This window comes from Dysidea avara, chromosome 1 (genome assembly GCF_963678975.1).
Source record: "Dysidea avara chromosome 1, odDysAvar1.4, whole genome shotgun sequence".
In the NCBI taxonomy this organism is placed as follows: Eukaryota; Metazoa; Porifera; class Demospongiae; order Dictyoceratida; family Dysideidae; genus Dysidea; species Dysidea avara.
In genome coordinates this window covers 5,240,409-5,312,497 of record NC_089272.1, presented here as the reverse complement: position 1 = coordinate 5,312,497, position 72,089 = coordinate 5,240,409, and the positions used below count along the sequence as shown (strand labels likewise).

The following is a 72,089-nucleotide window of genomic DNA, read 5'->3' as shown; positions in this document are numbered from 1 at the left end:
ATAATAAATAATGTTTGAGAAAACTACGAGGCCTAAAGACATGAACTAAGCGGGGATAGATTCGCCTGTGAATGAAGGCACAACCATATAATAAGTACGCCTGTTCATGCTGATGACTTTACCGTACATGTAATTCTATATAACATCCGGTACCACACCCTTGTTTAATTACAGATTGCTCAAAGGAGAAGATTAGTAAACGTCCGCGGAGAGGCCAGACACCACTTTACTGGTAAACAACAACATTACAAGTATGTTTAAATGTTTGTAACTCTGTATTTTGTGTGCAGGATATGTGCTCCAGGCGTCATGCAGTGAACTGACAACCAGCTGATGACCAGTTGGGATACCAGCTGATGCGCTCATAAACAACCAGCTGGAACAACAAGGTAATGAGTAGTGTAATACTTGTACCAGTAGTTGTATTATACATCTTCATCCTTCATCTGGCTTGTTAGCGGCTGGAATTATTTTCCACTGGACTTATCTACTACTCTACTGTGAGTCTGTATAATAGCTAAACTAGAAGCCAATGCAGTGCTGTATATACAACAATGTGTAACTATCTCCTGTATGTTGTGCATGGCTGTATGCATAATATTATAGACTGTGATCACTGTGCCAATGCCACACCGCTGATATACTGGCACATCACCTGTGGCCTCTAGTTACAACAGAGTCTGTTGTGCCATATTGGCTTGATTGGGATCAATTGTTAATTGTACCTTCAACATGTCCCTTGTTCTGCATAGCCTCACTTCACTGCTGAGTCATCTTGAGAGACACGTCACACCTACAATATATAGCTACTTTCAATATATTTTTGTGTAGGTTGTGTTTTAGTATTGTGGTTTTCTGATGCCAGTTAAACTCCCTTGCCTGTGTACATATGCCTATGTATCATTTCCACCGGTACACACACACTGCTCTGAGTGCTGCCTATGGCACTGTTTATACTTGCCCAATGGGTAGGTTGCAACGTTGGTGTATGTACTTGGTTGTATGTGACGCGGTCCTAGAAATAATAATAATAATAATAATATAAGCTGTTTTGGATGGGATTTCAAACCTTTATGTTAGAATAAGCATACTCTTACTGTTGAAAACAGTAGGTAGGTTTCCATGGTTTTGATAGAAACCCCAGATTGTAGTGACAGAATATTAAAATACAACTGTAATTTTAATGACATGCAACTGCAGTCCACTAACATCGATTTTAACTAGTAAACCCTTAGTAACACTTTACCTTTCATCTCGCATGGCTGCCCGGCATTAAAACGCTCAAGATACTCTAATAGAGCAGTCACAAATCAGTTCTATTATAAATACAGCAAGGCTGGTTTTGGGGGGGGAGTAGGCCATGGCCCACCCAACATTCTCCCAACCACAGTTAGGACTAGTATGTTGTAGACTAACAATACAAGAAGCCATACAATTATGCGTGCAAGTCTGCTGCTTTTTTTACACTCGACCTTACCAAAACATCTTGTAAATTATACTAAGCACTAGTCTGTACTGCATTAAAAAGGTTGGAGGACTTAGATACTGTGCTACAAGTCTACCAGTCTCTCAAACATGCGGAAAAGTCAGGAGCATGCATCAAAATATTTGTGGGTGCCTTATTGTTTGTGGGCGCAATTTAGGCCACACCACTGATACAGTAACAGTACTGTGGTCATTATTCATCTAGCATCTGGCCAATAAGCTTAGATTGAATGCTTATACATGCAGCTGTTAATGAACGAATTCAATTTAGTTATTGATTGTAATATTGGATAACTATATGCCCAACTGAAATTAGGCTAAATATGCTTCTAGATGGCATTTCCTAGGTGATAATTTTAAAATGTTTCCTGAGGGAGCATGCCCCCAGATCCCCTAGCAGGAGCATGCTATGCATGCTGAGTGTACTTCACATACTACCTACCACCAACTATAGATGGCCCACCCAACCCAATTTGACAAGAGTGGGGGCGGTCCTGTATAGCAATCAAAGTTACACAACTTCTGCATAGCATTGCACTGTGTAGTTAAATTGCTAGCTAGAGTGACTGATTGACTGCTGTATTAGAGTGTCTCAATCTACTTCAAGCATTGACTAATTCAAGCAGAGAAGCCACGCCCCTGCCCATATCAGTACGAGCTCTTGTGAAATTAAATAAGAATGATAGATAAATGGCGAGTGTGTCCAGAAACAACAGAGGGGCATGTAATTACGTCCTATTGTAAATAAACGCCTTTAAAATTTATATTACTAACAAATAAGCATACCCGAATAGGCTGTGATCTTAGTGGCTGTTATCTCATTTCCCGAAAGTTTTTTGTGTTGAAGAGATTGACACGATTGGTGAGTTTAACCATACATGTATTAGTGTTGTAAAACGTAATTATAAAAGGCGTAATTAGCACATACCATGCATGCCAGATAACATGTATTTTGTACAGTGGAATCTCTATCGTGACAGTATAGCTACAATTAGGGTTCCACCAATACAGGAAAATACCTACCGATCCGATACTGATACCTAGCAGTGTTATTCACTGATACAGATACCGATACTGATTAGTGACCGTTAAGGAAATACATGAAAACATTTTATTAATGATACAAACAAAGTAGCTAATAACTATGCAGTTACACATATACACTTCATACAGTACATTATAGTATCATGTTAAACATACTTTCTTAATAATCATAGTCCAAAGCCTGTAAAGTTTTATCTAGAAAAATTAAATTACTCAACTTTGGTTGGTGTAAGATGGTTACGGAGTTCAGTACATATGTTACCTGCTGTGCTAAAAAGTCTTTCAGAAGCAACACTAGCAGGTGGAGCACACAAGTAGCGTAGAGCCAGTTTAGTTAAGTGAGGTAAGTTGCCTTGATTTCTCTTCCAATATAATAGGGGGTTAGACTTTCTTGACTTGGTTAGCTGTTTCAGGTAAGCATCTACCACTGATTGTGTAGATTCTGGGGAACTTTCAGTCTCTGAATTATCATCCATCAGTTCATCACAAAACTTCCACAACAGAAATGATTTCTTCTTATTGGTAGTACTACTGTGAGTACTGTCCACTCTTCGGCATTTGGGGGAAGCTCTTATTCTTCTTCAAGTGCTTCATGTGCAACCATAAGCATTTGTTTTGCAAGAGCTGCTGAAGATGATAACGGAAATACTTCCTGTTTAAATCTAGGATCAAGCAGAGTAGCACTAGCATAATATTCATTTGACTCCATGTGCTTGTAGTGTTCCTTCAACGATCTCAGCACTTCCCTCTTCATTTTCATCACGCCATGGTCACTATCAGAGACTTCAAGTGACCTCATTATTCTGTTGACCACTAGAATAATGACACCTGCTGTTGCATAGTTGTCACTTGCTTCCCGAGTGGCTTCTTCATAAATTTGGAGGATTTTGACTGTTTTCTCAGCTAGAGTCCAATTTGAGTGTTTAGTTCAATAGGAACTTCAAGCCCTACTCCTGCTGCTGTGATCACTACTTTTAGTTCTATTAGCCTTTCCAGCATGTAAAATGTTGTGTTCCACCTTGTGGTTTCATCTTGTATTAGCCTTTTTGGAGACAAACCTAACCGCTCTTGAAATCTCAAAAGAGGCACTGAAGGGCTACATTGGAATGTTTATTGTGCCCAACCAGTTTGCGAGCCTTTGCTGTTAGCTCCACTACAACTGGTTGAACCTGACAGCCATCTTTAACTACTAACTGCAAGGTATGTGCCAGACATGGAATACTAGATAAGTCGGCATCTCTTAATCCAGCCACAAAATTGCTTCCATTATCCCTCACGATAACATGAATTTTACTACTCAAATCCCATGATTCTAAACATTTGTTCATTATATTAGCGATATGCTCTCCAGTGTAGTGATCATTAAAAGGTGCCGCATGTAAGCATACTTGCATCTGAGTAAAATCTTTTGTAATATAGTGGCACATTAGGCTAATGTAAGAATATTGGGCCACAGAACTCCAAATATCAGCTGTGACACTAATGTTGGATGTGGACACAAGGGTATCTTTTATTTTCGAGCTAACTTGGTGGTAAATTTGAGGAATAAGTGTCTCAGACACGTATTTGTCTGAAGGGAGCCGGTATCAAGGCTCCAAAACTTTCATCAATCTTGTAAAACCAGTGTAATGTACAATGCGAAAAAAGGCACACTGTCTAGAGCAATTATCTCACCTAGTTGTTTAGTTATTGCTTTAGTTCGAGGATGATCTAAAGAAAACGGCTGCATTTTAAACTTTAAACAATGACTCAAATAATGTTGGTTGCGCATTACTAACACTGCTGGTTTTACCACTCTCTTTCTCTTTCGCCAACTCCTTTTCTTTTGCTATCAGTGTAGTGTATTCATCTTGATGTTTGGTCTCAAGATGGTGGCGCATGTTGCTTGTATTGTAACTCATTGCTTCTTTGCCACCTCTAGGAATGCTGGCTTCACAAACCAAACAGGAAACTCTACTATCATCGGTGACATTCACCGCAAAGTAATCCCACACACCACTATGCTTTACACGGGCAGCCATGTTATAACTATCACGTACCACATGTTAGCAGTTTTTTATTGTGGTCTCATCGAGTATTTTACCATGTAGCTATAATAAGAAACAAGGAAAGCAGTTTTACTCATAAGTTATACTTATGATATGTAGTTATATCGGTATCGAGGTGGCTTAATCACCGACACCAATTGTTACTAAAAATAACAAATATCAGTTCTGATACAATACCAATCCAAATATCAGTGTAACACTAGTTAAAATTATTAGACATTGGACCAGGGTGAAAATTATACTGTTACCTATATATTTGGAGGTTGTCCGGAGATGGCTTTGTAGCATATGTATATCTCAGTATCTTGATAATTAATTCTTCACTTATACTACAGTGAAAACTGGTCATTATTGCAGGGACAAAATTTTCTGGCCTAGCTTATTAAAGAGGTGGCTGAATTTTGCAGCCGTAAGCAATTAGTAAGAAAAATCTGCAAATGCAGCTGTTCTGGAGATGGATTTAGTGTGTGACAGCGTGTGAGACTCAGTGCTGGCAGCAAGGAGGCAACCAATCTGTTAGAGTGCCAAAGGCACTGCTCCAGATGTAGGTTATAGGATCACAGATGAGATTTTCCAAGTTGGGTGTTAGCCCAAAGTGTTAAAATTTTCACTTTTGTCCTTATAAGCTTGGGATGAAGAAGGTGATGAAGTCATTATCCATAGGATATATTCTTAGAATATCCGTTTCAGTTTTACTATATAGTAGCCAAGCATAAGACAAAACACAGCATTCCAGTGGTTTAGTGGTTAGGCCCCGGCCGATTATGCCGGCATAATTTAAAGCATAATAGGCAGGCAAAAGCATCGAGCATAATGCTGGCATAATAGGCAAAATACACAAGCATATTGTTGTTTAATTTTACCAAACCTAGGCCATTCCATCATTCTTTGAGTTCCAGCTCGAGTTCCTGCAAACAACGATCTCTCGAACACTCTTCTAGAAGATCCAGCCATTAAGTAGCGCCTTAATACTAATAACTATAATTATTACAGAGTGGCGCTATAAATAAAGTGCCATGGCAGCTGGTGAAGGTGTACTAGCACAACTCAGTGAAGCGTCGTCTGCATCGAGTGATGAACAGGACAGTGATGTCGATGATCATGATACAGTTAGTTTAATATCTTCTACCTCGGGGACGTCTAAGACAACATCGCTAAGTGAATGTCATGGGGAAAGTAGGAGTACCTCTGCTACTGATAACGCTTTAAAGAGAGCTCCATCATCTCTTCTCTCAGTATTACAGCAAGCTAAAACATCAGATTTAAGTCGAAAAAGAGCAATTCGCAATAATCCACCTAAGGGAAAGAAAAGAAAAGTATCTACTGGCACTGGTTCATCTGCATCAACTTCAATGAAATCAGTGACCCCAAGAGATAGGTGCAATCGATTCCCGAAAGAGTACTTGACTGTGTCTGATGGAAAGCTCTTTTGTGGATGTTGTAGAGAGGAGGTGTCAATGAAGCTTAGCAGTATAAAGCATCACATTGATTCCAATAAGCACAAAGTGAACAAGGAGAAAGAAGCCAAGAGAGTATGCGGTGACAAAACTTTAGCCCAGCAGTTGCAAGCATATGAAAGTGAAACTCATCCTAGAGGTGAAACTCTATCTGAATCGCACAAACTGTACAGAATAAAAGTAGTGACAGCTTTTTTGAAATCAGGAATACCACTTCAAAAGGTTGGCGGACTGAAAGAAGTTTTGGAGATTGGTGGATACAGGCTGACAGATGAAAGAGGTATGCGTGACCTAATACCATTTGTTCGTACTAATGAAGGGAATAAGATCAAGGAAGAGCTTTCAGGGAAATTTGTTTCCATAATTTTTGATGGCACTACCAGGCTTGGGGAGGCTTTTGCTATTGTACTACGGTTTATTTTAGCAGACAAAATTGTGCAAAGGTTGGTAAAGCTACAAATACTTGCAAAGCCAATGAATGGTGAGGAACTAGCTCGTGAGGTTATTAGTATTTTACAAGTTACGTATGGAGTAAAGTCAGATCAGCTCTTGGCATGCATGCATGACCGCGCATCTGTTAATGGTGCAGCCATGAGAACAATAAACGTAGTCTTTCCCTCACTTGTTGATATAGGATGCTACTCTCATACCATTGATTTGGCAGGAGATAAGTTTGATGTTCCAGTACTTGATGAATTTTTTCGACTGTGGGTCAGTTTGTTTGCTCACAGTTCACGGGCAAAAGTTGACTGGCGGACAACAACTGGGATTTCAATTAAGTCTCATAGTTGCACAAGGTGGTGGAGCAAATGGGAAGTGCTGCACCAAGTTTTCAAATATTTCGGTGATATTGTCTCATTTTTACGAAATACAGAAGCATCACCTGCAACTACAGTCAAATTACTGCAGTTGTTTTCTGACAGGCAAAAGCATGAGTATCTGCAGCTTGAACTAGCAGTAGTTATTGATGCAGGTGAACCATTTGTCAAGGCTACGTATAGCCTAGAGGGAGACGGGGCTTTGGCATTCAAATGCTATGAAATATATACCAAACTGCTTAGTGCTATAGAATTACAGCACTATCCCAATCTCTCTGCTGTGGCAAAAAGGTTGACAGGCAGTGTGCATTCCTTGCTTGACAGGTTTATGAAGTATGGGAAAGATAGGGTTACACCTGTTGTGAAGCATTTTAAATCTAAATTTTCAAATGAACTGTCTAAGAGTCTATCAATTTTTAAAGCTGCACGAGTCTTTGCTCCATCAAAAGTGAAAGAAGTGGCACCAGATGTTAGCATTGTTAATTCATTATCAGAAATAACCTTTTTGAACAACAAAACAACATTAGACAATCTCAAGTCTGAACTCCCGCAGTACATTGCGGTATCTGCAGATACATCGCCAGAAGTAGATGTCATGTCCTGGTGGGCTGAACATTCACAGGAGTTACCGCACTGGTCATCCGCTGCAATGATGGTTGCTCTTATACAGCCTTCATCAGGTGCTGTTGAAAGAGTATTCTCAATTTTAACAAACACTTTCAATGCACAGCAAGAGAGTTCCCTTCAAGATTATATTGAAGCATCCCTCATGCTGCAATATAACTATTAGTGACACTATCAGTGCATGTAAAAAACAATCAGTAATTATACTAAAACAATATACATGAATGTTATGTACTGTACTTGTAATGTAGCATAATAAGAAATGATGAGCATAATTTTGAGCATAATGGGCTATACTTTTGAGCAGTGCTCAAAAGCATAATGGGCAAATTTTTGAGCATAATAGGCCGGGGCCTATTAGTGGTGACCACTGCCTGAGTAAACTGTGGTGAGATTTCAGACTACTAGAAGACCTGGAATGCCTTCAACACATGAAATGCCAAATATCTAATACCTGGCTTTCATCCACAGTGGACCTGTCTTGGTGGCCACTTGTACAGAAAAGTTGTACAGAAGGCTGCCTCTCTAACAAGGCCAACTTTTAAATTCTCCTGTGAGACATCTATATGGTTAAATCAGTGCCTTGCTAAAGCAACTACCTGCTTATTAAGCAGAGGAATTTTGGCCCAAAAGTAACCATCTTACTGCACCTACTTATCTGATTTACTCAGGTATATATGGTAGCCATATCAGTATACTGTCTAGCAGTGACACATTATGAGTATTTATGTCACAATGCATTACGTTATCATCTATCTAAATACAATACCTGAATGTGTCATTTGTATACAGAGCAATCTGCCATAAGGTTGGCCATAAAGTAACCTGAGTGAGGTTTCAGTGTATATTGTTAACCATTAATTTTGACCGGTTTCACTTTAGGATATTTAGCTCAAAGATTTTCGCTTAGGCTCCTAGGCTATGGGTAAACACCTCGAACAGGCTCTGCCTTCTGTGTACACCCTCCAGTGCCTAACTGGTAAAGTAGATAATAACAACAATAACATTAATATTGTTCACCATTATTAAGGTTACGGAATAGTTTAAAATACGTGGGCGGGACAAATTACTAAACCTGCTTTAAACCAAGCAGGGATAAATAATTTCAACAACTGTGTTGTGTTAGCAATACAACTAATTGTGCTTGTTTGTTTTTACTACAGAACAACAACTGTTCTTAGGTGTGTGGTCTACAATAGAGCGATGTTTTATAAAAAACGTGCTGCCAAAAACCTGACTAACAGATTACTGAATCCTTATAATTTCAACACAAGTGACTAAACAACTAAAATATCTAGGTCCTGTGGAAGCGATTTTTTAAGGTACTGGTTGTATAGACATTTTATTGAACTTTTAGTAGTTTTTTCGAGTGAAACAAGCTCTTTAAAGGCTTGTATCTGAGTCACTGGGAAGAAACACGCCAAAAACACTTCCACAGGACCTAATAAATTTAATATACAGTATCACTATGCCCCAGAAATGCCAATAGAGCCTACAGGTTTTGCTGTATTTGGCGGCGGAAAAACATGGTAGTGACAACTGGAGCTGAGCGATGTATGGGCTGGCTTACGTGTTACTACAACAAATTGTAGTGTTCCACCTGCCTCAAACTACACAGTAGCTACATAAAAACAGAAGGGCTTCACCTTCATTGTAAACTTTTCACGCTGCTAGACTGGTTTTATGGGCTTCTCAAAAAGCATCGATTGGCAGTCAAAATTTTGAATGATTGCCCATGACTATACCGTAACCTTAACGGTACATACTCATATGCATTTTTACTTTTCGTAATCTTCCTCTTCAGGTCTACTGATGGGCATTACACAGTATTGTTGACTTAATGTGGTGATTTGGAATGCTAAAAAAAGTATGTAGCATTTCTTGTATGCACATGTTGTAATGTGTCCACACATCTTAATTGAAGGGGCCAGTGACAAAAGGGGACAAGTGCCATTTAAAAGATTAGTTGACCATGTAATTGGAATTTTGGGACATAATTGAATTTTTATAATTTTGCTAAAAGTTATATTGAGACTGTCATGAACTTTTAAACTCTGTTGTTTACTTAGTGACAATATTATTCACATTAAACCAAGCCATTCTAATTTTTAGAAAATGGACAATCTAAAATGGCACATGTCCCCCTTTTCCACTGACCCCTTCAATTATAATCTCCTACATAAATACTCAGTTCTATTGTGCCACTGGGTCGTAAGTGGGTTGAGTCTGGATCATCCAGGACATTTGGGTCACATTTTGTCGTGGCCAAGTGGATCTCATCCTCTGACAGATGGTACAGGATCAGATCATGTGAATAAATTACAGTGGAGCTTGTCTATTGCCACCTTTGCTCAATAAGCAGGCAGCAATGTATACATTTTCACTTTGGAATTGGCTTTTTGAGAGAGGTTGTCTTTCTATACTGGTGGCCATTAAGACAGGTTTCCTTGGTTGTACTGATGGAGTATACATACTAGAGATGCAACAATATCCTGTACTTAGTGTCGTTTGATAGTGATGCAATGGAAACTATGTATCATTGCACTAAAATTATATGTGACCGAATTTTGGAAAACCGTCGATATACGCACAACAGTACTTTTGTAATAAAACGCATTAAAATACTATGGGTAAAAAAAGCAAGCTCTAGAAAAAAAAATATGCAAGTTTTTATCGCCTTGCTGGTGGGCGAATTAAGCTGTCAATGGATAAATCCTGGGCATCATCGTGATCGCCTGTCCATCGGGAGTACAAAAATGTTTGTTTCGTCTCCATACACGAAAAGATTCCAAAGTTACAGACGTTTGTTTACGTTGCGGTGACGAAAGAATTTACCAACAATCGTTTTTTAGTGAATTCGCCTTCCTTCTCGAACAAAGAAGCATGTCTAGGGAAAAACTGTACCTTGGTGGATGCACAAATGCATGGCGAACACAATGAGCCAAGATGCTATTCCATACGTCATTGTATCGATAAGTTATGATGGTTTATGTAAGCGCCTGTAGATTCTTTTCTTGATAGCTTCTGTACATATCAAATTATTTGCTCGTCCGGCTGTCTAGTGCTGTATTTCCAACGCTGCTTAACTTAGGAAGCTGAAACTTGGCTAGTCCATTCCTCTGTCCCTGTAGAAAACAAAGAACAAATAAAATGTATTTTGAAAATTGTGCGGATATCGACGGTTTTCTAAAATTAGGTCACATATACTGTTGCAACTCTAGTACATATTTATAACAAGAATGTTGTGTTCAGTGGCGTAGCCAGACTTTTCGCCATGCCTGGGCAATGGGTGGGCAAGCCATTTCTCATGCAACACACGTACACATGCCCATCTTCATATGAACATCAATATAACATTTAAAAAAATGCATTATGCATCATCCTACACTACTGTATGCAAGATGACTAATAGAAGCGAACGCCTAGCTAGCTATTGGCCTTCTAACATATTACATACATCTAGCTACATGTGTCTTAATACCAGACTACAAATATTCTTGAATTAAAGCACGAGGCGCTCTATCACGTGATAACTATGCTCTACCACTACAGTTGTTAGCCTAGAAAAGTGGAAACAAAAAGAAAACAATTACTGACTGAACAAGTACTCCATACCGTTTGAACTGAGCAGTATCCACACGGATAGATGGGTGCTAATTTCACAAATACCTCTAGACTGCTTTGCCTCCCGAGTTTTGACCACACCAATAGCTACCGAGATCACTTAATCCAAATGTAAACCGTCCAGCCCACTATAGTGAAACCAATTCTTTGTCCTTCACTCCTTGCCACAATGCTGTGCGGTTTTTTGTAATCACGTGATCTTGCTTCTATTTATTGCCTCCTCTATTTGTGCACAATCAAGTTACTCATAGGGAAAATCCCTTGGATAACTCCATCTCTGTCTAGCCAAAAAGAAGGAAACCATTGGTGAAAATGGCACAGTGAGTGTTGTATAAGTTGTGCTATACTTATTCTTGTACAGTGACTAGTTAAGTAACTTTAGCAAAATCTCGAGCTATCCAGCCCACGTCTTTATAATTACTCTAGGAGCTGATGATGGGGCAAAGACGTCTGATGCCCAGGAAATGCCCTGGCTTGCCTGGGTTTGGCTACGCCACTGGTTGTGTTAACTGTTTAGACATACTGGAGCTACACCCACTCATCTGGATTCTACAAATGTGGAGTCATACCAACTCATTGTCAGTGTACTTACTCCCATTGCTTATCTCTGTTTGGATGAATATGTTGTCATGTGAGACCTGCTACCATGGTAGGTCACCGGAGAAGTGGAGACACTATTTTTATAGCAGTTACATCACAGTTATTAGACATTAGCAAGGTGAAATACTCATATTTGATTGGCTGTTTACAGGGATCTAATTTCTATAGATCCCTGCCCCTCAGGCAATGTTGCTAAAACTTGTACATTAGCTATACTGCTATACAAACATAATTCTTTTTGTACTATATTTGAATAAAGAGTTACAGCATACTGTAACAGTAAGTAACATTAATACATTATAGATATGTCAGCCTGCCAGCTAGCCTATAAGATATGTATACCTGTACTAGAAGTATACTCTATTATTGAGTGTCACGTTTGAGAGTAGTTATTAATAGTTATAGATCCACAATAGGAGAAGTTAAAAACAGGAGCTGTACAGTGTCCATTGTACTCCAATGACACAGAATTATGAGTAATAGTATTACTGTCAACCTCGGCTATGTAATCTTTTCTTGCCATTGCTTAAAATGTCAGACACTTATTCAAGCTGCTCTGTTGAACTCATTTTATAACTTCTGACAGCTTCTAAACTCTTGTGACCTGTTCTTTCCGTAATCTGTTGTTCATCCATGCAACCAGATTGGTGCAATCGAGTAGCATACATTGCTCTTAAGGAATGATCAGTGCAAAATCCTGAGATGCCAGCTGTTTACACACATTATATTGTGTCCAACTGGTTAGTCTGTAAACCAGCATTCCCTTTCTGGTTTAGGCAATGGTCTCAAGTAATATGTATGATCTGGACGATTAGTTGGACATCGACTATTATACTGCTTATAAAGCCGTACAAAATAGGGCTGGGACGAATATTGGAATTTACCTTCGAATATTCGTTAATAAAATGTTTGAACATTCGAAGCTTCGGTGTTAGCTTTCAAGTTACAGGTTTTCTTGTATTTATGCACATCCTTCTTAAGTTTTATCTTTCTAAACCTATGTAATAAGTTTGTAAGCATTTGAAAAATGCATAGCAGCAGTACTGAATTACGCGATTGGTTAATTGCAAATGGGCGTGTCCGCTACACTGCAACCATGCATAGGTAAACACCAAGTGATGGCTAAAATCACATTTTCCATACATTGTCTATCACTTTATAAGGTGTTTTAAGGCTGCAACTATGGTAGCAAGCTGAACTGCGATGGTTTAAAAGTGGGCGTGGCACACAAAGATTGATCACGAAGAGACGAACATTGATCACACAACAGGAATAAGCAGCTGCAATAAAAATAACGACATTTATTTGTAATTCTTTCGTAGACTATGAGTGCATTATGAAGCTTCGAAGGATACTTTTATAATTCGAACTTTACTTAACCTTCGAACCCACAAAGCATTCAAAGCTTTGTCCCAGCCCTAGTACAAAACATCTTTCTGGCTGGTCAACATTGGCATGATGATAAACAGCCTTGGGTTGCATTTTCCTGCCTTTCAAGCCCCCTGGGCAATTCTAGGATATATCCTCTCTATATTCTAACTAGGTTCTTTCACCAGGTTTTTCTATCAAACAAATTTGAGCTGGGTTGTGACGTAGGTTTCTGTGTTCTTTACCTCCACGGAGAGAAAAGTAAAGCCCATTCATGTCAACCATTGTGTTTAGCAAAGATTGTGGCATACTGTCACCTAAGATTTGTTTCTGCCAGAGTATCTCTTCCTCTTCAAATGAGAGCGGGTTAGCTTTTCTTTGATTTGTTTCAACTCCTGAAGCCTGCAACCATTTCATCTCAGAATCCAGAACCATCCAAAATCGTAAAAACCCTTGTTCCTTAAAAAGTCAACATTTTGCCTGCCAATAGCTCTGAGGAACCTCAAAATTCCAGCACATATGTGATGAAGACTGTTGGGAACAAATTCATTTCCATCTTTTTCTCTTTTTTCCAGTACAAATGCACATAGTCAATGCTGCAGTTCTTCAACCTTCATGTCTATGAGTTAAGGAATAGCATCTCCAGTTGTCTCAGTTTGGTGTTTCACCCACTGTTCCCATAAAGTAGCACAGTATTTTGTGTCCACTTGGGTTCTTTCTGGCACTAATGTCTGAACTGCATCATTGATTTCTTTGCATGAAACAGGCTTCACAAATATTCTGCAGTTGGTAGTGGCTGATTTTGTGTTCTCTTGTCTCGTCTTGTAATTAGCAGTTACTGTAACAGTACTAGTGGCCCGTAGCTCTGCGCTGGGACTAGAGTGTGCGCAGCACCTAACCTCAGTTTGGTAGAGCCAGTATGAATAGTGTTACTTCCGTTTTCGAGATTTCTCCACTCTTCTTGTACAGCTTCACAAAAAAAATCTTATTCCTCTTCCGTAAGTTCAGATAGCATGAGTGTAGAATTAATTATAGTCGCCCCCGGACTAATAATATCCTTCTACTGCATGGATGTTCCTTCGTCTGAAATAAATTGGAGCAGTTCGTCACTAAGGAAGCAATGCAGTTGTTTTCTTTCTTGTTCGGAGGGAAGACTTGTCATTACAATGTACAGATACCCAACGTATAATGGTTGTCAAGGTGAGTGAGCTAAATTAGCTAGACAAGGTGAGTGTCAAGGTGAGTGTCAAGGTGAGTGTCTAAATTAGCTAGACATTGAACCAATGGGCTCTACAGAATTTAGAAACCCTCTGGCCCTTAGTAGCACCCTCGTGCCACAGACCAGGGTCTTTCGGGTTTGCAAATCCCGTAGACTCATATAGTTCGATGTCTAACTATTATTTATATTGTACAATTCTTACTTTTATTATTGTGAAAATTGTTGGGTATTCATGTTTCCTCTGTATACTGTAACTACATGTGTACCCATATAATTGTGTGCAGTGGTGCTATAAAATGCATGGTCACAATTCTAAATAAATGGTGGGTCTCCTTTTTAGGCTAGCTAGCTACATGCACTAATTGAGTACACATACAGCTTGTTTCAACATCTGGTAATCGCAGTTGTGCTCTGTGTCATTCTTTAAATTCGTGCCCTAAGAGAGCAAATCATGTGAGGGTGACCAAATTCAAATTTCAAACTAGCCATTCTAGAACAATTGTATAGTTTTTTGCACACTTCTTTATGGCCACATGCACTGATTAACTACACTTACTATTCACAGCCCAATAACTGGTCACAACAGTTGTGTTCCGCTTCATATTTTAAAATTCTCAAGCCGTTGCCTTAGAGAGCAAATTATGTGGGGGCGACTAAATTCAAATTGCAAACCAGCCATTTTCGAAAACATATGTAACAATCTCAATGAAACTTTTAGAACAGGTTAAAGACACATTGCCCTACATGCCAAGCAAGTATTGCAAAAAACAACAATATGGGTTTTGTATACGCCCCTAGGCCAACAGAGGATGACTGAAACTTCGCTTGGTACTGAAATTACAACTGTAAGGTAGTGATGTATGGCAAAATCGATGATGTGAATGTTGAGACGATTGAGAGAATATGGAAGCGATAGCAGGGCAATCAATGTTCGAAATGCACAAAGGAATGCAAGGAATATGCTTGCGGTTGCGTCTAACCGCATGCAAAAAATAATGAAACCACCCCTTTGATGTCGGCTACTTCGATCCCAAAACAGTCTATGTGGGTTTGCTTCACTGCTTGTGTGGTAGTTACTAGTGACATGATGAGTTTAACTCTAGAATTTCAGAGGGATAGCGTAAAAGATGGGTGCGTTACAGGCAGGCCGAATTTGACAACGTTCATTCCTGTAAAATCCTCACGTGTGGTCGTTGCGTCATTTGTTATCTGCGGTGTGTGTTTCTCTGCTTTACTGGCTGTGCGACTCACCACCGTGAGTCTTGATTCATAGTGCAAGAATGGTTAATATATGAATCTGGAGTTGCAATCAAGAAGAAGGTAACTGTTTAATACATTTTACCATGACCTATAAATGGCGGTGAGAAAACTAACGTCTACTCGTGATTAGCAGAAGGTTAATTTTCAGCAGTTTGTGATCTGTCAGATCCAGAATTAACTTTGTATTGAGTGGGACAGGAGGATGAGGAAAACAACTGAGGAAGCTAGCTATGGTGTACATGAGTAATGGACAGTTTGTACAGCTTTCTAATTGTTGTTCGTGAGTGAGGCCATCAGTACGATAAAGTTGAAGGTGTCAATATCAAGTAGTCACTGAAGAACAATGATGAACAGTTTAGTAAACAATTTAAGACTGGATTGTATGATTATTGTAGTGGAATTACAAACATTTGTGTGTTGCCATTAAATTGTTGCTATTTACTATGGTAACATTGTTGATAACTTTGTTAGTGGGGGTAATTGTGGTCTTCCAGTATCTATGTGGGTTGTGCTTATGGTTTATGTGTGCTTTATTACCATTCAAAGGAAAATAAAGCACACTTTCCCCTTTGAACATAGATGGCATCATACATTAAATACTAGTTAAAGCACCTTCACCTCATGCTGTATTAGTCTCTCGCCCATGCCCTCATGATATTTTTTCCCAAATTGCACTCGCTGCAGTGTTTAACTGGTTTAAAGTGCTTTCTAGTAGTCTTGTTCAGAGTGTACTCGGACTGTGTCGGTTTTCCACCATCAGACAATTGGTAAGTGTCTATATAGTACAAGTTTGGTCATAAAACAAACAGATAGTATCGTTTTGGCTACACTGTACTTCTGGTGATTTAAAATGTTACACAGTGATCGTGTATTTTCCATACACAGTAATGTATAGTGTTGCACCGATAATCGGTTGAATAATTGGTAATAGCCGATACAAGGTGATTTCACAAGTATCGGTATCGGCCATGAAGAGGAAATTATTTGTCAATAACCTAAACCCACATTCAATCATTAATGACAGTAATAAACACGTGACAATATTACAAGAAAGCAGTGAATGCAAAGGTAAGTGGTAAACATATATTTGCTGTACCTGTTTATAACATTTAGGCTTGTTTATCTGTGAATAGTGTGGCTGCAAGGTTGTCGGCTGCAAGGTTGTCGGCTGCAAGGTTGTCGGATTCCCACGCAATTACCTAATCACTATTTGCAAAGGGTCTGGAATCCCACAAAACTCCATTTGAGAAGATGACTTTGGTGTTTTATCAAGGCCAGAGAAGACGGTCCAGTTGGTCGGGCCTGAGCCGGACCAATAATCTGGAGTTGAACCAACTAGCTGACCAGCTCGAACTACATTACTCTCATGCAATCTTTGGACGGTCACACCTACATGTAGCTACGTACATTTTACAGATGTCATTGAAAATGCATGACACGAGTAGTTACCTAGTTTCTCAGCCTAACTAAAGCACATAACTACACGTATAGTACCTCCAATTACCTTACAGTACAGCATAGCATTCGTATCGTTTTGTACAGAAATGATTGTGGGTTCTACGTACAGTATCACGTGTGCTGACAGTTGGCATTTATCACGTGTAAGGCTGGTGCCTTCTTTGATTCTAAACCAGCACACTTATATCACAATTCAATCTTCATAAAATAATCATTAGCATTCCTTGGCTTGTCTCTCTTGGCTTCTTTTACTGGGCGAAGGGCTGGCAGTGACAAACCAGACTCATTCCGCGGCAAGAAACTGTACACCCATACATTACATGGTGGCCATCTGGATGAGATGTTGAGTAGAAATCACTCCTCTTCAACTACCCACTCATCCTGTCGAGATACTGAGCAAACTCTCAGTCTCACCCACATCGCGCCATTTTCGAATACTGATTGGTCTCCTGACTGTTCCACCAGTATATTTACGTGATGATCCGTTCACTTCATACAAACCAGTATAGTAGTATACTGTATTTTTGTAGCTGTGTAGCTTTTTATTGTAGCTGTGTGAATTCACTGTATAGTAATTATATCCTAGCTAAAGGGGGCCGTGCTGCATGGGTTCCCAGTGAAATGTGGGGGGAAAGTTGTAATTTGCTAGCTAGTTTTACTTTAAAATTTAGCATCAATTTTAAATTTTAAGGCATTTTCAAGCCTTTAAATTACACAAATTCTGCAGCTCCAGGGGGTTGCACCCCCAGAACCCCCTTGAACTTCTAATTGCTAGCTATAACTAATGAACCATACAGCAAGTTTCATGCTGTGTCCCCTGTATGTCAGGTCTACAATTATACATAGTTTAGAAAGTCTGAAGAACAACAGATAGGCTTGAGCATATTTATATAGCTAGCTAGCAGTGAAATATCACTACAATTGCCTATCTGAGTGTCTAATTTTCAAAAATTCCTGTGGGGGCATGCCCCCAGACCCCCCCTAGAATGCTCGTGTTTCGCATTTCGCAGAGTGTGCTTTGCACACTGTGTAACAGCTCCTCTCTCATTGGCATGTATATAGTAGCAATTTCAACATTATAGTCAATGGCCTGACCAACTCAATTTTCCCCCCTCCGGCCCTGTTTATAACTACTTGGCTTTCATTTCCATGAAAGGGGTTATGGCACACTGGTAGCAACCATTGTAGAATTGGCCACCCACGCAAGTAATTAAAATTATTACAAATAATGTTATACACACACATAAACTTTAGATGAATTTTGCTCCACCTCCCCTGACCTATAGAATTGAAAAATATCGTTAAATATCGGCATATCGGCTACAGGAATGGGTGAAAAATCGGTATCGGTAAATATGAAAATATGCATATCGGTACAACACTAGTAATGTACTGTCCTTTCAGTGTTGTATGGAAATAAATAACACTGTTATTTGTTTGATCTTCGCCCATGTAAGTGCTTTAACTAAAGGTTGGAACACCAAACCTCAGGGGGACATGTACTACACAACTTCTTTATCACACTAGTACACAACACATACTATAGAACTTCATGTGGTACACTATGATCAGTAACTTATACACTATACATGTATTAGAGATGCAACAATATATCAATATATCGCATATCGTATCATTTTAAGACAATATCGCTGTATTGATACAAATGTAAACCATATCAATATATCACGTATTGTGATATATCGACATATCGTGGCTTGTTAACATATGGCTGACAATCAAATTATTGTACATTGTGGTTAAATTGAGTAGTATGTAATGCTTCTCGAAGAAAATGTAGCTCACTTACGTATTTCTCTTAAAAAACAAACAACAACATTTAAAACAACATACTGTATACCATTGCTTAGACTCCACTTTGTATCATGCAATATATCGCTGTATCATGATACACAAGAGGCAGTATATCGATACATCTACACACTGTATCGTTGCATATCTAACATGTATATAACATGACTAAATGAAGTGTTATACTGAAATGTTACCAACACACATCAACTCACCAACTCTGCCTTCCTTAATCCTTTTTGAGCCATTGGTACACAGTATGATAGTTGTACCTACAATTACATACAATACATTAACTGAAGTACATACATACATGACTAGCAGTTACATATAATAATGTAATTCATACTGAATAATGAGAAATACACTATACATCATACAGGTAGCTAATGTATGCTATTAACAGCCTGCTAGTATTATGGAGTTGTATAAACAAATTTCAGCTATATACGTATGTACAAAAGATCGAGGAACATATTCTTTGCGGATTTTGCAGTTTCTTTACTATCCACAGAAGTTTCATCCACAATTATCAAGATTAGCTCTATGCCGTATAATACAGTACTGCTCAAATGTAACATCGTCTCGTGAGAGTGCAAGCAATTAAAAAACTTGCTAATTAAAGGGCATGGCACCTAATTTGTTTGCGAGTATTCATCCCAAACGAAACAGGATGAACACTTGCCAGTGATACGGCTGTCATGCCCTTTAATTAGCAAGTTCTTTAATCACTTGCACTGTTGTGAGATGATGTTACATCTGAGCAGTACTGTAGGTAACCTGATCAAGTGAAAAACGAGTGACACACAAAAAGAAAAGTGCAAAAATCTTAACCCAGAAAAAAACAGTGTACTTTGAAAATTTGTACACACAGTATACAGTATATTGTAATGTTCATGACTAAATCAGACATGGAACAATAGGAAGCAATCATGTGTAGCCCGGCTCTTTTATTCTCATGTCACTTATCGATTAGAAATTATATGAAAATGAGTGCTCCAGGTGCTTATAATTTCTCTAGCTCACCAGAAAACATAACTCGGCACATCCATATATTATTTTGAAAAACTGTACTGTAGTAGCAGAAGCCCATCAGTGTCTTGCAGTGCTTATGGGCTACTATGAAGTGCTTGTAGCTACGTAACAATGTGTAGCTAAAAATCTTAATAATTATGTAGATAAAATTTATTTGGCAGTTAAAAATCTCTTACTAGACATTGCTACTGTAGCTGGCTAGATATTGAAATTCTGTCACCAGCTAATTATTATGGCATGTGATGCCTGAAAATGTTAAAGTTATACGTGTACTGTAGGTGTGATGTTTATGATAATTAGATGGGTAGCTGTATCACTGACAATGTGTGGTGGTACAGATCCTAAAGAATATTGATCTCTTTTGTATAAGTCCAGTATAAGTCCTTATAAACACAAACTGTGTTTCCCAGTCCGTGGGATATGAGCTTACCAATGTTAGTCATACCTTAGAGTCTGGTCACTTTCTAGGCAACAAAAGGACAAGGGCGGGTGGATGATCAGGACTTCAGTACTATAGGCTCTTGCATATACATTATAGCTACACCAGTAATGTATAATACTGTGATGACACACTGTATAGTATTATTATTTGTTCAGTTTAGTCAATTCATGTTGAGTTTAGTATAGCTATTAACCAAGCTTAACCAACATTCTTACAACATAAGTAATTATGCTTCTGCAAAAATGCACTAGGAGAATTGTTAATGGCTAGCTATATACACTGCTCTAAAACAAGTGTAACAGTAGTTGTTAACTGTACACTAATTATAGGCACTTATTGTATGTTGTTGTAATTGTGCACTTGTACGCATGCGTGTTAAATATTATTAGAGTCGGTCTGGTGCATTAATTGGAGTCATAGTGGACCACGTGGTGCTTGCTACGGGACGGGTAATCAAGTGCAATGCCGGGTCCAGGGAAACAGTGGAGGTCCTACCGAGAAAAGAAACAGATTGATCACTGATTTTGACGACTTTTTGGTACCCGCGGAACTCAGGAAGATAGCCAGCAAGGTGTCAAGATTTTATTTCCGACTCTCAGTAACAAGAAAGTTCAGGTCGCGTGAGTTTTTTTCCTCCATTTCAAAATTGTGTTTTATTCATTGGTGAATGGAAGTGAGCATGGTAGAAGGCGGCAACGTGGTTGATAACATGTCTGCCCCAGGTAGAACTCACGTGCGACTCCGCTCAATTCGACGCGCAAAACAGCTGGCCAGCTGCGTCAATTAAGCCTAGCATTGGACATAACAATATCGGGTTCAATCAACGACCAGAGGTTGGTGGTCGAGGGAAAACTAAGTGACGAAGGTCACAACCCTTGTAATATTCAGGTGGTATTCGCAGAGTACTCGAGTGAAGCCGCATTTGTGTTGTGCGACGAAGAGGGAGAGTTTTTGACTGTCCCAGTGGCAGCATCCACGACTGAAGTCACACCTGAAGTGATTGTACGTGAGAGTGAACACTCCAGTGAGGAGTCAAGTGATGAGCCTGATGAGATAGAAACACTGCGCCAGACAGTGGAGGACATTACTACCAAGTGGGATGCACTGCAGGTGCAACTACAAGAAGTTACACAAGCATTTGAACAGAAGAAGGCACGCATCAAGGAACTGTGGAAGATAAGTTGTGGGCAAGTTGAGGAATTTGTTGCAATGGTGGCAGCTAAAGACAAACAGATTGCAGTGCTGAAAGCCCAGTTAGCTGCACAAAAGCAGCAGAGAACTCCCAGTTCTTCAGATGATGACTCTGTGTCATCGGTGACTGTGTCAGTTTTGGAGAAGCAACGACATAAGGATAGTACACGTGGTCGTGCACCACCTATAGATTTGTTTAATGGTGAAGATCCGTCAGTGTGGTTGGATGATTGGCTGCCAGGACTTAATTTGGCTTCACAATGGAATGGGTGGACACCTGAGGAGAAGCTAATACAATTGGCTGGGCACTTGAGAGGGCGCGCTGAGGCTGAATGGAACCTATTAGGAGATGACGAGACCAGTGATTTTGAAACAGCGGTTCATAACTTGAGAGAGCGTTTAGACCCCTGCAGCAAGGTGCTTGCGGGTCAGGATTTTCGATGCACAGTGCAGACTGATAATGAAACAGTGGCTGGCTATATATGCCGATTGGAGAAAGCTTTTCGAATTGGCTTTGGCAATGACAAGCTTGGTAGGAAGACTAGAGAAACCATGCTGTATGGTCAACTGCAAGAGGGGTTGCATTTGGGAATCTTAAGGAGTACCAGTGTCTCTGGAGCTATGTCGTATAAGGAGTTGTGTATGGCTGCCAAGAATGAAGAACAGCGTCAAGCTGAACTGAAGAAGCGGCACAACTACAGCAGGTCCCAAAGTGGCTTTACTAACAAGGGAAGGTATGATGACAAGTCCACTAAAGATAAGTCTTTTAAGCCCAGTCAGAACAGTAGAATGCAGATCAGAGGTAGTAGTCAGACGAATAGTGGTAGTAATGGTAACCCTAGATATCAGCAGCGATGCTATTTGTGTAACCAACTAGGCCACATAGAGAAGTACTGTAAGCAGAGTAAGAATTAGGAAACAGAAAGCAGTGGGAGGAGTAGCCAAGTAACTACGAGGCCAAATGAGAATGGCTGAACTGTTCGCAGCCCGGAGGATCCACATACATTCTGTATTCAGATTCTGATAGCAGTGTGTCGATACTGTTCGGGTCAAAGACAAGGGCAGTAAGCCTCAGTATGTTAATATCCAGGTACAGGGTGTGCCCACCTCAGATATAATAGACACTGGTGCGGATATCACCATTATGGGTGGTGAGCTATTTAAAAAGGTGGCAGCAGCAGCAGCAAGATTAAAGAAACGTGACTTCCTCTCTAGCTGAGTATGGCATCCTGCGTGGGTGTTGTCTGATGGGACGTGCGTCCCCAGTCTCAATTTCCATCTGTATTAAGTCTGTCTCACCCCGTTCTCCATCTGATAAGACAAACACATCATGGTGATCACAAAGAAGTTGGTGCATTAGGTCCTTTTGCCTTGACGGTAAATCAATATGGCCAAAGCTCTCATCCAACAGTCTTTTCCGTTCCTGCAATTCAGCATCATCATAATTACTGTCGCTACTAACCTGTCCGACTACTGCACCAACATCTGAGTCACCTTGATCTGAGGGCACAACTTCAAGTATGTCAGTCACAGAGTTCGAAATAACAGTCGGCCATCAGCCAATCTCTGGACAATTAAAAAGGCTATCCCACTTACATTACAAGCAGCTGCAACACAATTCTTAGCTGCTGTCAGTTGTAGTACACAATTCTGAGCAGCTGGACTTCATGCTACTACATTGTAACACATGTCGATCCCACAATCATGTGTATCAATAATTCTATATATCAATAATTCTATATAAAGCACGTTGTGCATTGAGTTGATCTTGTAAGCACATGTTTATTATGAAGCGTTACGGGACACTTCTGCAGAAGAGAGCAGCTCAAAGAGAAGAGAGGTGACATTTTTCACATACAAGAAATGGTTGACAGAGTTAGATCGTAGTCATCAAACTATTTCATGACTTGATTGTGATACTAGGTTGATTGAAGGAAAGAGAGTTGTAACTAAGTTAAAATGTAGGATCTGTGCTAAGCACAAAGCTAGGATAAGTGGAAGGAAACATTTTAGCCCAAAGTGGATTGAAGGTGCTGAATCAATAAGGACCAGTAGTATCAGAGACCATGCTAATGCTGATCAACACATACATGCTATGGAGATAGAGCAAAGGGAACAAGCACAAGCAAAGGGCCAGTCGCTTGTCGCACTACCAGGCTCTATCACTGAAGCATTTTCCAAGATTGGAGGACAAGAACGTAGCAGACTTAAGGTTAAGTTTGATATAGCATACTTTGTGGCCGTTGAAAAGATGGCTTTCACTAAGTATCCTAAACTATGCCAATTAGAAGCTCTACATGGTGTAGATCTGGGAACTAACTACTGCAATGATGTTACATGTAAAACGTTTTGTCACTTTATTTCCCAATCCAAGTATCAGTCATTAACTAATGAGCTTACTAAAGCCAACTTCTTTTTGTTATTACTGGATGGGTCGACAGATTGCAGTAATGTTGAAAATATAATGTTCCTCGCAGTGTATTGTGATACCAATGCCAGTGATGAAAAAGTACATAGCAAAATGACTTACCTTATGGTGGATCGTCCATCATCAGCTACTGGCGAAGGGCTGTTTGCTTCACCAGAAAAAGTACTGTGTGATTTAGGATTTCCATTTTTAGATACTGATGCCTGCAGGAAATTTTAATAGGTGTGGAAACTGATGGGACATCGGCCAACATTGCCGGAAGAGGTTTGAAGGGATTGGTTGAGACTAAGCTGGACTGGATATGTTGGGTGTGGTGTCTAGCGCATCGGCTTGAGTTAGCAATCAAAGATGCTCTTACTGGCACAGTATTTGACCATATAGATGATATGGTAATCCATCTATTCTACTTGTACAACAAATCACCTAAAAAGTATGGGGAGATACAAGATATTATTATATTACTGATTTGAAACAGTGCCTAAGTTTTGATGATAATGGCATTAAACCTATAAGAGCACGTGGAACTAGATGGGTCAGTCATAAAATCAATGCTATGAAACGTGTGTTATCAAAATTTGGAGTTTATACCAACCACATTGCATCGCTTATTGAGGATTCATCTACAAAGGCTGCAGATAAGGCTAAACTGAAAGGGTATTTGACAAAATGGACAGATGCCAAGTATCTTTTAGGTTGTGCACTATTTGTTGATTTGCTTATGCCGTGTGCAATTTTTTCTAAGTGCATGCAGGAAGATGAATTAAATTTACTTGCTGCACTTACCTTCTTACTTCGGACTATCAAGGTAACTGATAGGTTGAGCTCTAAAAGCCTTGAACAGTGGCCAGTTTATAACAGTACACTTCAAAAGCTCACTGATGAAGGTGGAGAAACAAATGTCTATCAACTTCAAAAGTTGAAAAACCTAACTGAAGTAAAAAGCACGTTTGAAAGAAATTATAAGCTTTACTGTACAAAGATAACTAACTGTATAAAACAGCGTTTGAAATGGTCTGATTTGCAACTTTTCAGGGACATCATCGAGATTCTTGCAACACAAGGATGGCAAAAAATTGTTGATGAAAATCAGGATGAAAGTGGTACCTTCACAACAGAGCCATGGTCATCAGTAACAAGACTATCTACAAGATTCAAACCACCATTAGAAGGTGCAGGCACTGATGTGGATGTAATACTATCAGAATTTAAAGAGATGGTAGAATATGCCATTCAATTTTTTTCCTTATCCACTATGGATTATCAAACAGTTTGGTGGCGTCTCTTCCACTGTCCTTGTTCAAGTGCATGGAGGAACTGCTTAAGTTTAGTAGAGTTACTGTTTTCACTGCCAGCCTCCAATGGAAAGCTTGAAAGAATATTTTCACAGCTCAAAATAATCAAAACTAAAAAGCAGTCACTTTTGAACAATCAACAATTAGATGACCTGCTAAGGTTGAATACAGATGTCATTCCACTAGTGAGTTTTGATGCTAATCCCAGTATTGATTTATGGTGACAAGAGAAAAAGCGGAGAATAAATCAGCACCCAAGAAAGGCTTATAGAAAAAGGAAGAAAACCACTGACATTTCAAAACCTTGCAGTTCAACAGCTGTCAAGGGTGTAATAAATGTTGACACTGATAGTGAAAATGATATTGAACAACTGTCGGAATCTGAATGTGAGGCTGACAATGAAGACAGCACATGCATGTCAGAAACTCAAAGTGTACTGGATTGTTGGGATAGTTGGTTGCTTGTGTAATAATTGTCTTTTACTATGTCATAAATTACAGTTTTGTAAACTCATTACTTGGTATTAAATTGTTAATGTAAAGGGTTACTTTATTACTCTTATAAATGGCCAAATACTTATGAAAATGGCCAACTACTTTGAAAAGTATTTTGGCCACATGTCATAGCACTTACTTTTCCTTATTTTGAACTCTGCAATCACCTGACCCAGTACTGACCCTCCTGTAAGTCTCTGTAAACCCAGTATCATTCTGGATTGTTGCAATCACTCTACCATTCATATCTGGCTGAACAACTGAATTGTGTGCAGTCAATCCTGAGGTATTACAGCTTCCCTCTAACAGTAGTGGACCACTCTTAGACTGTTCCTTGCTATCACTAACTGTCACAACCACTCTCACAGCTCGTCCAGCTGGAAGCGTTGTAGTTCTGAGTACTCGTACCTGTCTTGCCACTACAACTGAAGTATCAGGAGCACATGGTAACTTCCTGCCAAACATTCTGGTGGTGTTCCACAATGCCTAACTGACTACACACTCCCTCTGATAGTAGTAGCTGTTAATGGGCATCCATCTTGATATAAATAGGACTGCACAGTACTTTGCCATCAAAAATGATCTCTAGATCCATTCTACCATGCAACAGAAACTCTTTCCTATCATAAGTCCGAGGTACATGGTGAGGCTTCTTGTGGCAAGGCAGTTGAAGAAGATGCAGAAAACGTCAGTGATTCAGCCTTCCAAGTCACCATGGTCAAGCCCAGTTGTCCTAGTTAGGAAAAATTGAATAGTGTCACAAAGGCTGACACTTTTCCACTGCTCAGGATTGATGACCTCCTGGATCAACTTGGTAAATCGGAGTATTTCTCAACCCTAGACCTTGCTGCTGGCTTTTGGCAGATCAAGGTACACTCAACTTCACAAGAGAAGACTGCCTTTGCTACACCTCTGGGACTCTTTGAGTTTCGAGTCATGCCTTTCAGCTTGATGAATGCTCCCAGTGTTATTCAGCGGTTGATGCAACAGGTCGTGACGGCTGTTAACCCAGTGGATGGTTCCACATTTGTGACTGCATACATTGATAATCTGCTGGTGTTTTCCTCTTCCCTCACAGAACATTTACACCACTTACGTCTTATCCTAGAAAAATTTAGAGAAGTTGGATTGAAACTTAATCCTGCTAAGTGCTGTTTTTACATAAGGAGGTAGAGTACTTGGGACATGTCTTAACTCCTTTAGGTCTCAAACCTAATGCTAAGTTGGTTGCTGGCATTCAAGACTATGTTCCACCACTGAATATCAAAGAGTTCAAGCGATTTTTGGGGTTGGCCTCCTATTACAGAAGATTCATACCTCAGTTTGCTAAGATTGCCCATCCATTGCACCAGTTAACTCGCAAGGATGTTGACTTTCGGTGGACCAATCCTTGTGATGTGGCCTTCCAGCAGCTAAAGCAATGTCTGGTTAGCTGTCCAGTGTTGGCTTATCCCAGTTTTGATGAAGATTTTGTCCTGGAAACTGATGCGTCAGTCATGGGTCTGGGTGCTGTGCTTGCACAACTTCAGTCTGATGGTTTTGCTCATCCCATTGCTTATGCCAGCCATGCACTCTCTCCATCAAAACGGAATTATGGTATTACAGTCTTAGAGACACTGGCCGTAGTTTGGGCATTGTCTCATTTTCACTACTACCTCTATGGGCATAAGGTGACTGTCATAACTGATCACACGGCAGTTAAGGCGATCTTACATGCACCAAACCCATCAGGACGGCATGCTCGATGGTGGACAAGAGTGTTTGGCCAAGGCATCAGGAAGTGTCAATTGTCCACAGAGCTGGCAAAGAGAATGTTGCGGCAGACGCCTTGTCAAGAAGCCCATGTGGAGAGTCACCAGTAGAGAGCATTGGTCAAGAGGAAGTGCAAGTAGCCGCCATTAGTTCCAACTCTGGAAATATTTTAATCAGTCATAACTTGATACAACCATGTAATGCTGTGCCACCCGAGTTACAAGTAGAACAGAGAAAGGATCCTTCCATTACTGTCATGATTGATTATTTAGAGAAGAAGCAGCTGCCAGGAGACACTAAGCAAGCTCAGATAATTGCTGCAAAAGCACATTCTTACTGTGTTCTAGACGGAATACTTTACCTCATCAATGGAAAGAAGAGGAAGTGTCGATTGGCCATTATCCCTCAACAGTTACGTACACAAGTGCTGGAGCAATTCCACGGTGGACCTCTGGGTGGCCACTACTCAGGTAATCGGTTATACAATGTATTAAGTAGTCAGTGGTATTGGGATGGCATGTTTACTGATTGTCTGAAGTTTTGTAGATCATGCCCCCAGTGTGCTATTAAGAGGAAGTGTCGATTGGCCATTATCCCTCAACAGTTACGTACACAAGTGCTGGAGCAATACCACGGTGGACCTCTGGGTGGCCACTACTCAGGTAATCGGTTATACAATGTATTAAGTAGTCAGTGGTATTGGGATGGCATGTATACTGATTGTCTGAAGTTTTGTAGATCATGCCCCCAGTGTGCTATTGTTTCAAGAGGGGAGAGAAATGGGAAACAGCCTTTACATCCTATTCCAGTGCAAAGGTCATTCCAGATACTAGGACTGGACATAATGGATTTGCCAGCCACAGAACAATGCAATAAACATGTTGTTGTCTTTCAGGATTATTTCACCAAGTGGCCTATGGTCTTCCCAGTGCCAGACCAGAAGACATTGAGAATTGTAGAATTGTTGACGAAGGAAGTGATTCCATTTTGTGGTGTTCCAGAAGCAGTGTTAACAGATAGAGGTACGAACCTGTTATCACATTTGATGTTGGACATTTGTTCTAAGTTGGGAATCACTAAGATGAACACTATGGCATACCATCCTGAATGCGATGGTATGGTCGAGAGGTCGTACCCTTAAGTCTATGCTCCGTAAACATGCTGACAAGTTTGGAATGCAATGGGATCAGTATTTACCCGGTCTGTTGTGGGCATACAGAAACACGCCCCATGAGAGTACTGGTGAGAAGCCGTAATTTTTGTTATTTGGTATTGACTGCAGGACACCTTCTGAGAGTGCACTGTTATCACCTAATTCACTTGACCCTACTGAAGTGTCAGACCATCGTGAGGAGCTTATGTTGTCGTTATCATCAGCCAGAACCTTGGCTGCTTCCCAGATTCAGAAGGCTTAATCGAAGTACAAGAAGTGCTATGATAAAAAGACCAAACTCAGCACATTCAAGGTTGATCAGTGGGTACTTGTGAGGTTCCCTCATGAGGAAACTGGGAGAATGAGAAAACTTTCAAGACCATGGCATGGACCATTTAGAGTTGTGTCAAGAGAAGACCCTGATATAACTGTTTCTAATGTGTACTTCCCCAACGATACACAGATTAAAGTACATCAGAACAGAGTATCCCATTGCCCCAAGGAGTTCCCAGCTGGATACTATTGGTACGGTGGTAAACGTAAGGGGACAGGAGCACCACCAGCATGGATGGACAATTTGCTTAATAGCCCAGGTCAATCAGACTTTAACTCCAGCAGTGAGACTGCAGAAACCGAAATGACTGAGGCTAGTGAGCCAGAAGGACAGGATATAATGATGGCCCCAATGATAATGCGATAAATACCGAATCAGATGAAGAAGAGAATACCGAGCCAGGAATGGTCTGTGAACAACAGGCTGATGTCCAACCAGAAGTTAATGTAACTCCTAGAAGCGAGAGGAGTCGGTATTCGCTCCGTGATTCGACCAAGAGGCCGAGGAGATTTACATGACTACGCTCGGGTCGAGCTTTCCTAAGGAGGGCAGTGATGCAACAGTAGTTGTTAACTGTACACTATTTATAGGCACTTATTGTATGTTGTTGTAATTGTGCACTTGTACGCATGCGTGTTGAATATTATTAGATTCGGTCTGGTGCATTAATTGGAGTCATAGTGGACCGCGTGGTGCTTGCTACGGGACGGGTAATCAAGTGCAACACCGGGTCCAGGGCAACACAAGTGACCACAAACAATGTATAGCTATAAGCACTATAGGAGAGGTCTGCTCATGTAGCTATTTTTGCTTTCCAAGTGAAATGTCTCATTAGCTATTAGTGCTGTGAACCTGCAGAGTTTACTAAAACTGATTATTGGAAGGTGAATAATCGGATATTGACCAGTTGTTACCTGATTGTAAATTAGCAAACATTATGGTACTCAACATGCCTTGGAGCATTAGGGTGGTACCAAAGTGACCATCAACATCCTGCCTTACAATAACAGTTATTACAGTCACATATTTACATGAGATGGTATATTTAGCAGAATGGCGGAATTGGCAGAAACAGCAGAATCATCGTTTACAGATTATTAACAGTCTTAGAACATCCACTACCAGTTAGTTCCTCACTGTTATGTATAGAACAGCTACATAGAACAGCTACATAGAACAGCTACATAGAACAGCTACATAGAACAGCTACATAGAACTCACCACAATTGAAGCGCATGGTCGCTTGAAGCGCACTTTAGCCACTATGGGTGGTGATACGATCAGCAATTGAAGCGCAATGAAGATACTTTGTTATTGATAACAGAAGCATTAATAATAGCTCAGTATACTAAGAAACAGTTTAGTAGTGTGGCATAAATACTTGACTGTTCTAATATAAGAATTAAGGGTAGAGTGATCACTCTAATAGAACTGATGACTGTTCTATTAGAGTATTGCAATCTTTTAGTGTTAAAAAATTTCAGTATCCCTTGATTTTTTCTGGGTCACACACACTCAAGCACCTGTAATATTAATAATGTAGTCGGTTCACGTTCACCTGAGCCCTCGTTCCTTGTTAATAACTCTTGTTACATAGGCCAACTGCCCAAACATTTAGTAGCACTGTGAAGCCCTTTAAATGCCGGAACTGGTAATCAAAAGATAGCACTTTGATACTGACAGAGTTATGAGGCTTTAAAAATATCCCATACATTTAGTGTGGATGATTCAGGTGTGTATACATGTTTACAACATGAAAACATGCTTGTTCCAGTACAAAACCATTGGAAGTGAACACATGTTCACCTCTTTGATATTACTATATTTAGCGGAAGCTCATAGTCCTCATAAACTACTGGGGTTCCAGGTTTCCATGTGGGCAGGTGACCAGATACTAAGGTTGACTTTAGGAATTCCATTAGTATCAGTAAATTTATCATATTTTCATCACAATCCCAATGCATATGAAAAGATTTTGAATTTATAATACTTTTAATTACTACCAAGAAGTATGTACCCCCAAAAATACATCAAACACACAAAAAGGTGCAAAATGACCGTGATTTTAGACAAGTTGTAAAATGCTAGCAAGATTGAGAAGTGATAACCAATTAATACAGACTGTTAGTTATTCGCATGCCTTTCGGAAACACTCCATATGAATTTCATGGTTGTAGCTAGCAGTAGATACTCTACTTTTCCACGATTTCCACCACTGATTTATAAATGTGCAATGTATCGTGGGATTCACCCGTTACCAACACTATGGGAATTTACCCTAAACTAATCAGATTAATGACCTAATACAGACAGTACTAAGGTATATATTGATTATTACGTAGGAATTGGACTAGGACAGGTTTCCTTTACTCTGCCCTTTCAGTTTATATACAGAAATTACAGCCGAATCATCCTGAAAGCCATGGTGTAAGTTGATACATTTAGGAAGCTTTGTTCTGAATTATTAAAGGCTCTATCAATATGATTTGTTTCCTAGGGTTCATTTTAATGTGTTTTGAGTCGATCAGTGTGTGTAAAAATACAGAATTCCGCTAACTTTAGTAAATTATATTAGTTTCGTAATTCCAAGGACTACTTTTGATATGGGCTATTTTGATATGTAATTGTACTATTACATACACAGTTGATTGGAGCCATCTAAAGTCACTAAGGGGATCTGTACCCAGTCCTGTTACTTCATACCGGAATATTTACGCTATACAATATAAGTTTGCTGTAAATACATAGTAGATTCTCCACCCAAGGATATACTGTTAAACTAAACAAATAACTTAGTACCTTTAATAGTGAAGGTGAAGGCTACTGTGCCGTCGTGCCGTTAGACGACCCAACCAACGGCTGAATCACCACCTTCTATAGAGTCAAACGTTTCCTGAAATTGTGTTGTATATAGACAGAAAAAAAGAGTTTCTTCTTCGTGAACGCCCTCCAAGATACTCACCTGCTTGCCTGCACGAATATTTAGAATACATGTACTAGCTGCCACAATAATTTGCATATTAGTGCAGGCCCAGCTGGGCATGAGACTAGTAGTGTGACTGTGATGGCTGCGAGCAAATTTAAATAACTGTTAAGCTCTCTGCCATCCCCATGCTCTCTGTTACATTAGCTACTTGTAAGAATCTATGGGCCTGGCCAACTAACTTTTACCTTATAAAAATTATTTTAAGTTACACGTACAAGCTGAACAAATTGATGTTGCAATACTTCTATAAACCAGGTGCCATGCAGTAACTCATCTGGAAGTAACCATTACTATAGACGGTATTCCAAATGATGTCACATGAATTTTCTATTTGGAGGACTCTTATATTTTCGAGTATTATGACCATTGGTGATCGAGATTTCGAAGGTTGATATTGAGGCTAACAAACAAGATATCGAGGCGAAACTACCAGGTTTGGTTATTACAGCAAAGAAACAATAGTATTTCTTATAAACTTGGAAAACCAGCTGAAAAATTCTAACCCGGCGTTAGAGAATAGATTTTATATCCTTGTAACTGTACCTGTTAGTTTTAGGTCAATACCTTCTTCCAGGATTGAATAGTGATTTGAATCTTTTAAAGCCCCATTGGGACTCTCACTCGAAATTATTAGAATACCCCAAATATCCGAGGCCATTTTATTTTGTGATGTCATTTGGAATACGGTCTATTGTGCAATATTGCATAATTCATTGTAATTCTCAGATTTCGTATTTCATGATTTTTTTGTAATTCTTGAATTACGTTACTATGCACTGCAAAGGAAGCACTTGTTAAAAAAACTGCTTTTAACAACATATTACGCACAGAAGTATCTTCTAAACTGTTTTATAGTTTGACTATAGTGTTTTTTCCCACAAATTCTCTCGACAAAGCCTCGAAGTTGCTCGTTCAAGTATGTCAGGGATATGCCTCCTTTCCAACTTGAAGGAATAGGCTATTCCTGGTAGTCTACAAAGCCTGCACTGTTGTTTCTCAATTGTTAAACGTCTGAAAAACCCAAAGGGAAGGTAATTCACAAAGTCTAAGGAGAGTCGCCACACCCTTATTTCAGACCGCCGAAAAGAAACCACCTCAGAGCAAAGTTTACCAGTGCGTAAGTTAATACAGACTTCATTTCGCTTTTATTTCTTACGTAAAAGCTGTTTTTACCATTAACAATTTTGCTCACGTGGATGCGTACAGACAAACATAGATAGGTAGATAGATAGGTACACACACACACACACACACACACACACACACACACACACACACACACACACACACACACACACACACACACACTTTTGTGAAAACAATGTTAGTAAACCACGCGCACCCACAACCAGCCTTCAGCCGGCTGTGGGTGCACGCCTGGTTTTAAAAAGTGGACAATGTAAAATGTGGTAGTTGTAATGAGTCTCCTGAGATAGTAGCTACCCTTCTGCTATAACTGCAAGAGTTCCTGTGTCAGCAAGTCTCACAAGAGGAAGGAATTGAAATTGCCAGTGCCTTTGAGAAACCAGACAACATCTAGAATAAAAATTACATTCCAAGTGTTGATGTGCCAATACGACTGTGACCTCATACTAAACACAAAGCTAGAACTTTAGTAAAAGTATTATTTTTTGACTAGGGAAGGCAAACAGAGTTACAATACCCCCTCCCGGGGATAGTTTACACAACAGAAGATACTTGTGGTTAATGGCTATCAAGAATTCGAACGTTTTTGGGACCAAAGAACAGTGAAGATGGTCAAGCCAATAAATTGCTATTCACAAGAATGTGCATGTATGTGTGTTGTAAATAAAATAGTGTTTCATAGTTGTGTGTTGGTATTCAGGATTGGTGAAAGGTCACCAGAAGAGGTCATTGTGAAGAGCTCTGATGTCACTAAGTACTGTACTGATTGGTAAAGTTATTTAGTACCAAAAAATGCAGTTCGATAATATACCCAGGAGGATTTCTATGGGATCAGGAAATCCCTTTTAGTAGAGCGGCTAAATGAAAAAATCATTCACTTTTGATAAAAGCACCAAACTTGGTACAAATTTACTTGATTTATACTATTTCATGTTAGATACGGTGCCATTAAAATTACCAATCATATCATGCTTAAAGAATGTGACAAATAAAACCAATAGAAAATGTATTAATGAAGCCATAAAAGTACTCAAAAGAAAAACTGTGAAACTTTGAAGACAAACAAAGGATGATCATATCAACAAAAACCGATCTCATTAGCTTGCAATTTTAAGAAACACAGAGGATCAAGGTATATGAAGCCATACAAATGTGACATGTTATTTCTATTGGATTGTGCCTGTACTTTTTATACTGAAATATTGGGTAAGTGTATATATTTTTACCACATTTTGAATTTTCTGATTGTACTAGTAAATTTGAAATACATTCATGAAAACAAAGATTTTGGATGCACTTGTGTGGTTTCCAGACCCGCTAGAAAAATTAGTGGGCTTACAACCTAGTTTACAACTTTCCAAACATAACTTTCACAGAACATTTAGTGCTTTTATCAAAAAGTGAACGATTTCATCAAAATTTGTTGCTTAGCTGCTCTACTATTCGGATTACACACTATACATGAAACATTGAAAGACGAAACTCCAGAATGTAGAATATATTATGAAACAAGATACAGCTTAAACTTTAGTTTCACTGTAAGTTTCTCACACAATACACTTGTAGGATCACCAATAATTCTGGTGAAAAGATTGAGAATGCAACCGTCACTTAACTGTAGTAGAAACTCTCTTTCAAAATTCCTGTGTACACCTCTGATATACTGTACGAAGGACCATGCAACTACTATCAGTACATACCTTAAATCACAGTAAGTTTACAAGATCAAGACACACGGTAGTGTGTCGTGCGGCCCAAGAAGCCGGCGCGTAACACCCGTGAGTATATTGACAGGAAGAAAGAAAACGCAATTTTCGCACCTCCGTAGCTCTGTGCTTCCTTGATGAAACAAGACGATTTTTGCTGTGGACATGCCCCCCAACTGCAGCACTCTACATTCCAAATTTGAGCGAAATCGCTTCGCGCGTTCCCGAGATATGCGACTTCAAAAATTGGCTGAGTTTCTTCGTTTTTTTTTTCTTCTTCTTCTTCTTCTTCTTCTTCTTATTTTTCTTTTTCTTGTCGCACACTTACAAAAACTGCTATAAAACTCGAACGCGTTATCCGATTGCCTTGAAATTTGGCACACAGAAGGGGGGTATAAAGGCGCATCTCGGTACCAACTTTGGCTGGAATACCATAAACAGACAAAGAGTTATGAGCGATTATGCACGAAAAATAACACCAATATGTTGTCACGCCTACAGGGTAAACCGCGTATGGGAAGAAGCTGAAAATCGGTGGGTGAATAGGTTAACTATTGAACCTCAAACCTTTTGTGGTTTGAAAGAAATCGAGCTAAAAACCAGGAAGATACAGCGAAAAAATCAACAGTGTGTAACAATTACGCAATCGAGATTAGCTAATTTTTAATATTTTTATTTTATTATTATTATTATTATTATGCTTGCCACGCCTACCAGGTAAACCGCTTGGGGTAATGCTTTCAAAATCGCTGTACAGATGGAGTTATCATCTTAGAAAGGCTCTTCAATGGTGTAGAAGAATCAGACTTAAATCCACGGAGTTATAACACGAAATCCAACTTGGTGTAGCAAGTGCGAAATCGAGATACTCTAATAGAGCAGTCATCCTAATAGAGCAGTCACCCTGAACAGAATTAAAGAGATCAGTTAGAAATAAGTAACCTGTATAGAGATCAGCTACAAACAAATCACCCTGTAGAGAGTTCAGCTACAAACAATTCACCCTGTTAAAACATCAGTTAGAAGAAGATTTCTTGTAGAGAGTTCAAATACAAACAAATCACCCTGTTGAAAGATCAGCTAGAAGATGTCACCTTGTAGATAGTTCAGTTACAAAGAAACCACCGTGTAGAGAATTCAGCTACAAACTAGTGACCCTGTAGATACATCAGCTAGAAGAAGTTACCTTGTAGAGAGTTCAGCTACAAAGAAACCATTCTGTAAAGAGCTCAGCTGCAAACAAATCACCTATACAGAATTCAGCTACAAACAAATCACCCTGTAGAGAGATCAGCTAGAAGAAGTTACCTTGTAGATAGTTCAGCTACAAACAAATCATCCTGTAGAGAGATCAGCTAGAAGAAGTTACCTTGTAGATAGTTCAGCTACAAACAATTCACCCTGTACAGAGCTCAGTTAAAAGAGGTTTCCTTGTAAAAAGTTCAGCTACAAACAAATCACCCTGTAGAGAGATAAGTAAGAAGAAGTTACCTTGTAGATCGTTCTGCTACAAACAATTCACCCTGTAAAGAGATCAGCTAGAAGAAGTTACCTTGTAGAGAGTTCAGCTACAAAGAAACCATCATGTAGAGAATTCAGCCGCAAACAAATCATGTATAGAGAGTTCAGCTACAAACAAATCTCCCTGTAGAGAGATCAGCTAGAAGAAGTTTCCTTGTAGAGAGTTCTGCTACAAACAAATCACCCCGTAGAAAGATCAGCTAGAAGAAATCACCTCATAGAGAGTTCAGCTTCAAAGAAACACTCATGTGAGAGTTCAGGTACAAACAAATTGTCCTGTAGAGAGATCAGCTAGAAGAAGTTACCTTGTAGAGAGTTCAGCTACAAAGAAACCATCATGTAGATAGTTCAGGTACAAACAAATCACCCTGTAGAAAGATCAGCTATAGAAGAAATCACCTTGTAGAGAGTTCAGCTACAAAGAATCTATCGTGTAGAGAGTTTAACTACAAACAAATCACCCTGTAGAAAGATCAGCTATAGAAGAAATCACCTTGTAGAGAGTTCAGCTACAAAGAAACCATCATGTAGAGAGTTCAGCTACAAACAAATCGGCCTGTAGAGAGATCAGCTAGAAGAAATTACCTTGTAGAGAGTTCAGCTACAAAGAAACAATCATGTAGAGAGTTCAGCTGCAAACAAATCACCTGTAGAGAGTTCAGCTAGAAACAAGTCACCCTGTAGAGAGATCAGCTAGAAACAAGTCACCTTGTAGAGAGTTCAGCTAGAAGAAGTAACATTGTAGAGCTACAAAGAAGCTACCATGTAGAGTTCAGCTGCAAACAAATCACCCTGTAGAGAACTCAGCTACAAACAAATCGCCCTGTAGAAAGATTAGCTAGAAGAAGTTACTTTATAGGGAGTTCAGCTATGAACAGATCACCCTGTAGAGAGTTCAGCTACAAACAAATCACCCTGTAGAGAGTTAAGTTACAAAGAAACCACCATGTAGAGAGTTCAGCTGCAAAAAAAATCAATCACTCTGTAGAGAGTTCAGCTAGAAGAAGTCACCTTGTAGAGAGTTAAGCTGCAAATAAATCACCCTGTAGAGAATTCAGCTACAAACAAATCACCCTGTAGAAAGATCAGCTAGAAGAAGTTACCTTGTAGAGAGTTCAGCTACAAAGAAACCACCATGTAGAGAGTTCAGCTGCAAACAAATCACCTGTAGAGAATTCAGCTAGAAACAAGTCACCCTGTAGAGAGATCAGCTAGAAACAAGTCACCCTGTAGAGAGTTCAGCTAGAAGAAGTCACATTGTAGAGAGTTCAGCTACAAAGAAACTACCACGTAGAGAATCCAGCTGCAAACAAATCATCCTGTAGAGAGTTCAGCTAGAAGAAGTCACCTTTTAGAGAGTTCAGCTACAAAGCAACCACCATGTAAAGAGTTCAGCTGCAAAAAACTCAATCACCTTGTAGAAAGATCGGCTAGAAGAAGTTACCTTGTAGAGAGTTCAGCTACAAAGAAACCACCATGTAGAGAGTTCAGCTGCAAACAAATCACCTGTAGAGAGTTCAGCTAGAAACAAGTCACCCTGTAGAGAGTTCAGCTAGAAGAAGTCACATTGTAGAGAGTTCAGCTACAATGAAACTCCCATGTAGAGAGTTCAGCTGCAAACAAATCACCCTGTAGAGAACTCAGCTACAAACAAATATGCAGTGAAAAAGATCAGCTAGAAGAAGTTACCTTGTAGAGAGTTCAGCTACAACGAAACCACCATGTAGAGAGTTCACAAACAAATCACCTGTAGAGAGTTCAGCTAGAAACAAGTCACCCTGTAGAGAGATCAGCTAGAAACAAGTCACCTTGTAGAGAGTTCAGCTAGAAGAAGTCACATTGTAGAGAGTTCAGCTACAAAGAAACCACCATTTAGAGAGTTCAGCTGCAAACAAATCACCCAGTAGAAAGTTCAGCTATGAACAGATCACCCTGTTGAGAGTTCAGTTAGAAACAAGGAATCCTGTAGAGAAATCACCTAGAAGTATCGCCTTGTAGAGTTCAGCTACAAACAAATCACCTGTAGAGAGTTCAGCTACAAACAAATCACCCTGTAGAGAGATCAGCTAGAAGAAGTTACCTTGTAGGGATTTCAGCTACAAACAAATCACCCTGTAGAGAGTTCAGCTACAAAGAAACTATTCTGTAAAGAGCTCAGCTGCAAACAAATCACTTGTACAGAATTCAGCTACAAACAAATCGCCCTGTAGAGAGATCAGCTAGAAGAAATTACCTTGTAGATAGTTCAGCTACAAACAAATCACCCTGTAGAAAGATCAGTTAGAAGAACTTACCTTGGAGAAAGTTCAGCTACAAAGAAACCATTTTGTAAAGAGCTCAGCTGCAAACAAATCACCTGTACAGAATTCAACTACGAACAAATCACCCTGTAGAGATCAGCTATAAGAAGTTACCTTGTAGATAGTTCAGCTACAAACAAATCTCCCTGTAGAGAGATCAGCTAGAAGAAATTACCTTGTAGAGAGTTCAGCTACAAAGAAACCACCATGTAGAGAGTTCAGCTGCAAAGAAATCACCCTGTAGAAAATTCTGCCAGAAACAAATTGCCCTGTAGAAAGATCAGTTAGAAGAAGTTACCTTTTAGAGAGTTCAGCTACAAAGAAACCATTCTGTAAAGAGCTCAGCTGCAAACAAATCACCTATACAGAATTCAGCTACAAACACATCACCCTGTAGAGAGATCAGCTAGAAGAAGTTACCTTGTAGATCGTTCAGCTACAAACAATTCACCCTGTAGAGAGAGCAATTAGAAGAAGTCACCTTGTAGAGTGTTCAGTTACAAAGAAACCACCATGGAGATTTCTGTAATCAATATATGTGACCGGATTTGCGAAAAGGGGTCTTCCACACACATCCAATTCCGTAAATGTTGGAGACCATAACTCAGTGTTCAAGTAACATAATTATTAACCTGAACATTTCACCATGTATTCAGCTATAGTGGTGCTCACCACTGCCCAAATATCAAGGCAATAGCTCTTTCCAATCTGAAGTTATCAATTGTCAAAGTTGGCAAATTGGACCCCTTTTCGCAAATCCGGTCACATATGTATTATACAGTATATATAATTTGTACATTTACTGATAAAATATTTAAAGTACATCTACTTCATCTTTTCTTCTTCCTGTAGTAAAGAAAAAAACATAGGTTAAAAAAGTCCCAAAGCTGGCCATAGGCCGGCTTTGGGGTATACAAATACAAAAAGAAATGAAATCTAATCCAAAACAGCCAAGCTGTAAAAAAAGTGTGCGGCCCTCAGAAAGGCTATGGTGAAAAAAGATGTGAAATTCAAGGTGGCGGCCAAGAAATGGCTGTGATGGTAGGTTAGTGGTAAAAATTTTAATAATGACAATTCAGGTGAATTTTTGTGCCGCTTCACAAAAATTCACCTGAATTGTCATTATTAAAATTTTTACCACTAACCTACCATCACAGCCATTTCTTGGCCGCCACCTTGAATTTCACATCTTTTTTCACCATAGCCTTTCTGAGGGCCGCACACTTTTTTTACAGCTTGGCTGTTTTGGATTAGATAGTCATAACAAGCTCCTAAACTACTAATGAGATACATAGTTCTATCATGTGTACATTATATGAAACACAATTCATTATATTTAATACATGTTTGGTAAACATGTTGTGTGTGGGTAACATAGGAATGTATTATAGAGATATTATAAATTTTGTGGATTTATAGGTTACTTGGCAGCGAGTGAAAATTTATTCATGACTTCCTCTGTCAAATATGGTTTACAATTGACCTAAAGTGATATAACAAAAATTAAATTTTCTGGTGTACAAATCATTGGTGAAAGATTCAGTGGTGACTGAATTAAGCCATACTACTATCTGAAGGGTCAGGCTGGAGTAGAATGAGTTGTGTACAAGTGAAAATGAGAACAAGACAAGGAGGTGTAACTAAGTTTTCATTTCTAGCTTCTATGTTATTCATGCAGTAGCATTAGACTAGTGAAATAAGCTGCAGGAACAGCAGCGTAACGTATTATTATCTAGCTAGGTACATTTATGCACTTTTAAAGCAATTTTTAAACTAAGTGTACGTAGAGTACTAGTCCACTAAGGATGAACTCGCATTTTGTGCTAGTTAGTTGCATGGGGTGAAATGTGTGGGCGAGTGTGCCCACCCATCCCTGAAGGGCTGGCTACACCACTGCATTAGATGTTGCTACATATAGCAGAGAACACAAGTGGAGTAAAGATTCCATGTTCAACATTACGGATCCTTTCCTAATACTGATGCTTTATAAAAAAATTTTTAATAGCAGGAGGAAAGTGACTGATTAAAATGACTCTTTGCCAGGGAATTGAAAACTCTTGCATTGAAAAAGGCTAGTTGATGTGATGTATTCCAGTATCCTTTAGCAGAGATATCCAACCTTGCTTGATCAGCTGTATGGTGCACCAGAGTTTTGCCTAAAAGTGGTTGAAGGTGCGGTTCAATCTGGACATAGAACAGATTTGAGACAATAGATTAGCTGTTCACATCACGTAGTTCATTCTACCTTATAGTGGGAAAGCCACCAAAGGACAGTTCAGTGAATGATCAATAGAGAAAGGCTTTCCAAGGTGGGAGACGAGGTGATCTCCAGTCATACTAGAAAGTAATGGCATCACAAAAAGCTCCCTAATGTAGAGCATACCCATGCTTCTGAATTGGCATTGCTGAAAGCCAGGAAGATGCTCCCTTCTCCCAGAAATGTCAACACATTTCTTCAAAGCAGCAGAGAGTTGTTGGTAAATATTATCAAAATGATCTCCCGATTAGAATGATGCACAGCTGATTTAGTTTTAAACATTTGATCATGGACATCCAAATCTGTAGCAGATGATCTACCGGTCAAGATGGAAACAAGTGGAGTAGTGACCATTAAAGAGTTGGCATACTGGGATTCAGTAGCTTTAAATGGTTCAACAATACCAAGCCCTTCTTCTCATATAGACAAGCTCAGCAATTCTTTAATCAAGTCATTATACTGTGGTAGCTCTGTAGCTAAGGACACGAAGGAAGGTGGTATTAATAAAATGATCCGGTGATTTGAAAATATGGGCATACTTCCTACTTTGACAAACGTGTTCATTTATTACACTAGAGAGGGAATGGAGGATGAATCTGGCGCGCATTAGCTACACTAATGATTGGTAGCTACACTAATGATTGGTAGCTACACTAATGATTGGTAGCTACACTAATGATTGGTAGCTATCTACTGTAACAGGGACTGATCCAGAGGGGGTGGATGGGGTGGCTAGCCACCCACCATGCATGGCCTTGCAGCCACTCAGATTTGCATTATTTAATAATGCCAAATATTACTGATCATGAACACTCTTTCGTTATATCAATATAAACTAAATCCCTGCATTGCATCAGATTCCAATGCTAGCTGGCTATAACCTTACAGTAGATGGTAGCAGTATAGCTACATGAATTTATCTATGCCGGATCATGGGCAGTATTAACTATCACCAGGCAGAGGACTTCTTGAAGGAAATAATATTATGGGGTCTGCTTTAGGATTGAGTCAATTTTACTTTTATGTCTGCAGCAATTCACCCTAAAATGTGGAATAATGCGACTGCCTCAAACTTTTAAGTTGGCTAAGTAGTGAAAAACATACTGAGAATATTATAGCTGTAACCTTTAAGGTTATGTTTCTTCTTGTGGGGCATGTCATTAGTAGGAGATGATAGTTCACATTTAGTTATTCAATGGAGTAAATCTAAACTATCATCTCCTACATATCACACATGACAGAGGAATGTGCAGTATGTGCACAGGTGTTACAGATGTATTACACTTTGTCTTAACCATACATAACATTAGGCTAGGCAAACTTGATTACTAGTTTCTCATCCACAAAAATCAGTTCAGATTTCCATGTGGGTGGGAGGTCATTTTCATTATTCATTAGTAAAGACAATACTCCAAATCAAGCTGTCTGTTATAAAGGTTAACTAAAACCTTTAAGAACTATTACTTACGTATTAGCTACCACCTTTTCTGAGGTGCAAGTGACATTTGCTGTGCTGTAAAATGATAACCAGCCTTCCTAACATCAAAATACGTGTGCACGTGATTGATAACAGCAATAATGAAATTAGAGGTAGTGGGGTAAAAAGGGATGTGGGTGGGGATGAGAAACAATTAATCAAGTTTTCCCGGCCTTATTATGTTCACAAGGGCATGCTACTAGCTATGTGCTTCACTGTACTAGCTATAGATGATAATATTGTCAGCCCTTCCTCCCTGATGTAACTACCAAGGCATTCAATACTCTCATCTTAAAATCTTGGCCAGCCACCTACCTTGGTTTATTTCTGGATCAGTGTCTGCATCTCCTATTGGTATATATATGTGCACAGGTGAAAATTAGTAAAATTTTAAAGCTGGTTAAGTAGTGAAAAGCATACAGGGAATATTATAGCTATAACTTTTAAAGAATGTTTATACCAGCAGGAATATGTGATCAGTAGGAGATGATACTGAGTTCACATTAAGTTATTTAATGGAGCAAACCTAAGCTATCATCTCCTAGTGACTCCTACATAAGATATCACATACAAAAGAGAGGAATGTACGTGTAGTATGTACACATGCAGGTGTTACAGATGTATTGTTTTAACCATTAGTGTTAACTCATGATCAGACATTATATGTGCATAAGAGCACAGTGCACATGCTACTGTGCATGCGTTTCACTGTACAAGCCAAACAATAACAGTGTCAGCTCTTCCTGATGTAAATAATAAGACATTCAGGACTCTCAACTTAAAATCTGGGCTAGGCTGGGTAGCCACCCACCTTCATTTATTTCTGGATCAGTGCCTGTGTAATTCACTAAGTGGATCTGTACCCGGCCAGTCCGTACTGTGCTGAATTCATGTCGGAATATTTATAGTTACTATAATATTAGTTTGCTGTCAAATCATGTCTATAGTCGAACTAAACAAATAACTCTGTACCTTTACCAAATAAGGTGAAGCTTGCTGTGCTCAGCTATTAGGCGACCCAACTGGGTCACCACTTTTGGTAGAGTCAAAACTTGTCTTGAAGTTGTGTCGTATATAGATGATAAAATAGAGGAGGAATCTGAAAAAAGTAGAACTCCCACCAAGTCACTCACGTGCTTTCCTGTACGAATATTTAGAATCTATAGCTGTTCCCATGTGTTCCCCTCGCTGTTCCTTCATCGGCGATGGCTGATAAGCAAGACGAGTGGAATCAAGTCCGCGAGATAATAGTGCGATTTGCTAAACCACTTCATTGATTGTCCGTACGTACTGATGTGCTCACCTGCTGCAACGATCTGAGCAATTATACTGTATGTTAAGCTCTCTACCAGGCTCTGTGTTACGTTAACTACATATAAGAATCTATGAGCCTCGGTCAAATAACTTTACTTATTTAAGTTGTATTGTATTGTGTACTGTGCAGGAATCATGTATGATTATAATACACAGGTGTAATTAATAAAAGTGTCCAAATCATTACAAAACTAAGTGTATGTGGGAGCGTTACTTTACAAGTACAAGCTGAAAAAGTGGACAATGTCAAATGTGGTAGTTGTAAATGAAGATGGGTCTCCTGAGAATGTAGCCTGCTACAACTGCAAGGAATGGGCGGCAAGGAATTGCTGTGTCAGGATTGTGCCAAGTCTCAGAAATGAAATTCCCTGTGCCTTTGAGAAACTAGTAGAATGAAATTGTTTCATCTTGTATTCCAAGTGTTCATGTGCCAATACTGTGACCTTGTATCACACACTGGACATCATTTTGCTGACACTGTTCCTTGAGACACAAAACTAGAACTTTCAGTAAGATATTTCTGAACCAGGGAAGACAGACAAGAGAGTTACAATACCCTCCAGGGATAGTTTACATAACAGAAGATACTCTACTGGTGGTACATTAATGGCTATCAAGAATTCAACGTTGGCGGAAAGTACGTGGGGACCAAAGGACAGTGAATGAAGATAGTCAAGTCAATACAAATTGTTATTCACAAAAAAAATGTATGATGTATGTTTGAGTTGCAAATAAATGACCAGTAATTTAATTCATAGTCTCAGGTTTGGTGAAGGTCACCAGGAGAGGTCATTTTGAAGAGCTCTGATGTCACTAAGGATGACTAGTAAATTAAAGGTGTTGAGTACCAAATAATTCAGGAAACCCCTTTGGATTTCACACAATACTTGAAACATTGAGATGATGAATGTTGTTATAAAACAGGATACATTTTAAACCTTTACCTTAGTTACACTGTAAGTTTATGAGATACGTAATTCCACCATGTGTACAGTATGTGAAACACAATTCATTGTATATAATACACGTTTGGGTAGCATGTGTGTGTGTGTGTATAGAGAGATATGGTATTATAAATTCTGTAGATTACTTTGCAGTTTTATAATTTTCATGACTTCCTTTGTCAAAGTACATTACCTTAACTTGGGGTGGTGGGTAGGGAAAGTAATTTATTGGTTGATGATACTGATAGAGACCCCAGCCATGCGGACTGTTGAAGGGCTCATCTTGTATCTGAGTCAACATTCCAAGGACTCAATCATAATACAACGTGGCAGCACCACACACTTCAGCAATCTGCCTGATCCTACAGTATGTACAGGAGTACACCCTTTAATACAAAATATAGAGGAGAAATCTTGTATGCAAAATCTGTATACAAATGGGACCACAGACAATTATTTATTAAGGCTTATAACACAAGTGCTGAAGGCCTCTAGGCCACCTGGTCCTACAGCCTGTTAAAGTTGTTACATAAAGTATGTTTGAAAAGGTACAGAAAAGAGATCCAGACTGGACCTGGGCAGCCTTGAACCTGCAGCCATCCGATTTATACTCAACAAATACTTACAGCTAGGCAGTCAGGATGTTTTCTCCTTGTCAATTTCACAAATATGTATCCATAGGAACTCTAAACAGTGACTTATCTCAAAGTACCCCATATGTTATCAGTATTAAAAGATTCGTGGAGGTGCATTATTTAGACCACCATATTATTCAGGTCATATCTAGGTACCATGTCATAGATGGTTTGGTAAACTGTACTATGGTGGAACCCTTTAAAATGGACACCACAACAGGCACACAATTAAAAGCTTAACGCGGGCTTAAGATCATATAGTACATTTAAACTATGCTCAAGATATGACATGGCCACTATTATGAGGTGGTCATATTAAAGAGGTCCCACTACTGTAATACAAGAACTTTTCATGGGATACAAATTTTCTTGAATTTCGCGGACATCTTATCCATGGAATTAAAGTATTTCGCTGTCCATGTACAAGTTGTATGGAGATTGATGTCTCAACCACAAAAATTTGTTCCACGAAAATCTTTCAATTTTTGCAATCTACGAAAATATAATACCACAAAAATTTCTTGCTCTATGGTATGTGAAGTTCTGCAAGTTCCACATCCATTCCTGTAAAGTGGTTAATATTAATAGTGTGTGTGTGTGTGTGTACATTAACACATCAACAATTTCAAATATATGTGACTTGGATCTTTGAAAACCCAACACAATCACTCATTTTTTTGAATTCCTGTTTATTAAATATTTACAAACTACTTCATTAGCCAAGTGTAAGAGTTTCAGCCTCATATGCCAATAATTTGGAAGTTACAGTCCTACAAAGTAGCATCAACAGAAAATTAATTTGTACAGAATGTATGTATAGGGAAAATAAATTACCAGAGTTCACTAAAACGGTTGTAACTTACACAGAATAACATACAAAACAAGATTTGCACCATCGTGTTCACCATGAATACTAGAATTGATTACTGGGTAAGTTATTCCTAGTATCATCTCTCATCACTACACACAGGTGAAATTAGTGAAGAAAGATGGATCACTTACTATCATTTCAATGTGAAGTACAAATACCCATAACTTGTGTCTACTGCAATCAAATATTTTTGAGTAGGTGAATAAGTTGAGATCTAGACTTTTATAGCTAGAGCCTTTCTTTACTAAGAATAAAGTATTCAAAACATTTATGGATTCTTTTATTACTATTTCACCCATTGTATTCATGCTTTACGTAAATTTAGGCTTGCACAATTGTGTCAGGTTTTCACAGATCCAGTTACATATCATCACATGCAATCTTAGATCATAGTTTAGTTCTTCTAGTGTCTTAGGGAGTGTCATGTATCAGCTGGCTTCACCCTCTTGTAGTATATACATGTATCCTTTGTTTTTCCATGAAGATCAAAGAAACCAAACTAGTAACTCCAACATGTAGGAACCTGGACTGGTTGGTATGACCTAGATAACCGATCATGAAGTATAAATCACATAATATGTACAGACAGGTTATAGCTACCATACAAGTACAGTCCCATGATGGTCACATGATAATTACAGTAGGTCAGGAATGTGTCTGATAGCCACATGTCTCGTCAGTATCCTACATCTCCCCCTCAAGTTTCCTCTTCATCTTCCTCCTCCCCCATTACAGGGTAGAAAAGTATAAGTTCTAAAGTTGATCTTAACTGGAATAATAGGTCTTCGGTCTTTGAAATCGACGTAGAGTCGGATCTTGAGCAGTCTCCACAACTCGGGCAGTGATTCTGATTCTTCTCTGCATGATAAGCTGGCGATCCCGCTTGCTAGGGATGTTGTGCCTGATTGCCGCTAGTCCATTGACTGTCGTTAGGGACGTGATGTTTTGTGGAATAGTTCTTGGCTGTCATTGTAGTTGGGTGGGGGCTCTTATAATCGATGTCTTCTTCCTTCACTTCGTTGCATGATCAGGAATTATTTCGTCTTGTTCACGGATAGACTCGTCAGTAGGTTCTGTAGGCTAGCTCAAAGTCTCCTTAACATCTCCCACCATCAAGGGCTCGTGGTGGTTGTGAAACCGTCACAGAAAGGGTGTTCTTCTGTTCTTCAGAGGGAACGGACTCCTCTGGAGTGTGTTGATGCCTAGCGGTATAGACGTCGTTTGCCTGGTTAGCTCAGCTGTACCAACAGACTCCGCTCACACTCAGTGGGGGGCCTGCCTTCCCTCTAGAAGTTCAGTCAAACAGAGCACAATTCTTGAGTGCTTGAAGCACCATGTAGGAACCTGGGCCGGTCGGTACGACTCAGGTGGTAGTTGGTTAGCATAAATAACTGATCATGAAGTATAAAACACGTACAGACAGGTTATAGCTACCATACAAGTACAGTCCCATGATGGTCACATGATAATTAGGTCAGGAATGTGTCTGATAGCCACATGTCTGGTCAGTAGCCTACACAGCACTACTTCATTATTGAACTGAACATGTCTGTGTGAATAACAGAACATTAATGATTACAATATAGTCTGTTTGAAAGGTAACTTGTGTGTATAAAAAGACCACCTCTCAAAACCAGTCAACTTTATGTCAAAATATCATTTGTGAAAAATTTACATGTGATAGTCTCAGCAAAAACCACATAGTTTGCACAACATACTTTAATAATTTAATGAAAGTTTTAAAATAGGTGAAATTATGCACATGCAACAGAGAAAAACATACACACAAGTTTAAAATGAGCTGGCCATTTCTCAGGAAAGCAGGTCTTATATTGAATATGTTTTTACACCATCTTATTTGCCTGCTGATGGAGAGTTTGAATATCTTTCTAGATCTGTGTCGTGTGTGTTTATTACAATGTGGTAGGTAGTAAACAAGATCATGGTCATTTCTTCATAAAGTTTAAACACCTTATTCTGTCAAAATGTTTGTACAAGATACCAGTATACCGAGTTAGTCCTGGAGTCGGCCTCAATATTGATGCCATTCACTGAGACTGAAGTGTATAACAACATGTCCAGCAAGACTGGCACATTTAACATACTGAGATTGCCTTGTAGATACTAAGACCAATTAGACTATGATATAGCTCATTTAGAGGGTTACTAAATCACTTAGTCACCTGACATGCTCATTTAGTCACCTACACATGTTCAGTTAGTAACCCGCCCTCAGGCAATTTTGTACATGAAAAATAATTATAACACGAAAGGTACACTGGAGTATTTAATAATACTGCAATACAATTCTTCTCCGTGTTCTGCGAATAATTCTGGAGAAATAGTAGACTAAGCGGCATATCTACTATAGCTCTAGCTGTTACTCTGGTTACCGGTCAAATAATTATTTTTGTGGGCGCTGTAAGGACTTCAGGAAGAAACCGTTCTGCTGTTCTGCATTGCTCTTTCATGCCACCCTAATGCTCTGGCTATAAAGGTATGTACTTTAAACCATAGTCTAAATAAGTTAGACACCGCGACCAACGGGAACTAAGCGATTTAGTAACCCCTCTGGCCCTTAGTAGCGCCCTCGCTGCGCTCGGGACGCTACAGCCTCGGGCCATCAGGGTTACTAAATCGCTTAGTTCCCTTGGTCTTGGTGTCTAACTATTATATAGAAGTTGAAGCTATCTGATTTTGTTCATTTAGTTGGGAAAACATGAAATAGACAGGTGAGGTAAGGCATCACACCTCGTATAACATGCATGTACCATCACAGATTATCTACTCACCATAATAATGCTGAAACTTTAAGTAATCACTTCTTTGGATACCGTAGAAATACTACGATAATAAAGAATTGTGCAAACTACAGTGGAACCTCTGGGAATTTATTTTTGTCCAGGTATCCTTAGTTAAAGATAGTACTGTTCATTTGGGAACAAATGTCCATTACAAAGATGAGATGGTCACTTATAGCAATCCACCTGTTTCATGACTGAATTTGTTGGAGTCACTTTACACAAAACTAAAACTACAGGAGGTTGATCACATGTCATAGCCCTATATGATGTATTGCTACATTTGATTGCACAACCAAACATGGCGATATACGCACCAGGCATAGCTGGACGTTTTAAAATGTCGATATTTGGTAGTCTCTGTTAGGAGAAAGTGTCGGTATGGAATTACTGGGACATTTTTGCACTACTCAACTGCTAAACAGTTAGTGCATGCAAATCCTCCTGGGGATAGAACTACACTGTAGTATCCCATAGGTGGCTGTACCATGGTGACAGTGTAGCTACTTAAATTCCTAACTGAACATTGGTGAATAGAAGTACCCAGACTGACATATACAGCCACTCACCCAATAACACAAGGATCTTGTGGTAAAAGCTTATTATATCACCTAGCAACAAATACCTTTATGGTACCTAGGTAAACAATGGTGGTGAGAAACACAAACTACATCCCAACTGTCTTTGTTCATCTGAGATATGTCTGACCAGAAAGGAAATGGGCAACAGATGGCCAACAGTTATTTCACCCCTACTGAATGCCAACCATTGTTGAGATACTATGTACCAGGTGCCCACTGGTGACACAGTAGGCTAGGCTGCTTAACATCAAGGTTTTCATTTATGGCTACACTAGGTAGACTAGAGCAGTGTTAGAAGTTTCTTGTTCAAGGGAACAGTGCAACAACAACTGGAATTAGTGAGCATAGAACCTCCAACATAGCATTGGTAATTTACCACCAAAATAAGCCCCAGACTGGCATGCACACACACCACACACAACTGAGACGTGCTCACTCACACCCACACACCCCCACACACTCTGTACATAAAAAATAGAATGGTAGTGACCATGAATACACTATACAGTATGTTATGAGTGGCTATGAATATATCATAGGAATTTCCCTTCAATACACACATTATTATTATTTCACACAGTAACAACCGTAAAATGGCAGAATTGAATATCTGATTTAATATCTTTATTAGCACTGAGTCTGCCTGATGTGTTTACGTAACAGTAATGATGGAAGATCCTCAAATTAAAAAAAAGTTATGTACACTATCTGTGTAAAAATCTTTCTTTTCGATTTGTACTAATATAAACAGGTGCTGTACTGCAGTTGTACAAATGACTGATTTGAATGTTGGCCTTTTAGAGAGGTGGTATTTCTATACAGGTGACTACTAAGACAACAAGTTTCATTGTAACATGATTTAGATGATGAGATGTCACCATACACACTTACATAAAACGACTCACCAGTAGATGATGTCCACATCTTTCATTTGTTCCTGAAGATGTACCTGTAAGGGGTAGACATTGTTACAATCAGTTGTTGTAATCATATCATACTTGACAACTATTGTGAGATATGTCACATGTGTGCGTAAATGATGAGGTTTTGTTGTTATTGTCTTTGAAAAATTCAATGAATTCAATGTCAGGTGATAAAACAATGTCCATTGGTAAGCATTCCAGAGTACTATAGACGAGGGGAAATGACAGTTTGTATGTTTGTAATCTTGCTAATGTAACTTTGAAGTGATGAGCACGGTGGCTACATACATTATTCATAAGGTGGTATGGATAAGATTAAAATATTGTGGGTTGGAATATGAAGGATATCATTTATGATTTAGAGTTATTAGCTTAGCTTGAGTATGGCATTGTGCCAGTGTGGCCCAGTGGAGGCACTCAAGCATATGAGTGACACTGGAAGTGTATGAAGTCATTTAAGACTAATCTAGCCACACAGTGTTGAACTGATTCAATGTCCTGACAAAATACGTTCCAGCTGTGGATCCATTCCCTGGACCCCAAGGTTAACAGCCCAATGCAGTAACCACTGGGCAATCTGGTCCACATTAGGAAATCTGGTCCAACAAGATCATCATACAGTACCGTATAGTAGGGACCACAAAGGAGTAGGCGTGGCCCACAAAATAATATCACCCAAAAATCACCCTCAATTTCTCCTGACAACAATAAGGCAGTAAGTAAAACTAAGCCCAAACAAGCTTTCAGATCGACCCAAAATGCTTTCAACAAGTTACTACAAAGTAAAAAAAATAAATTATTTAACAGGATTTTCTACTAACTGAGTAACTGACTGACTGATGTCTTCAGACAAGCATAACTTGATAACAGCTAAGGCTACGGACTTGACTGTTCAACATCGCTTCAGCCCGACAGGTACCTTTTGGCATACCGCAGTATGTATAACGCATTCTTTACGGACTTACCAGTGTCCTCCTTTGTGTCCCATTCATTTTTGCTGACAGCGAAGTGTTAATGTAGTGGTAGCACGTGATGGCTTCCCTTTGTAACGGAAATCATCCATATTCTTCATAATGACTATTTTGTTAGCAGAGGTACTTTTGAAACAGTTTTTGATTTGTACTGCTGTGTAACAGGTTGAACACAGCCAACAACGAAGCGTAATGGATATTTCACTTTTCAGCCAGACAATAAATGATATAACTGGGGCATGCGGTACCATTTCTTTTGGTATGCAGGGATTGCAGAGGTACTTTTTCAAACAGTTATTGATTCAAAATGCTGTGTAACAGGTTGAACGTAGCTGACAACGAAGTGCAACAGATACTTCATTTTTCAGACGATAATTAATATAGCTGGGGCATGCGGCGCCATTTCAGATGCGATATGCGTGGGTTCACCAGGCATAATAATTATTTACAAACAAAGTCAAGAAGTACACAAAAAAATTTGGAATTTTAAACTAGAGTAGGGACCATAGCACATCGATAAAAGTATTGAAACAAGCTGGAGTAGTCCATGATATTAAATCACAGTAAAACAATAAGAAGTGCTATATCCTACCTTAATTGTAGTCATACAGGAGCTCCATGTTACCATGACAACCTAGGCAGCCTATCTCATAATTCTTGATGTCACAATTGACAGTTATGATCTGTGAACTGTCATCTTTGTTGTACACTAATCCTATTAGGGCTGGGACGAATATTGAAATTTACCTTCGAAGATTCGCTAATAAAATATTTGAACATTCGAAGCTTCGGTGTTAGCTTTCAAGTTACAGGTTTTCTTGTATTTATACACATCCTTCTTAGGTTTTACCTTTCTAAACCTATTTAATAAGTTTGTAAACATTTGGAAAGTGCATAGCAGCAGTACTGAAAGACGCAATCGATCGATTGGAAATGGGCATGTCCGCTATTCTGCAATCATGCACAGGTAAACACCAACTAATGGCTAAAAGGATGTTTTCCATGTACTATCTATCACTTTATAAACTGTACAAGGCTACAACTATGGTAGCAAGCTGAACTTCCGATGGTTTAAAATTGGGTGTGGCACACGAAGATCAATTGCGAAGAGACGAACATTGATCACGCAAGAGGAATAAGCAGCTGTAGTAAAGTAACCACGTTTATTTGTGATTCTTTCGTAGACTATGAGTGCATTACGAAGCTTCAAAGGATACTTTTATAATTTGAAGTTTACTTAACCTTCGAACCCACAAAGCATTCGAAGCTTCATCCCAGCCATAAATCCTATATATACACAACCAGTAAGATAGTAGTAACAGGTAGTGACACAAGTAGTGGTTACATCATGTATGTATGTTGTCACATCATTTGAACACACACAGTATACACTATACACACAATACAATACAAGGTTGTGGTATACATGACAACTACTACTATCACTACTTCAATGATTCTTTAATACACTAGTTTGTCAACATATTTGTTATATCATACCTATGATACACATGTACAGTATGTGACTGTTCTATTAGAATATTGTACATGACTGACGTATTAGGGTGACTGCTTTATTAGAGTATCTCAATTAGGACTGGGATGAAGCTTCGAATGTTTTGTGGATTCAAAGGTTAAGTAAACTTCAAATTATAAAAGTATCCTTTGAAGCTTTGTGATGCACTCATAGTCTATGAAAGAATTACAAATAAATGTTATCAGTTGCTTCGATGTTTGTCTCTTCGCTAGAGGTGTACCGATAATCGGATCAGCTATAATATTGGCCACCGATATGGTAATTTTTAATAATATCGGTATCAGTACAGAACAGCAGGAGGACCAATATCGCTACCGATATTTATGCAGTAGCAATAGTTTGTACATAAACGGATTACGCATTGGTTTCTACATTATCCATGTGGCACTTTAGTGCCAGTGGCTGATTGTTCACTCTGCACCAAGACCTATGCTACGAAAAGCCATACAAATGCATGTGATTCTAGTGTTTGTTGCTGGACAGCTTATCACAGTCTCTACAAATGAAGCAGTTATAGAGTACCTTTGTAATAAAAAGAAGGGTCACAGGATAACCAAGGAAACTTGCTGTACGAGCTTTCTCACAAGCCATTAGAATGTGGAGTAATGCAAATATCCGTGTAAGGCTTCATGGGAGTATACATAAAAATGTTTGTGGGTATCTAATTGTCTGGATTGCACAATGGAAACCCAATTAAGCTGTTTAACACCACTGGCAGAGTACATGCACATGTTGTGGTAAATGTACGCTTTTGTTTGCTTAAAACTATAATGCAAATATCAGATTGGCTATCGGTTATCAGCTTCTTTTGGTGGCATCAATATTGGATATCAGTACATGTCAAAAACCCATATCGGCACACATCTACTCTTCGCAGTCAATCTTCGTGTGCCACACTAACTTACAGCTGTATAAGCCATCGCAGTTTAGCTTGCTACTGTAGTTGTAGCCTTGTACAGTTTATAAAGTGATAGATAATACATGGAAAACATCCTTTTAGCCATTAGCTGGTGTTTACCTATACACGATTGTACTATAACGGACACACCCATTTGCAATTGATCGATTGCGTCATTCAGTACTGCTGATATGCACTTTCCAAATGCTTATAAACTTATTAAATAGGATTAGAAAGATAAAACTTAAGAAGGATGTGCATAAATACAAAAAACCTGTAACTTGTATAGCTAACACTGAAGCTTCAAATGTTCGAACATTTTATTAGAAAATATTCAAAGATAAATTTCAATATTCATCCCAGCCCTAATCTCAATCTCCAGTAACACTAAGAGGTGTGGTTGTAGTGCCTTGTTTTCTACAGCTAAAACAATTGGTATAATTGCAGCTACTGTGTTCTGATTTTTGTAGTGAACCAATTAGCTACATCATTACGGTGACAAATAACTGATTAGGGGCAGCCGTACAAACTTAATTGGACAGCATATTTGTGGTAATGCACGAACAAAAGTGGAAATCCATAGACCACAACGAAGCATCTCAGTGGACTAACAGAACAAGCTCTGTCAGACCGCCCAGTAACTTTTACTTCACTGGTGAACAGCGCCAGTTGCTATCATATGATCACTATTGTATGAAGTAATCCTGACCAAACATGGGGCCAAGCACATTTAAAAGTACTTTAGTAAAGTACAAGTACTTTTGAGTTTGCGAAGTACAAGTACTCCAACTGAAATCACGAGAGTGCCTAAATAAAGTACAAGTACATACAGGAAGTACTAAAGTAAAGTACAAGTACAGTACATTTTGCCATAGTAAAATTTATGTAGCCGTGCATACAGTTTTATATTTTATATTCACAGAACTATTACGCTGCATACTAATCGTTTTAAAGTCTACTACGCTCAGGTTTAAATTCCTTTCCTGCTATGCTAAATACGTAACTGCTTAATTGGAGTAAATGATACAAGTACTATTTGCCACAATGGAAAGAGAAGGATGGTGTTTGACGTAGAAGGATACTAATGATGCCTAAATGGTGTCCTGATGTTGTAGTATCTAAATTAATATACACTTCTAAAGAAAGTGTCGATACAGAATTTCTGGGATACTTTTCTGACTTTTACACTATTCAACTGTTAAACAGTTAGTGCAGGCAAATCCTCCTGGGGGTAGAACTAGTACCCCATAGGTGGCTGTACCATGGTGACAGTGTAGGTTCTCAAATCTCCAACTGAAAATTGGTTTTGAAATATCATCAGATCTATAGTCACTCAGCCAATATCACAAGATCTACAGTATAAAGCTTATTATATCACCTAGCAACAAATACCTTTATGTCAACTATGTAAACAATGGTGGTGAGAAACATAAACTACATCCCAACTGTCAAACCAGAAAAGAAAATGAGCTGCAATCTTGTTAATCTGATCAGTAAATAACTGATGGCCAATTGTTATTTTCACCCCTGACTGAATGTTGCCCGTTGTATTGTATTTTTCCAAGATCTTGCAGTATACAAAGCGCCATGCACCAATAATACGCGTGCATCTGGCAAAGTGAGTCATTGCTGATTCAGTTTCACACATCATTATAATGCTGTCAGTATGATTAAATGAACAGTAGAAGACTACCACAAGTTATTGATGGTACAGTATTTGTATCTGTAATGTATGACCACGCGGTTTAATTCCCAATTTTGTAACTCGTATGCGTGTGCATTAGCGCATGGTACTTTGTACACTACAAGATCTTGGAAAGATACAGTATGAGATTCAGTTAACACCAGGTGACCATTGATGACACAGCAGATAAGTTCTTATCTACAGTGTAGCAATGTAAAAAATCTTGCTCAAGGAAGTAGTTGGGAATTAATGAGCATCAAACCTTAAACATAGCATTGGTGTTGTACCACTAGGATAGGCACCAGCCTGGCACACATACCAACACACACACACACACACACACACACACACACACACACACACACACACACTACACTACACACACACACACACACACACAAAACACCAACACACACTACCAGGGTCGCCCAGAGATAAGCTTGCTACTGAAACTGTGACTGCTCTATTAGAGTATTTGGATCTTGACTGCTCTATTAGAGTATATCAATCTTTTAAACAGTTATTCAAGGGGGTTCCCTAGGGGCCCCTTTCAAGTTGGGGCCCGAGTCAAAATTCCCCCCGTGGGTGGCCCTGCACACTACACAAACACACCACAGACTATATAACAGATGCTACAGACTACAGTACTCCACATATGTACAGTACATTAACACACGACCTATGCTCTATACCGCACACACACACCACACACATGTACACACAAGTTTTGTTTCAACAATTTAGGATATGCAGATTTGTTGTGGTAGTATGAACTTTAATTTATCACTAGAAGTAACTCCTTACAAGGTGTAGTTCATTGGCATACATGGGTGGATATAGGGAAAAATTATATTTGATAAATGTACAGAAACTATATATGTGACTGGATCTGAAAGAATCCCATATGTTCACGCAAGCCTAATTTTACAGTAGAATGCAATGGGTAGAATATTTAATGAAATCAAAAAAAAATATCCGTAAAATTTTTAAGTAGTTGTTTTACAATCAAGTAAAATGACAACACCAAAAACCTTGGTATCATTGTGATCCCCAACGTAAGAGGATTCCAAGATCTTTGTTTCATGTCAGTACTCCCAGGAGAAGGAAGATATGAGCATTTGCCTACCATGCATTGCATGAGCAGTTCACTACTGTTTTTTCCCCTCACGTTTTTGCCTTCGCCCTGGTGAGCCTGGAAGACAAAACTCACCCAGCAATGGATTTGCCTGTTCATGGAGAACTTGATGGTAAAAGTTGCATCTTGGTAGAGGACTGCGTTTGTACTGTAAGTTATGATTGATTTCCCTTTGGCCCCTATGTTAATAAAAAAAAGTGTTCTGTTAAATGCGAAAGCCAATGTATTGGCTTATGTTACAAGCATGTGTTCAAACGCACATATCTTGTAAACAAAATATCCTATGAATATACGGTTTGGACCACGCTACTCTGTGGTTAATGGGAAATACCCTAAGCTTTATCCGAACATTGTAGCACTATCAAGCATGAAGTAAGGGCAATATGCGTTTGAAAGAATTTTCGGCCATTTTTAAGATGATAATTGCTACGATACTACCTGTCATAAAGGAGAGACGGAATAAAGAAGGTTAGTAAAAGTTATATGATGTTGTAGATTTATCCTCCGTGAGTAGTTTAACACAAACCACGAAGGAATAGGTTGTTCCTACATGGAGTAACAGGAGCCCAAATTTATATGTCAAAATGCGTATTTTTCGTAAAATAACTTTCGTTTTTAAGAACCAAAGCCAATATTTAGGGGCCAAAGGGTTAATTAATTAAGTGCCTGTAGTTTATTTTCCGTATTGTCACTGTACAAATCGATTTATCTGCTGTTGCCACTTTGTAGTACCGCAACTTCAAAAGTTCATGGCTTCTAGAGCTGAAACTTCGGTTGACCATACCTTGGCTATCTAAATAAAATAAAATGGAATCTGATAAATGTACTAACATATGGGGTTCTAGCAGATCCGATCACATACATCACAGAGCTGTCTATCACAGCATAAACCACAAAGCCACCTATAACTTCAAAAGCAAAATTTAAGGCCCAGATCTTATAGACCCTGGCTGGCTACAGTACATTATAATGTACCACAGCCTAGATGTGGGAGCAGTACCGCCAGTTTCTTTAAAAACTCAAGCCAAATGATACAGCCACTACATGAACACATATCACAATAATACAGTCCTTCAGACTCTATGAGCTTTATATTGAGACGTTTAGAACACATTTTAGTCTAAAATACAAGTACAGTACAAGTGACATACACACATACCCCACAACTAAAACTTACTCATGGCTAACAGGTTAAATGTACTGAAAGTCACGTTGGTTGACTCCTCTGCTCTTAGTTGTACATCCAAATTCCTATTAATGCATACCATACACAATTTATCATAATAGTTTACAAGTAGTGTGTGTGTGTGTGCGTGTGTGTGTGTGTGTGTGTGTGTGCGTGTGTGTGTGTGTGTGTGTGTGTCTGTGTCTGTGTGTGTGTGTCTGTGTGTGTGACTCTGTGTGTGTGCGTGTGCGTGCATGTGTGTGTGGTATGCATACATACACGTGAGTATTTTGTGAGATGAGACAGTGTGGAACGTGCACATGATATGACTAACAGAACACTTGTACGATAATGATAAGGAAAAATCACAACTTACGCTTCACAATTTTCACAGGTGTACATGTGTAGGTGACTTTGTGAGATGAGTGTGGAGAACACACATGTACACAAACACACATACAGTACATACACAAAGATACACACAAACTAATACTATATCCTGTACATGTACACATTACCTGTCATTATCTCCACCAGTAAATTTCAGTGACACACTACACCAGTGTTATCAAAGATGAAACCATCAGTACCACAGGCTTTAGCCTTCTCACATGTCCCTAGTGGGATAGCATAAAAATAATAAAACCATATTATTATCCCATGACCACTTGTTACCATGACTACGGTGTGACTGACAACCATAATAAACAAGATCATTAAAGTGAATATCAATGTACAAAATATGGATACAATTATTTTATTACACACAATTACAAGGAATACAACACATTACAATACTATGGACTGTCATGTTTGTTTATACACAATAAAAACACATGTACATACATACACAAGCACATACAAACATACCAACTCCTACACAGCTATGTACTGTAGACAGCATAAGGCCATGATACAGTTGATACAACTTCTTCACCATTGCCTCTGTCTCCAGTCAACACAGAACAGTATCGTTGATATATGCTAAAATCAAAATGAGAAAAAGTAGTTACAGGTATAATAACTGTTTAGTAATTATTCCAATGTGATAGACATACAATTCACAAACAACAAATTGGGCTGTAGGGCAGTTCCACAAAGGATATACATATAATAGCACAACCAACTAGCCTACACACTAGTACAGTTAGTATAGATACAGGGGAAGGGGTTAGGCTTTGAGTAGCTGTAATGAATGTACACCGTATGCAGATTTTTTATTTACTTTTTTTTACTTACAGTAAATTCAAGTCCGTAAGATCAGGAGCCCATTAGCAGGCTCCTGTTGAGATAATTGTACCAGCTTTACTGTAGCTCATACATACATAGAAGTAATGTTGTTTAGTATCCAAACCACAACACTTGTAAACTGTACAATCAAACAAATCATTTGTCACATACACACATCATGACGGACATATACAAGTGACTGAGTATTCCATAATAGAGCCCAACAACAGAACATCTTCCCTAGCATAAAACATTTTATGATGTTGGCCATTTCTAATCCCTTACACTTCTGCCCATAACATTTACTTCAATATCCACTATACTGGTTACCTACCCTGAGAACTGTTTATTGTCACAACCCACAATCAAACTGTTAATGAACATCTTCAATTGGAGTAGTAGCAGTGCACTTTTAGATCTCACAAATACTAAACCCTGATCCATTTTGTTAGAAGTATCAGCAACTTCATCTGCCCCAGAAACTTGAACACAGTAAACTTTGTGTGTGTATGTGGTACTTCCTCTCAGTTGGTATCTAGTAATCCTGATTGTTGATCAGTCTCATTAGAACATCTTGTTTATAGAACTACACAATAGAAACACTTGTATACATTACATTTCATAACAAACTATTTGTCAATTAGGAAGTATAGCTCAATTGTATACATGATTAGGGCTCAGTAGAACATGTACATCAACAAGCTAATTGTGTTAAGCCAGTTGTCATCTTGAAATAACATTGTTGAGACAGTTTAGTGGATAATCAAGACAGTTTAGTGGATAATCAAGACAGTTTAGTGGATAATCAAGACAGTTTAGTGGATAATCAAGACAAATGATAGTGTGTCATGCAGCCAAGTATAGCTAGTGTGGATGGGCGAAATATGAGTGGGCATTTTACAGGAACCAAGAAAACGACATTTTCACACATCCATAGCTCGATAGTCCCCGAAAGGAAATTAACCAGTTTTGCTGTGAAAACTCCCTTAGGTGGGACACCTCCTTTACCAAAATTTAGTTGAAAGCAATCATTGAGATATGTACCTTTAAAGATTGTCTTCATATTTTTCTTCGTAATATTCTTACATATTCTTTAAGCACATTTAGATAAACTGCAATTACTTGCGCATACTTTAAATATAGCTTCAAATTTGGAAGGCAGTAAGAGCATAATACAACATATTTACAGTCAAATTTTAAAATAGATCAAATAAAAACAAGGGAGTTATGCACAATTTTGAAAATTGTGATTTGTTTTCACACCCACAGGGTAATCTGCTTGACAGAATAACTTGAAAATCAGTCTGCACATGAAGTAACTATCGTAGTGCAAACCTTTCATGCTGAGAGTATTAGCTAAAGAGATAAAAAGCAAAACCCAAACATGTGAAACAAGAGCGATTGATAGAACAGTCACTGAAACAGCCATATGAAGCTGAAACTTGGCCAGAGCATACAATTGGCTAAGTAGATTATAAATATTCAATAATAAAGAATTTGGAAAATGCGCCATTATGTCGGGTTTTCGCAGATCCGGTCACATATAGAGTAGCAGACAACAATTCATCACCACTTTGTTTTCATTGCAGGGAATGGATAGTTTAGAAAATGAAATACTTTTTTATCATTTATGGAGAATTATTTTCTGTTTAGAGCTATGTTTACATTACGGAAAAATGAAACCTTACATAATTTATCACCAGTTAGAAGTATGGTACCGCTCAAATGTAACGTCATCTCGCAAAAGTGCAAGCCATTAAAAAGACTTGCTAATTGAAGGGCATGGCACCCATATCACTCGCAAGTGTTCATTTGGGATGAAAACTCACAAACAAAGTGAGTGCCACGCCCTTTACTTAGCAAGTTTTTTAATCACTTGCACTCTTGCGAGACGACATTACACTTGAGCGGTACTGCAGCTCCTTAGTTTCTTGTTGCTGTAATGGCAGTGCTCTTAATCAGTGGATTAACGGTCAGTCGGGCAGCAGACTTTAGCATTACAAGCTGTCTCTTGGTTGCTAGGAGATTAAACATTCAAGCCACCCAAGAGATATATAATGCCAACCTCGCTGCTATACAGAAACTTCACAAAATCACTTTAATAGTGTTTCAGCACATACTGCCTACAAGTAGAGAACCTTACATCAGAAAATGCTGACTACAGGCAGTGTTACTGCAAAGTATAAACATGTCCAGACAAGTTTAGATTTGTCAGGACATTTTGTCCTGGCACTTAAGAATTCTTATTGGGACCACTGTAATGGGTGGATTCATACTGTATAGCACAGAAACTCTATAAGTTTTCTATCACAATATGAACATATATACAGTTTAGTCCTTCAGATTCTATGAACTTTACACATTTAGAATGCATTATGACCATGTTAGCCTAAAATACAAATGACATACACACATACCACAATTCATGGCTAACACTATGGTCAAGAGAAGTAGACTGGCACAACATAATCAGCTTAATTTAAATTTCACTGGCAGGATTCAATGAGTGGATCATGTACACACACTATAAACATGTGATCAATAATGTGTAATAATTACATAACAAGTACTTACATAGTGATAGTATCCTAGGTTGTGTTTATGATTAAAGTCACGTTGGTTGACTCCTCTGGTCTTAGTTGTATATCCAACCTCCTATTAATGCACACCACACACAATTTATGATAATAGTTTGCAAGTAACTTAATGTGTTCATCCGTGTGTGCATGCATGCACAGCAGGGGCGGTGGAGACACCTTCATTTGGGGGGAGGGGTTTAGGGATCTAGCTTGGTGATGCCATGGCCTAGCGTAAGTGAAAGACCAAAAAAAGGCAACTGACAATAGCTGCCCTCCACAAACTATATCTCCTTATTTATAACTACATACATAGCTTGTTACACTGCTCCTATGGCTGCTCTATTAAGTATCTCGAATTATTGATGCTATTGAGCTAGGCTCTCAATGACAGCTATAGATAATTTTAGGGGGTCTAAGCCCCTCCATAATCTTTTTGACAGGGGCTATAGCCCCCCTCCCCTCCCCCTTCTCTGCCGCCCCTGGTGCACAGTGTATGTGTGAGTGCAGTGTGTGTATGTCATGTAAGATGAGAACATACATATGAACTATGAACTGACTAAGAGAACACTTATATGATAGTGATAGGTGTTGGGGGTTCTGACTGTATAGCAAGGTACGGAGGAGTTTCACCTCGTAATTAACAGATACTGCTAAACATTCATGTACATAGGTTCAGGTTCCAGGTTCAGGTTCACAGTTACATACATGTTACATGTACAACATTTCAAGTAGAGATGTCAATTTTCACAAGCTTACTACAACACAAACACATGTTAGTCACATGTTTTTCTTGTTGAAGTTATAATAGACACAGTCATTAAATGTGGTAAGCACAACTGAGCAACTTTATGAGAAGGATCATCATCATGTCACTTCTACCAGGTGTATGGAAACATTTTACAGTGAAGAGTCAATTATCCAAACTAATAAGGGGAAGGGATGTTTGTGTATTTGTACATAAAATCAAACAGTCATCCATAACAGTTTTCTTCAAATACTCTAATAGAACAATCATTTTGACATTCAGATCATCATGGTAAGAAGAACCTCTTCAATTTTATCCAGCCACCATGAAAAATACGGACAATTCGTGCACCTCAACTATCAATTACTGACTCGAAAGTGAAGTGGTTATTACCACCTATTTTCAGCCTGTTACACAGCATTACAAATGAACACACCTCTGCAATCAATCCAGTCATCACGGAAAACACGAACGATTAATGGGAAGCCATGCATTGCATTGCCGTGAATCAACATCTTGGACTGTCAGCAAAATAAATGGGACACAAAGGAGGACAAAGGTAAGTCCATGATGTGTGCATTTTATGTACTGCGGTATGCCAAAAGGCACATCTAGGGACGAAGCGACATCAAACAGTGAAAACATCAAGCCTGAAGCCTTAGCTGTTATCGAGTTACGCTTGTCTGAAGGTATTAGGCAGGCAGGCAGTTAGTCAGTCAGTAGATAAAATTCCATTGAATACATTTTGTAAAAGAAATTGTGACAAGCATTTAGGGTCGTACTGAAGGCACTTTAGGGCTTGGTTATACCTAAACAAAGGCACCAGGATGGTATTGTGAAGCTTGAGATTTTTGGCCAGAATAACCCAAACCTCCATGATCCCTAATATACAGTACTACCGTACTGTTACATGATACATACTATCATCACAGTCCAGAAATGATGGGATGGAGAAGAGGAGATGGATAGTATAAAGTAAGAACACTACGTATATATACACAGTCACACACCAAAAAAGCAAAGACCTTGGTTACGGCTGATGTGGTCACATCTACCCAGTGAACCAACACTGGGACACCTGTGTACTATTCAGGTGCTAGGAGTCAGCACAGCCAAATCCTCCTGGGGAAGGACTAGGAGGCTTTGACATGTCTCACAGGTGAAACTGTGGGCACCTGAAGTCCCACCTGGACCTTCACCCACTATGTGAGAAATGAACAGTTGACATTTACTTACCCAGTTAATACAAGGTACTCAATGATGTCACAGCTAAGTGGGCTGCTTCCCTAGTTGACGCCAGGCCATCAGGTCTCCATTAAACAGCTGAGTAGACTGGAGTAATGTCGCTCTAAGAAAAAAATAACACCAATTTGGCATAACTGGGTATCAAATCTTAATTATCAGGCTGTTGGCTTATGCACGCACGCACGCACGCACGCACACGCATGCACGCACCCACACACACACACACACACACACACACACACTCTCTCTCTCTCTCTCTCACACGCACACACTCACACACACGTGCGTACACACACATCTGACACATTCCAGACATCTTACGCATTCCAGAGAAATTAGAGAATGCCTGACCATAACCATATTTGCCATTATCATAACAAAAGAAGCCTCAGCAAGCTATTGTACTATATGTACAGGTGTGTATATATATGGTGAACTATTTTATTTTATTTTACTAATAATTATTATTAGGAGAATAAACACCCAAGGGAGTGACCACAAATAAACCAATGCCAATCACTGTGTGCTGCAATGCAACATCATAGAATCAGCCAAAATTTCACTAGTGATGACAAATTATGAAAATGCATTGTATGACCCACTGAGTGAAAACCTGACTTGTCTGCATTTTCCTCAAACTTCATTTTATAACTTTTTTGTTGTATAGAGGGAAAAACCTATGGGCTTTTAAATTTCAGTCTAGAGTTTTCAGAGTTATAGCAATGGACAACAAGAAATTCAAAACAATCGATTTGTACATGTAGAGTGACTATATATGGAAAAACAACTACAGGTGCTTGTTTAATCAATCATAAGTCTTGAGTGTAACGGGCTACAGAGTTGGGACTTGTGTCATACTATTCACCATGAACTGGGGTATTCATCAAGGTGTAGTTTTTGGCCTACATAGAATCATACCTTTAAGCAAGAAACAGCAACGATAAAGTCCTGTTTTACTTCAACATAAACAAACACACATTTACTTTGTGATAGAGAAACAAAACAATGATATTCTTACTCTCCATGAAGAGGCAAATCTAGTAGTGTATTAGAGACATCAATTCGTGTCTTCCTTCACAATTTACTGGAGTGATTAACATGACTGGAGCAATGTGAGTAAAGTTTTTTGCTCAAGGAAACAACAACACCAATTTGGCATAACCAGTTATTGGTCCTGTAACCTTTCAAAAACACACACACACACACACACACACACAAACACACACAACACACACACACATACACAACACACACACACACACACACAAACACATACCAATTCACAGTCTCCAGGAGGCTGCTAGACATTCAAAGGTCATGTCTCTGTCTCCACTCAGCAACAGACTCCACCCACAACAGTGTCACTACAAACAGAATGTAGGAGTAAATTTTTGTAATACTACACATAAACACATGTACAGTATATTTTATTTCAATCATCACATTTCTTTGTTCAGTCACCCTTCTCTGTATAATCAGAAGTGTGCACACATGATTAGTTGAAACCAGGTAAGCGTTTAGTAGAAATGGGACAATATTGCCAATAATCGATGCATAGGTTGAGCATGCGTAGAAGTATTTACGAAAGCTGAATGAAGAAAATGGCATCCAATGTTAGTCATGTTAGTCAAGAACAAGAGTGGAAAGATTCCACTTATTGTCACAAGAGGCAACTTAGGGAGCTCTATTACTGTGAGCTGTAGTCCAGAGGTTAATGATAATACACAGAAACTGAGCTACCATATTCTATGTACATGACTGTACAACAACAATGGTATAACTGTTGTAGTAAAGTAACCTCTACATGGTACCTGAAATCAAGAACTTCATTAATTCCAAAACCTACGTTTCTCTACTTCCAATAATGGCTACATGTCTACAGCAATACAAACAGTTTATCATGCTGTTCACTGCCATTACTGGTTTAGTTACTCAACAACAATACGTTTTGAGCTTTTTTCCCTTTTATCAGTCTATATGGTTGAGACTGGGTGTTATGTTGACTGTTGTGTGAGTGACTGGTAATACACAAACAGTAGCTGCCAATTACCATCAATTCAATGACAGGTAAGATCAAAGCGACATCTAAAGGTCATGATATACAGAGATCTTCTTCACCATTACCTCTGTGTCCACTTGGCAACAAGCTCCTCAACACATTACAGTTACAAATGACCCTCATGATCACAAAGCAGGTACTACAGAAGATGACAACTAGAGGAGGTGAAATTACTGCACACACTATTATTGACTTAATACAAAAGAAGCAAAACAAGGAAGTTCTGGTCAGCATGAGAGATTATGGGTAGACAATATGGCACCACTCTATGAAACACTCACTAAGACTCTATACATGAGATTAAGCTTCTAAGAAGGAAGAGTGCTGCTACAACTTCAATTGAAAGTAAGTAAAATAACACAAACATGGTTCTCAACATGATCCGTTCACGCACACAGTGGAATCCTCTGTTATAAGACTTCTGTTGTATAAGGAACTGTTGGCAAAGAGAACCTTAGAGTTGGCGATCTGTAAGATATGGTTTATTAATACAAAAGATATGCACAAGGACTCAGTAAGCATGACCATATATTTTTAGCTCTGTGTGTGCATGCGTGCATGAGTTTGTGTGCATTAGGGTTGGGCGATATTGGTATTTTCTACTTGCAATTATTACACTGAGGTGATCTTGCGACAATTGCGAGTATTTCCATGTCCACTATAAGGTACTATGTGTCATAAATAAGACATTATTGTGGGCCTACAGTATTCAACTCTGATATGTAATGGTAGCACAAGTTGCTGTCAGACCTTCAGTATTTCTAGGTACAGCTCTCTAATGTTTGTGTCAGTCCTGTAGTCACTGCAAAGCACTAATAACACAATTTCTCTCTTAGCAATTATTCAGAAAATGCATTAATATTGCATAAATGGTATTCCAGTATTTTCAAAAAAGCTACGGTACTCAGTATTGCACATCATAATATTGCATACAGACGATAATATTGAACCCTAGTGTGTGTGTGTGTGTGCGTGTGTGTGTGTGTGCGCGTGTGCATGCGGTATTGTTGGATGCTATTTTCATCTATCACCTTACATAATTAAACCCTAATACAAATGCACACGCGCACGCTCCCACACACACACACACACACACACACACACACACACACACACACACACACACACACACACACACACACACACACACACACACACACACACACACACACACACACACAGAGCAACAACAAGACTGGAATGGAAAGAGCCCAGTATACAGTATTTCAAGTTTTACAGGACTCACACGCAATGAAGTTACTGCATCAATCAAAAAGAAGCTGTTTGTCAACCATGCCACACTGAAACAGTTTACACTGACAATACAACCAATTTATGAACACATATTTGGAGCAACAACATCCTGTCAAGCATAACCTCCTACTGTCACAAGCAGTGATGGAGGATAAGAATAGAAAAAAATGCTCTGATTAGCCAACAACTGAAGTTATTGTTGAGCAACTACGTTAACCCTTTAAGCAGTAACAGCACGTTAAATAGTGCTATTGGTAACTGTATTGCTATAGACATGACGCCATTATTGGTAATAGAGAACAAGGAGGGTTTTAGAATTAATGAAGGTGGTATAGCCTATATGGTAGCTCAGTTTCTGTGTATTACCACTGACCCCTGTACTACAGCTCACAAGCTCACTTTGGTCTCACCTGTCATGAAATTACTTGCATTATAGTCACTCACACAACAGTCAACATTGGTGAGAAATCCCTTAACAATGGGTTGGGCCTTCTAAACTTCCCCTGTATGGGCCACACCATACAACTAGCCATAATAAAGGTTTTGATATTGGGCCAGTGAAGACAGCATGTTAAGTAACATAGTGAGCCATTGTCATCACTCATCTAAAACCTCTTATTCATTGAAACTTCCGTAGCTAGGCAGTTATCATTACTAATCATTTGTGCATTACTGGCTAAAGGAAGTTTCATAGCTGAAGGGTGATCTACGAAATGTACGAAATTTTCTATCTCAGATAATTTGCAGCTCATCAATTTGGTAAGCAGAACAAACACACAGTACAAGTCACACAACAACAAGATATGGAGCTACCACAACTTTGTATCATTTGTGATATATTACCTATAACATGTTGACTCTACACATGTACATTCTGCCTGCAAATACAAAACAATAAATATGACCCGGTGCGCGTTTACAAGAATCGTCACAATGAAATACACTCGGAAAAACACTAACGGCTAACATATTCCATGCATACATACACACGAATAGTATACTAACTTTATTAACATACGGTCTAGGGGGATTGGTGGACGTTATCAAGCAAAGAGCAACAAAGTAAGCGCCTTGGAAGTATTGTCTTGTTTGTCTTGCGCGCCTTCCCCTAATTATTAGCGCACTTAAAAGTACACGCCCGGTGGAGATGGCGCAGCTCGAGGGTGCAGCTATCTTAACTACCTTGGTGGTTGTCGTGTTTACAAAGCAGATTGACGTGTTGCCGTGTCTCAACCAGTTGACAAAGAGGCGAAAGTGAGATATACCTACAGCTGTGTGTATAGCTACTAATAGAGTAGTTTGTCACTGACATACCATGCTACAGCTCCCAGCTACTGCAATTGAAGCAAGTAATATAGATGACTTTAAGGGATTGTAGACTATTTTTGTATTAACCCAGCTATAGACTAAAATGTTGTATGCTTTGTGCTTAGCTATATATGTGTTCTTGTGTGTATCTGTGCTTTATAGCTACTCCCTAATGGAGGCCTGCACAGTATCAATAATAAATAAATAAATAAATAAATACAGATACTAAGGTGTACCCATCATGTGACTATACTCAGAGCAGGGCACCCATCATGAATATTTAAGGATACTTTATACTCGGACACCATCACAGTCAATTTTATATTATAAAACACTTGTAGCTAGCTAATGCGGCATTTGAACAATATTTAGCTAGTTGCAGACCGGCTAAACCCTTGAATTAGCTACTAAAACTCCGAGTGTAGCTACCAAGCTTGTTATCTTTCAAAGTGGCACAGAATTTGACTAAGACAAGAAAAATCCTTTCTGCCCCAGTGCTCACCGTTCATTTTCGGCTGGAGTTGTTAACTCAGGACATCACAGCATCACTGCCAACAATTTGCTAATTGCTATACTACACTGTACTTCTCTAGTTACAGTAAACTGACTCGGGTGGCCAGCACAGCAGTAATACATTTTTATAACTTCCAGATTACATCTCAGGAAGATGTAATGTAAATTCAGGTTTAGATTAGTATTCATTTAACAACCATGCATGTTGTAGCTAAGCATTAATTAATTTTTGTGTGTGAATTCACCAAATTGCCATATTTTGGCATGTGTTTTAAAAATGTCAGCCTTAAATGAAAGTATTCCGGACTGGTGTACTTTGCTTTGCACACCTGCACCACATCATTGCACAATTCTCCTAGTGCCTTGAATTGGTCCACTATTATAAATCCTAAATCTGTCCCCTAAAATATAAAAGACTCAATCTCAAACCTATAATATTATAAGCTAGTCAGCCAACCCCTTGATTTATTTCTGGATCAGTGCCTGTTGTTGTAATGTTTACTGTGTAATGTCAATAGAGTTGCAAAAAGCTAGTAAAAGAATTGCAGTTTAGTTCTATAGTATAAATACCAATAGCCAAACAGCCTTATTATTTGCACATATTGATCATCAGGTCAGCTAGTAAAAACTGTTTCCTTGTACTACCAATCATGACACACCAACATAATCCTTGATATACTGTATATACAGCAATTAAGGGAGCACATAGAATGGGGCATTGTTACAACATTGGAGAAGGGTGAAATATACTGGTTATATTGTATCCCATAGGTATTAGCAATATTTTAGCCATTTATTTAGACAAGCATACAGTTTGTTTTACTAAGAATTACTAATAGTGGGAAGGGTCCTTTCTATTATCAACTCTTGGTTTACTGTACAATGTACATACTACTGTATATCTCTAGAAGTTAACTTTTATAGAGACATGATTTCTTAACACAGGTGGCCACTATAAGACAGGTTCCACCTTATAATTATAATAATATCAAATATCTAACTCAGCATCTCACAATTATGTTGGAAATACATAATATGTGCTATGTATTATAAGTATTATATTACATGATGTGAGTGGGTAGGAGAAAATAGGGATACATTATGCTCTTATAAATGGTTACAACTTTGAAATAGTATACGCTATGGACTTTCTTTATATGGTAGTCATGTGCTTTTCAGAGCAAAAGCATTAATTTGAAACTGAGATTGTGGATTTTAAACCATGTACATTTAGGTGAGATAGATGAAAAACTGACCATTTTGAAGCATTAATTGGAAGTAAAGATGAAATCTGAGGTGGCTCCCTATCAAAAAGTAACCTTTATGATGCCGGCATACAAACTATTTGGTAAGTTTCATGCTTTTATCCAAAAAGTGGTCTTATAGAACCCTAGCTATATAGCATCATGACTCCTATAAGAGTATTGAGTGTTCTATTAGTGCCAAATGTTTTCACTATATACCAACAAGGATTTAAAGTGTGTACAGTATATGCCACAATTATTCTACCTATTATATTATAGCATTGTGTTTAACGTGCTTCAATTCAAGTGCACAGTTTGTGTTGTCCTGTTTCTGGTTTGTTTCTGTTAAGTCTGCATACTAGTCTGTGCTTGTATGGGGCTGCACAAAGTGGAGAAGCAGACTTGGTATGATTGCCGGGGCGGATATAGGGGAGGGGCTATGGGGACAATATGCTGAAGATTATAATGAACATTTTTGTCTTAGCATAGTTATAATGATCACAGACACTAACCATCTTTTCAAGGCATTAAGCTTATCCAACAAGGGCTTGGGTCACTGGGATCAGCGTTGGAGGTACACCAGATCGAGATACTCTAATAGAGCTGTCACCTAACTACTCTAATAGAACATTCAGTAGATACATAATAGTTGGTTCTGCTATGGAATTTATCCCTATCTGTCTGCATGTGTCTTTACATACAATAAAGTGCATTGATCTATTTAAAGGACTTTATTAATAACTGATTCATCTACTGGTGCAATCATTACATATGGCAATATATGCCACTGAAATGTTATCAGATTCAATCTCGTATCATTCAAATTTTAATTACATTATTATTCTAACATGCACCTGTTGTTGTGCAATTGTGAGAAGGTGTTGGGAGTCTGAACCTACCCAAACCTTTTGGTTTACAAGTGCTGCAGAGCTATGCTTAATCTAAAGGGCAGTATACAAAATATTTGTATGCAAATTTGTATGTGGAAATGTCTCCAAATTGCAGTATTTTAGCATCTCCTTTTCAAACATTTCCTGGGAAGATGCCCCCGACCCCCCTAGTTCCAGCATGCTTTGCATGAGAGATTACTACCTTGAGTTAGCCCCCCTCCACCACCTTTTGTAAATCCTAAATCTGCCCCTGCAATGATGGAACTTACTTTGTGTGCTTCTGTACATGTACTCTAATCTGTAGGTTCTTGTAGTCTCTTTACTGTAGTATTATTGTTTCAAAAAGGTTAGTTTTTCACTGAGATGTGAGGATTTGTCTGACATGTTCAGTGATACTGTATGTGTACTACGTATGTACTAGAATGTTTGGCAAAAGAAAACTTGGCACATCTCAACCATGGTGATAATTTTATACAATTAGTAAAATCATTGTCAACTTATATTGTGGAATTTGTTAATGTGGGAATGTGGACACCTATACATGTTACAAAGTCGCCTATACATCTTGATAATTTGCTCAGTTGTGAGATGTTCCACTATAAGCAATAGCCAACAGGTAACATATTTGGCTTATGCCCTGTGGTGAAAATAGAGCACTTCAATAGTGCTACTTGAACACAAGTATCCCTCTTTCATATTTTAACTGTTGCAACAACGCAGTGCAAACAGTGGTAAACTGTACTATCTCATACTCAGAGTTTATATGGCCCTCCTATAGGCCTGTGTCAGCATGATAAAAAGCATAATAGGCTGGAGTGCTACTGCATGCCAGCATAATACTAGCATAATTATTAGGTAGATATTTCAGCTTAGTTCCATGAAAATAGATCAACACTATTCCCTATAGCTAATAGAGCAGTCAATGGAAACTGCATATTGTAATAGAGATACTGTACGTATCCTTAGATCAATACTGTGTAATAGAACAGTCACTTTGTAGTGAAATACTCTAATAGAGCATTCACTGATTGAAATGTTCCCTCCCTACAATCCATTCACATACTATAAAGCATAAAATTAATATTCAATTTGATGTTCAACCAAACCAACTTAGTGGTGGTATCAAGATGGAGGGAGTGGATCACAATAGGAATGCACCTACTAACTACTTGTCCCCATTCCTCAAACCAAACAAATATACAATATGTGACCAGGCCTAGGTCTGAAAAAA

At 38.8% G+C, this 72,089-nt stretch overlaps 2 long non-coding RNA genes across 11 annotated transcripts; one reads left to right on the top strand and one right to left on the bottom strand.

Annotated features, from left to right (window-relative positions):
- Positions 1-43,297: 43,297 nt before the first annotated feature.
- Positions 43,298-44,777, top strand: LOC136254605 (uncharacterized). The gene is made up of 2 exons (XR_010700571.1): positions 43,298-43,663; positions 43,803-44,777. It is a non-coding gene; the product is annotated as an uncharacterized lncRNA (long non-coding RNA).
- Positions 44,778-46,451: 1,674 nt separating this feature from the next.
- Positions 46,452-68,028, bottom strand: LOC136254085 (uncharacterized). Of its 10 annotated transcripts, none has more exons than XR_010700290.1 (12): positions 67,909-68,028; positions 64,867-64,954; positions 64,609-64,771; positions 63,582-63,693; positions 61,596-61,676; positions 61,439-61,545; positions 59,356-59,607; positions 58,662-58,775; positions 58,310-58,408; positions 57,804-57,877; positions 50,384-50,427; positions 46,452-47,645 (listed from the first exon to the last, which is right to left on the bottom strand). It is a non-coding gene; the product is annotated as an uncharacterized lncRNA (long non-coding RNA). The 10 variants fall into 10 exon arrangements; XR_010700316.1 differs by having other exon boundaries at positions 59,385-59,607; XR_010700291.1 differs by having other exon boundaries at positions 67,922-68,021.
- Positions 68,029-72,089: the final 4,061 nt, after the last annotated feature.